Source organism: Miniopterus schreibersii (genome assembly GCF_964146895.1).
Source record: "Miniopterus schreibersii genome assembly, chromosome: 1".
NCBI lineage: Eukaryota > Metazoa > Chordata > Mammalia > Chiroptera > Miniopteridae > Miniopterus > Miniopterus schreibersii.
This window is the reverse complement of record NC_138101.1, coordinates 21863868-21917263: the sequence shown is the minus strand read 5'-3', so window position 1 is coordinate 21917263 and position 53396 is coordinate 21863868. Positions and strand designations below refer to the sequence as shown.

Here is a 53396-nt window from a genome sequence, read left to right as displayed (position 1 = left end):
ATCTCTCCAACCTCCATTTATTTTAATACAATCTTTGGGTAAAGACATTAAGTGACAGCAAGATCATAATGCAGAAACTACAAGAGATTTTGCAGGAACTGCAGACAAAACTGGATAGCTCCAAAGCATTAAGATAACTATAACCCACCTGCTGTCCAGAGTGCCAGACTCATTGTGATTAGACAGCTTGGAAAATATAAGATTTGATAAAACTAAGTTGAAGTACTTTACCAAATAAATCTTACAAATTTTATCCATGTCAATTTTGTCTGATCTCTCTAGAAAGATTTAGTAGTCTTGCATAATACTCAAGTTGCTTTCATTTTTAATTTTTTAAATGTCTATTGATTTCAGAGAGAGGAGGGGAGAGGGAGAGAGACAAACATCAGTGATGAGTCATTGAGCGGCTGCCTCCTGCACCCCCCCCCCCACTGGGGATCAGGCCTTCAACCCACGCAAGCGCCCTGATGGGGTATCTCCTGGATCATAGACTGATGCTCAACCGCTGAGCCATGCTGGCTGGGCTCAAGTTGCTTTTAAAAGAATCAATGTTGCTGGCCAGCGTGGCTCAGCTGTTGAGCTTCGACCTATGAACCCAGAGATCAAGGTTCCATTCCTGGTCAGGGCACATGCCCAGGTTGTGGGCCTGATCCCCAGTGGGGGGGGGGGAGTGCAGGAGGCAGCTGATTAGTGACTCTCATCATTGATGTTTCTCTCTCCCTCTCCCTGAAATCAATAAAGTAAAACAATCAATGTCATAATTTATATGGCATCTTGTTTGGAATTCAGAACATCCCAACATAGGCTAGAGTGTCCTGATTCTCTTCAGTCTCAACAAAAATAGGTATAAAATGAGGAAAGACAGATTTGAGGTGTCTTGTTTAATAATCAGTATAGGGGACTTCCCCAAAACCACGATTTTGTTTGGCAAGCAGTGGAATTTTACTGCTGGATAATAGATCATAGTAAGGTTTTGTTTGGGTGAAAGGTAAGCCTTTCTTTTGAAAAGGGGACTGTTCTCAGGCAGATCAATTTTGGGAAGGGTACCTGTGGAAGTTGAGCTGGAAATTGATTTCCTTAAATATATTTCTGCAAGGCAAAACAAACCTTTACTGTCAGAAGCCAGAACAGTGTCACCCTTTTGTGTGTGTGTGGTGGTGCTGGTGGGGGGTGTGGGGGGCAGGGATTGGTTATTACCAAAGTCCTATTGCTTTTATTCCCCAATCATTTTTTTAAAAATATATTTTTATTGATTTCAGAGAGAGGAAAGGAGAGGGAGAGAGAGAGATAGAAACATCAATGATGAGAGAGAGTCATTGATCAGCTGCAGCCCGCAACCCGGGCATGTGCCCTGACCGGGAATTGAACCCCGATCTCCTGGATCCTAGGTTGATGCTCAACTGCTGAGCCACGCCTGGCCGGGCTCCCCAATCATATTTTGAATCTGTTCATTTCTCTGCATTTACATGGCTACTACCTTAGACATACTACTTCTAATTATTGATAACTGTAATTACCTCTGAATTGCTCTCCCCACATTCACACTTTCTATTCCTCTAGCTACCCTCTTCATTTCCCCTAGTTAATGCCTGTTTCCTTTAGGAGCTCAATTATCACAACTTGAGGAAGCATTTCTGACCTACTATGTTAAATACTCCTATTGTACACTCTCATAAGACTATGTACTTCTCCTAAGTAAAGATGTAATTTTACATTTATCTGCAACTCAGGTACCTTGATGTTTCTCCACAGAGTAAAATTTAGGAAGGCAGGAAATGTATCATTCTTTACTCACAATTATATTCCTAGTGACTAGTACAATCCTATCACATAGTAAACACTTTAAGGAAATAATGAATGAATGAATGGTTTTAAATATATTTTGATTGACTTTAGAGAGGAAGGGAGAGGGAGACAGAAACACTGATCGGCTACTTCACTGGAGATGCAGCCTGAACCTGGGCATGTGCCCAGACCAGTGAATAAATGGTTTTTAAATTTTAAGAGGAACCGGTTTATAAATTGAAATCCTACATAAAAATTGATATATAAAGCAGATAACAGAACTCCTTTGCTCTGGAGAAGTGAGAGAGACATAGAAGACCCACAACCCTGTCTGTTTTAACCTCCCACTTACTCTTTCCTCACAGACTGACACACCACCAGAGAAACTTAGAATTCCGTGAAACATAATTTGAAAATACATCAAGAAGTTCTCAAACTTTTTGTTCTCAGGACTCCTTTACACACTTAAAATTTGAAGACCCCAAAAGTTTTTTCATGTTGATTTTTATGTATTGCTATTTAACCTATTAGAAATGAAAACTGATATGAAAAATACCTTAAGTCCTTAGAAGTGACTAATAAATCTATTACATGTTAACATATTTTAATGAAAAATTACTACGTTGTCAAATAAAAAATTAGTAAGATTGGTATTGCAAGACTTTTTTTTTTCCAATCCTCACCAGAGATTATTTTTCCATTGATTTTCAGAGAGAGTAGGAGGGAAGGAGAGAGGGAGGGGAAAAAAAACCCCCGACGTGAGACACATTGAGGGAGGAACCTGCAACTCAGGTATGTGTCCTTAACTGGGAAGCGAACCACGAGCCTTCAATACACAGCCTGAAGCTCTTATCCACTGCCTCACATCCAGCCAGGGTATGCTTGACATTTTTGTGAATCTAAAAATCTGCATTCAATCTGTTACACTGTGAACAAGCCTCTGGCAAATTCCACTGTATGTTTGTGACAGAATGAGAGTGAATAAAACAAATAACATTAGTTTTATCTTGAAAATGTTTTGACCTCCTGGATCTCTTGAAAGGGTCTCAAAGTGTCAGCACGTTTTGAGAATGGCTGTTCTAGATCCAAAGGTCCATTCTAGCTAATACTGATATTCTGATTTGATTCTGAGATCTTAGACTGTTGTGAAGATTGTGACTATTATCAAAATACTAATGAAGAATGTAAAGTGAATAATAGGTAGAAAAAAGAATTCGTAAAAAGGGAAAGAATAGAAAAGTGGTTTTTAAAATTAGCCAATTGTAATAGGTAACTTAAATCCGTATGCCAAGTCCAAAATGATACCTCTATTATAGTATTACTCTCATGCATTGCAATTATTTATGTGTTCATTTTTCTGTCCTACTAGCCTGTGAGTTTGGAAGAAGGAATTGGGTCTTGATTCATTCTGCATCTTTGGACTCTGGGATAATGTCTAACGCATTAAATATTTGATGGATGAATTTAACTGCATAGAATCTACAACGCCTACATATACTATCACACTTTCTATAATTCACAGCAAATTATTGTATTTAGTCAACATTCAACAGCTTTTTAAAAGTCATCATGACCCTATTAAGAAAAACCATCATCTATGTGGTATTTTAAAGTCTTTATAATCTCCTAATCGCTTTCCTCATGACGTATTTAAAAATGCTTTGACTTTAAGTACAGATTGTACCTGATGTAATTATTGAGGGAAACCAAAAGCCATGACTGCTTTTGAGATTTATGACCTTGGGGTGGGGAAAGAGAAACAGAACTACCCTCCACATTAAAAGTGGGCAGGCTCCTTATTAATTTTACCCTCCCTCCTAACACGGGACTTACACGTTGCACATTCTGCTAAATATCACGCACAGACACCCCAGATCCTGAATTTGGCAGGCGTTTCAAGTCTAGAAAACATCTCTGAAGGGCGTCGGTGTCCCGCTACTCCTCCCAGGGATCAGGGCGGGGGCACTAACTGGTCCAGTCATGACGGGACTCAGCATCCTCCAGACGTAGGCACCCCCTTCCCAGAAGCGGCGAGTCGGACGCGTTCTGACTAAACCTTAGGCCGCAATTCCGGAGGGCGCGGTGGCCCCAAGGGCCTGCAGGGCGTGGGAGGGGAGTGAGCCGCCCGCCCCGTCTGACCGCAGAGTCCAGCGGGCCAAAGACAAGGCCAGCCCTCCAGGCTGCTGGGGAGACCGGAAGGGGGGCCCGGGCCTTCCGGTCCCCTCAGGCCGCGGCCGGACCGCTACCTCCGCGGCCAGAGTATGGCTGACCTGGGCGGGTGCGGAAGCACCTCAGCGTGAACCGTTAGCCAGGACCTGACACAGGGAGGGAAGCGGGGCCCACCCGTAATTCCGGCGCCTCTGGAAGCTACGGCGGTGACGCACCGACGGCCCCACGGCCGCAGCCGAAGCCGACAGGCGGCTCGCGCAGCTCCGCCCCGTGTGGCTCGCGGCCGGGGCGGGGCCGGATTCACCGGGATCGGCCGGGGGCGTGGTCTATTGCTCCAGCCACGGCGAGCCCCGCCCCCGCTTCTCCGACCCTGGAGCCGGCAGGAAATGGGGGCGGGCTCCCCGCCTGGTGTGGCGCGAGGAGGAGCGGGGTTGCGGCAGAGGGGAGAGTCCAGGAGGGCCTGGCAACGGGGGAATGAAGCCTCCGCCTTCTCGGGCAGAAGCCTTTAAATACGGCCCCGGGCCCCGGACTCTGGGTGCAGTGAGAGGAGATCTGGTGGAGCGGCGGCAGTGCGGCCCAGGCGGAGGAGCTGTCCAAGCCGTGGGGATAGGAGCTGAAGCCGCGTTCGGTGCTCGTAAGTGGGTAAGTACCTTTCCCGGGATGGCCCCTCGGCCCTGTCGGGATGCTCCCCGGTTCCGGCATGTGGAGGGAGCGGGACTGGGGGGTGCGCGCGGCGCCAGGTTGCTCCCTGCGCTCGGTCCCGGGCTTTCCGTTTCACGATCCCCTTCTCCCCGCTTAGGTTCTGGGCGGGAATCGCCTTTTTGGATCTGCTACCCTAGGGATGGTATAGTTTGGGCTTTTTATTCCAGACTAGAGAGTCTTCCAGCCGCATCGCTTCCTGCTTTTTCTCACTTTCTGACTTGAAATACATGAGATTCCCCCGGCCGCTCAGAAAGGCGAACGTCCACCGAAGGAAGCGGTCCTCTGGTTAGGGACCCCATTTTGGCCTTAAGAGTCACGGTTTTGTTTGTGTGAAGTCTGCTCACCTGGGAGCTGCTGCTTTCCTCACTCCATTGGCCGCCCTTCTTAAGAAACTAACGAGAAAACGAAGCCAGAAAGCCCTTTTGAGGGCGAAAGCCGAAGACATTCTATCGTGGCATCTGTATGGGCTGTGCTGGAATGCATTGTTGCCGCTACACCCTATAATTGATTTATTTCATGTCAGGGAAGGCCTTTCTTGGGTGCTTTAGGAGATTATGTTTGTGTGAGACCTTGATAAATTATACCTCTTATATAGGAAGATAATTGAGTAGGGTTGAGAATTCTGGAATGTAGAAAAGAGGGATTCACTGGTAGGGAGCTTTTTATGGATATATGTACAGAGGAGTGGCTGTCCATTGACTGCCCTCAAAGACACAGTGAGTCTTTGAGATTCTTCAAATCCCTGAAGAAATAGAGAACAGTAGTCTGGTCTGTTTCTTCAGGGGGGCTCTGGAAGTGAAAGAGCTTACTGTCTGCTCTGAGATGTGCTTGTTAGTACTCAGCATCTAGTTCAAGGTAAAGTGGTAGACAACCCTGATTGAAAGAATCACGTTTGTTCTCCCATTGCTGTACTTCTTTCTCTAACATAAACTCTATATTCCTCTTGTTATTTCCACAGCTTTATATGATAACCTTTAGATATAAAGTTAACACTCTCTCACTGATTAAGATATTTTTCCTGAGTCAGGCATCTGTTAATACATAGTTTTTGAAAATGACTAAGATGATTTGTCTGGTTGATATAACTAGCTATAGTTAATCCATCGCTTTAGCTACTGAGTAATTATGCGGAGTATACTGAAGAGGGGAGAGAGTGGAAGGATTATATTTAGTTTAGATTGTAGTAGGACCTTCCCTTTGTTAGCCACATTCTCGAGGTAGAAATATTGATCCCAATTTATAAAATTTTACATGAAGAGTAGTTTTGGAATAGCCTGGTTTGTTATGACTTTCCCAAAATACAGAGCTATAAAAACTCATTTCAAAATGACCTATAAAGCAAACATTCCCATTTCCCTTGACAGCACAGTAGAGAAGGTCAGAAGCTGCATAAAAGTAGAAATAGAAAATGGAATTGGAAGACATCTGTGTTGGGGAAAATATATCACTAACACTGTGTCAAGCTCCATATTAAAGCTTATTGAAGATTTTATTGAAACTTCCAAGTGATAATTTATTTGGATTTGCACAGATTTTGCATCTAACTTCTTCCATAATTTTCCCATTGTCATCTACAAGCCTTACCTCTTATGAAATAGCCACGCAGGGATCCCAGAAACATGTAGTTCTATAATACAGGTCCACCTGCTATCAATAGTTTACCCCAACTGTAAGGCAAGCTGAATACAGCCTGGTAATCAAGGTGGTTAAGAAGTAACTGGGAAGACATGCTGAAGTTCTACCTAAAGAGGAGAGGATGGTAGGATTCTGGGCAATCTCTGCAAAAAAATATTGTGATCAGCCACCTGAGCTAAAGATATTCAAATAAGACTTCATTTAAAAAAGATAGGCCCTTTTGGAGAGTTACTAATTCAGTTAATATGTGTTGAGAGCCTGTTGTTCTAGGTGTCGAGATGAACAACAGCAGATAAGAACTGTTAGTCTGGGTGTACCTTATTAAACTATAAAGTTCTTGAGCCCAAGTTGCCTCATGTACACATTAAACCCATGTTGTTGTTATTATTTGCTTTAGTAGCATTTATTTTATGCTGAATTTACTCTTGGGCCGTAAGTTTTTGTTTCTTCAGTTTCTTCTGGGTCCCCTTTTTCTTCTGTGCAACCTCCTCTTCTGGTTTAGGAAAAATCTGCTCTTTTTCAGTAGGATCATCACCATGTGGCAGGGAGAGCTTGTGTATGGGTTAATCCACCCATGAGCTTTGTAAATTCTATGCTGCACTTGGGGAGCTTTGTTCACCTGGATGTGCTCAATGACCAGCGAATCTACATCTAAACCCTAAAGTTCAGCATTACTCTCTGCATTTTTAAGCATGTGCAGCAGAAACTCAATACTCTTTTCGGGCCACCAACCCTGTCTGACTGCAGCCCCACTGTTTGGCCTGGGCACATCTACCAACTCCACTGACAGAATGGCACACATTTCTCCTGTAAAGTGATATCCTTCAGATAGTTGGTGGCTTTTTGGATATGTGTACCCTTGATGGCCTGAGCAATTTAACAAGGGTTCTTAAAGTGAACGTGAAGATTTGAACCTCTTGATTTGCATGATTTTGTGGGATTTTCTGGGTCAAGTAAATGGGGACTTTTCAAAGGTCACCTCAGGTGGCTTTTGGGAAGAGCTCAATCTATGTTTATTATAAGAATGTTAGCAGAACCTGTTTTGCTTGAGATTGAGGGCATAGGCTTCCCTATTAATCTCTTGGTTACAGGATTAAGTGGTAACCCAAAAAAATCCTCTGGTACAAAAATACTTTGAGATGACACTTTTTAGGTATTCTAGATTTATTGGTTTTAATTAGAGAGAGGTTGGCTAGCTATCCAGTAAGGGTGTTACAGTGTAATAGTTCTTCAGGTTTATTACAGTTCAGGTCTTGATCTTCAGCCTTGCATATCTGAAGGTAGTTCCTTCCCTATCCCCCTACCCCATGAACCCAGAGTTAATAAGTCTTTAGATGTTAACTTATGATGATTAAGCTCATAAGAGACTGCTGAATACACTAAAATGGAACTTTGCTATTACAGTAGAGAAATTTTATTCCAGTACCTCAAATACTTGTGTCTCAAATCCAGGCCATCACTTTCTTATTATGGTTCCTGGAAATCTGAATTCATAAGGCATCATGGAATCAGAACAAAGAATCTTGGGGAATATGCCACCCAAGCATTGGGAAAGCGTATTTTTTCCCTACCTCTCTGAAACCAGAATACTTCTGACTTCCAGATTCTGTGCCACTCTTATGTAGATAGTAGTGAAATAACACTGTCATTCTTGTTCCTAACTCTCCCTTTCCAGGCAGATCATTCCCTCTGTTACCCCGACCGTCCTTTTTTCTCAGTGGAATTATTATATTTTAGGTACATTAATGCCATTGATTTTTAGGTTACTTTCAGCCATGCTACCTTAAGTTATTAAATTATAGTCTCATGGATTGTTATAGTCATGCTTTCCTGAAAGAGGCATTCAAGACCCACTTTCAGTTCATTTCCATTCTAGGAGACAATTATTGCTGCTCACTACTTCTTAACACCCTAGGTAGATCTCACTTCTAGGTAGATCTCACTTCTTTGGACTCATTTCTGTATGTAAGTCCTTATTGTCTTCTCATCTGGAATGCCCTCTGCCACTTACCTACACTTTCTGTACCCTACTCATTCTTTAGGCCAAGCTTACGTTCTACATTTGCCTTGATGCAGATGCCATGTTATTTTGATTTCCCCCCCTCTAGACTTTAACACTCATTTTGTCATTTAATTGATTATACTGCCTTGTATAATTTAGCGATATTACCTGGGTGTGACTAACTCCTCTTCATCTTTTAAGTCAGCTTAAAAGTCATTTTCTCAGAGAGTCGTTCTTTACCCTATCTAATGTAGTCCTTTCTCCACAGATAGCCTTTCCCTCCCTCCCTCTCTCCTACATGATTATTTCCTTTATATGGAATTTATCACAACTTCCATTATTTTGTTTGTGTGCTCTCCTACTAGAATATAGCCATATTAAAGGTAGGAACTGTCCGGCTGGTGTGGCTCAGCGGTTGAGCATTGACTTATGATCCAGGAAGTCACAGTTCGATTCTGGGTCGGGGCACATGCCCAGGTTGCGGGCTCAATCCCTAGTCGGGGGCGTGCAGGAGGCAGCTGATCAATGACAACTTTTCATCATTGATGTTTCTATCTCTCTCTCCCTCTCCCTTCCTCTCTCTGAAATCAATAAAGCTATATTAAAAAAGAATCTAAAGTCCTACTTAAAGAACTCAACTTTAAAAAAAAAAAAAACACAGGAAGAGAGGGGAGAAAATGGGTAGTTCTTCAGAATGCATTAAGTGGGGGAAAAATAAATGTTGATAGTGTATATGGTATTCTACCTTTCGAATTTAGGAAGAAAGAACTATTAAAATGCACTATGTATTTACTTGTATTAAAAACACTGGAAGGATATGGAACAGACTGAGGAATCTCAGAGGGAAGGCAGGGGTGGGTGGTTGGGTGGGAAGAGATTAACCAAAGAATTTATAGGCATATATGCATAACCCATGGACACAGACAGTTGTGTGGTGATGGCCTAGGGGGGAGGTGCGGGGGGGGGGGTAGAAGGAGTCAAGGGGGTAAAAATGGGGACATCTGTAATACTTTCAAAAATAAAGATAAATTTTAAAAAATTGTGGAAGAATATACAAGCAACTAATAAAAGAATTGCTTGTGGAAGCAAAGTAGATAGGGCTGGGGTAGGTGTGAGGCTTCTTAGAGTATATACCTTGTTATATGGGTTTAATTTTTGAACCATATGAAAGCATTACCTATTCAAAACAAATTTTAAAAATGTCTTTGTATGTATTTCACTAAGAATATTGCTTCCAGCTCATATTTACTATTTTACTAAAATTCTGTTTATATAGTTTTTAAAAAGTCATTAGAGATGAGACTCTGTGAATTGATATCTGCTATTTATGACCACTAAAGATCAATTTATAACAACCTAAGTTAATTGTTAATAATACAGATCAGGATACTTTTTGGGTTGGTCAGCTCATTCTTTTCCAGTAGGGAAATCCACCCAGAGAACCAATGAAGTTTAGAACATTGATTAATACAAATTCAGACCAATGGGAATTGGATCATCTTAATTATGTACTTTGTGTATTTTTTCTCATAATAGGGATATATTTGCCATGCATTGTAATTAGATCAGTCTTCCAGATCAGCGTTCTCTGATCCATGCAGGAATATACTAACAAATTCTTAAACTCTCTGATCACCACTTTTCTTTTCTTTGGCATCTATGAATTAGATGGTTTTGGCAAGGACTAAAATTCTAAGAATTTGATCAGTTTGACAGTTTTTGTTCTCATTATAATGAATAAACTGACATTCTTATGTATAAATTAGTCCTTTGTAATTTTGATTAGTGTGAATCAATTTACCTAATGGTGTTTGAAAACCTATCAAGCCCTACCCAGTGTTTCCCAGTGGTTAGAGCACCAGCCTGCACACTGAAGGGTCTGTCACTGGTTCAGTTCCTGGTCAAGGGCACTTACCTGGGTTGCAGGTTTGATCCTGGACTCGGGTTGGGGCGCATGCGGGAGGCAGCCAATCAATATGTCTCTCTCACATCAGTGTTTCTCTCTCTCTCTCTCCCCCTCTCCCTCTCTCCCCCTCTCCCTCTCTCCCTCCTTCTCTCCCTTCCACTCTCTCTTAAAAGCAATGGAAAAATATCCTCAGGTGAGGATTAACAACAACAACAAAAGTCTGTGTAACAGCTTTGGTAACTACATAAATTACTTTTCTTTAACCACCTCATGGTTTCTGATTAAATTTGAAATTTAGTTTAAGATCATTGTCAGGTACTTAAAAGTAAACTGCTGAAGCAAAATTGGGTAGAGTATAATCTCAGAGGCCAATTCTGGACTACGGAACTGATCTTACTGTCTACTGTGTTTGTCTAAACCTCTCTCAAGGCTTTGTATACCAGCAGCATTTATTTAAGCAAAAACTGCACTAGTATTTCACCCTTGAACTTTACCTCAACAATCAAAGTTGTCGTAGTGTATTAGAGTCCTAAGTAAGGTTTTATTTTGCTTCTTGACTTTCTAAATATTGGGCCATTATAATCTTTGTGGCTCTTCTCCGGTAATATCAGTTATTGTAATTTTTTCCATATGTTTCATAGTAGTGCAACTGAGAACAGGTTTGGTCATCTAATTGGAATGTTATTTTTTATCACTATTTTCATAATTTGTAATGAGTATGACTGTAGGAAATCTTTCCAGATATGCCACCTTGACAGTTTTTACAAAGTGTGATGAATGTGCAATGTGATTTTAAATTTTCTGTTTTCAATAGTAGAACAGTCTTACTGTTTCCCTTCTAGTACAGTCATGTTTGAAATTAAGAAGATCTGTTGCATTGGTGCGGGCTATGTTGGAGGACCCACGTGTAGTGTCATAGCTCAGATGTGCCCTGAAATCAGGGTAACGGTTGTTGATGTCAATGAATCAAGAATCAATGCGTGGAACTCTTCTACACTTCCTATTTATGAGGTAAACCACATTATACATCTCTTTGTTTTCTTATTGTTTTTGTGAAATAGCTTATTATTGATGTAAAAATCTGTGATTGCAACTGATAAGAAATAAAATGAAAAAATTTAGATACACAGTGTTGTGGACATTATAATTACAATTGTGTCGAGTATGACCAGGGAAAATGATTGGAAAGAAGTATATTAGAGTATTAATAATGGTTGTATTAGTGCAGTGAGATTATGGGTAATTTTTCTCTTCTTTACTTTCTAATTTGTCTGTTAGAATGGTTACCATATTACAATAGTAAAATTGAGAAGTAGTATTCAGTAAAAGTAAAACTCTGGATATTTATAACGAAAGCCTCTTCTTGGAGACTAAAGGGAAGCAAACAAGGATGAAGAAAGAGACAGTTCTGTTGGTGGGGACATGAAATAAAGGTGACTGACATTGGTAACCTTCATTGTCCGGAATTGAGAGGTAAAATATTCTGAAGAAGATAAACAGGATAGTGTGGGTCAAGGACTTGTGAATAGTAAAGGTTCGGAGCAGTACAGGTGCTCCTCGACTTATGAATGGGATTACGTCCAGATAAACCCATTATAAGTTGGAAGTGTTGTAAGTAAAAAATGCATTTAATACACCCAATCTACTCAATGACATAGCTTAGCACAGCCTATTTTAAATGTGCCTAGAACATTTACATTAGCCTACATTTGGGCCATTCTCTTGAGTTCCATCTCAAGAGTAATTGCCTTCTTCTTCTCACCAGAAACAGGAGACACAGATGTTTTGTAGACTTGGTGGGATGCAAAAACACAAAACTCAATATCCAAAAAAAACACTGGAAACACATTACACTGTAGAGTATCCCTCATGATCACTGCTGCTGACCAGAATCATGAGAAAGTATGGTACTGTGTATCACTATCCTGGGAAAAGATAAAAATCCGAAGTACAGTTTCTACTGAATGCCTATTGCTTTCTCATCATTGTTAAATCAAAAAATTATAAGTTGAGGCCCAGTAGCTCTGTTGGTTAGAGCATCGTACCTATAAGCCAAGGTTGCTGTTCTATCCCCAGTCAGGGCACATACAAAAATCAACCAATGAATGCAAAAATAAGTGGATCAACAAATCAATGTTTTTCTCTCCTTCTCCCTTCCTCTTTCTAAAAAAAAAGATTGATCAGGCCACATTGAAAACCCAGCTAAATATACTTAAGGTCCATGAGTTTATGTTTACTGTGCTTCTTTCTAATCTTATAGGCTTATATTTTATGGGTCAGAACTATATTAGTAAAAAAGTCATTTTTTAATTCAATGAGAAAGAATAGTAATGATTATAATGTAAAATGTAATGTTTTTACTCAGAAGATAATGTGGTAGGTACTATTAATATTTAACAATTAAACATTTTGTTTTATGTTACCATATTTATTGAATAGTCTGCTTTTTTGTTAACTTTGTTCATTAAAAAATTTAATAACTACTTTTTAAAAAACAAAATGGATAATTTGCTTCTTTTTCTGAATAAAATTAAAGATAATTTTACCCTGCGAAAGGATCTGAGCTTTTCCATAAAAAGTACCATGTAAGTTCTAAATGCTAATTATGATAATTACATAAAGAATCTAATAAGAGGTAGAACCTATATTATTAACTGCTTCTGCATCACTTCTGAAGATCTACAAATATCCCATTGATTTTAGCAGAATAATATAGCTGTTAATTTTATTTTTTTTTAAATATATCTTTATTGATTTCAGAGAGAGGAAAGGAGAGGGGGAGAGAGAAAGAGAGAAACATCAATGATGAGAAAATCATTGATTGAGCCTGCAACCGGGGCATGTGCCCTGACCGGGAATCGAACCCTGATCGCCTGGATCCTAGGTCGACGCTCAACCACTGAGCCACGCCTGGTTGGGCTATAGTTGTTAATTTTGAGGTCTTATTGAAGCTTAGTATAAATTCTGTGTTGCTTAGATTTTAGGTTAATTTAAACACAGTATGAGGAGATTATACATAGGACTGTGTTAAATTTCCTCTGCAAAATCCCATAACCTTTTAGTCTCATTTTCCAGAACCTAGTCAAAATAATCAAGGAAAGGTTACTATGATTGATGACACTATATTCATGGTTGTCGTGGTTCATGTATTTTACTGATCCTAGTATATATTTTAGTCAAACTAATGGAAATTGAATTTACATTTTATACTTCCTCTAATTGCTTATGTTCAAAGTCCTCAGAACCATGAAGAAAAGTGAATTGCTTCTGGATATAATTCTAAACCTGAAGCCCCTGAAGTGGCTTTTTACTTTGCTATATACATAGACCGTTTTATAAACATCCATAATATTGTGGGTATTGTTTGAACGTCTTCCCCAGGAAAAGTAAGCTTCAGTGGTTTAGGTCTGTTTTTTCTTCTTTTTGTTATGGAAAATTTCAAACGTAATAAAAGCAGAGAGAATAGGTAATGAATCCCCATATGCCCATCACCCAGTTTCAACAATTTATTAACATGGGCCAGTCCCCCTCCCAACTAGCACCATCTTGATTATTTATAATTTCATCTATAAGCATTTCATTATGTATCTCTAAAAATAATAATTGTTTTTTAAACATAAGCACATCACCATTATTACTGCTAAAATTTTAAACAATTTCTTAATATCAAGAATTCTTATACATGTTCTTCATACCATAGTTTATTTGAATCAGGATGCAAGTAAGATCCACACATCCCAACAGATTTGTGTCACTTAAGTGTCTTTCAAGACCACAATATTTTAATCTCTCTATCTCTCTCTGTTTTTCTCTTTAGTTTATTTGTTGAAGAAACCAAGTTGTTTATCCTGTAGAAATTTTCAGTCTGGATTTGCTGATTGGGCTGGTCTGATCATATTTAAATCTGATTTTTTTGGGGGTGGGACAGGAATACTTGTTAGGTGGTGTGGTACAGCTTAATATTTTTTTAAATATATATATTTTTTAATTTTAGAGAGAGGAAGGGAGAGGGAGAGAGAGATAGAAACATCAGTGCTGAAAGAGAGTCATTGATCTGCTGCCTCCTGCACGCCCTAGACTGGGGATCGAGCCTGCAGCCCAGGCATGTGCCCTGACCGGGAATCGAACTGTGTGCTGGTTCATAGGTCAATGCTCAACCACTGAGCCATGTGGGCTGGGCACTGTTCTTTTTTTTTTTTTATATATCTTTTTTGATTTCAAAGAGAGGAAGAGAGAGAGATAGAAACATCAATAGATCGGCTGCCTCCTGCACGCTCCCGACTGGGGATCGAGCCTGCAACCTGGGCATGTGCCCTGACTGGGAATTGAACCTCGATTTCCTGGATCCTAGGTCAGTGCTCAGTCGCTGAGCCAAGCCTGGCTGGGCCTGGGCACTATTCTTAACATTACTATATCTCCTGTTAAGTTGTATGGAAAAGGTAACAATTTTCATTAGAAGTGTTTCTAACAGTAGGACTTAGAAAAAATACATATTAATGTATGTGTAAGTAGTGCCTGTTTCACAACCAGTTGTATGGCCTAAATTCTTAGTAAGAATGTATATTCATAAATGTATATTTATAAAAATGTATATTATAATGATAATACGAAATCAAATGTTTGCTTGAAATCACATTAGACATTGAATTTTTCTGATAATTGTGTTGATAGTCAGAGTTAATTATTAACTCATAAAACAATCAGGCACATGGTAAACAATGACACAGCATTAAAATGAGCCTGTGCTTTAAATGTGGTAAACTTAATTTGCTTTATTTAGTAATGTTACGTAATGTACACTTGAATGGCCTTTGGTGTATGATCTTTGATTTTTCTACAAAGGTGTTATTGGAGAGCAAGTCTAGACCTTTAACTTAAAATATAAACTTCTGCCTCTTTAGCACATGTAATTCTGTACTCTTAGGTTATCTCAGATGACTTGTAAATAGTATGTACAGCTCCTTTTCCTTTTTTCTTTTTAGCCAGGACTAAAAGAAGTGGTAGAAGCCTGTCGAGGAAAAAATCTATTTTTTTCTACCAATATTGATGATGCCATTAAAGAAGCTGATCTTGTATTTATTTCTGTAAGTGTTTTCCTTTGCTGTGTGAGTTTTAATGTATTCTTGTCTATACAGAAGTTTCATTCTATTTTATTTTTTATATATATATTTTTCATTCTATTTTAATAGTAAATCCGTTGTATTAAGCCACAGCATTGCTTAGGATAGCATTGTCCAGTTAAATTTTGGTTGTCACTGACTTTGTCCATCACTTCCCCAAATTCTATAATCATTTGTTCAAGCGTGTCATCAGATCATTGAACAAACAAATTCAGAGAAAGTTCTAGTCTGAGATCTAGAATTAGGAAGTGCTGGTAATGTGTAAGCACACATGTTGATAGTATTTTATTTTATCATTTTTTCCCCCTCTGGTTGGTAGAGGTGAAGTAAAGAGAATCAGGTAAAGTTTGCTTGTAAACTTACAGGTATCTCCTATCCAGATGAATTATTTTCCAAAACTCATTTTAAATTAATTGTTTGGAATTTGGCATCCCTTGGTTAGGTTGTCGCTAGCCTGCAGACACCTTCAGCTCATAATATGGCCAAACTGTTGCACCAGGGTAAGGAAAAAGAGAGTAGATCCAGTGCTTGGGAGTAAACTCAGGTAATCGAGTATTTGAACCAAGGTAACTTATTTCTTGCTGTCCTGGTAACCATCTACTCACATATTCTGTGTGTGAGGCATAGTTACCACCAATTGGTGTCTGAGCTATATGACTCAAGACTGCTAGGGCCTTAAGGAATAAAGGTGAAGCCAGTGGTGTGAGTTTTGACTGGGTCCCATGAGATGAAGAGAAGAAATATCGTGAGGTTCATCTACCCTCTGTGCATATTGTTAATGACTGCGAGTTAAATAAGGGTTTTTCTGACTGCTGAGAGAAAAGCAGTACTGTGAAGATATGTGAATTCCAGAAGAAAGTAGTAATGAAGCCAGTCTCTTTTTTTCGCCTTTTTTGAAAAAAAAATAACTTTTATTGATTTCAGAGAGAGGAAGGGAGAGGGAGAGAGAGAGAAACATTAGTGATGAGAGAGTCATTGATCGGCTGCCTCCTGCAGGCCTCCCCCGCCCGGATCCAACCTGCAACTGGGCATGTGCCCTGACTGCGAATCAAACCGTGATCTCCTGGATCATAGGTTGATGCTCAACCACTGAGCCACGCTCACCAGGATTTTTGGTCTTTTTAATTATTTCAGAGAAATTGGTGAAGCTTCTATGACTCACCTACCCATTCTCTACTTAAGCTTGCAGAAGGTTAGGGTAGAGGCAGAGAAAATGAGAAAACATTTTGGAGTAGCTAGATACTTAGAGTTAATCAAGAAGTTGCCTTATTCCTCTGGTTATCTTAGTTTGGATAATCAGAACCTGGAATGGCAATAGGGGAATTTTCTGAAAAAATATTTTTAAAAATAATGTTTGCAGGCAATAGTCCACTGTAGGATGGTCTGACAGAGAGCTGACTTTACATATGCCTCTCAGCCAATCTAACCTGAGCTGCCCTGCATCTTTCCAAGCTATTACTTTATGTGCCTGTTAGGGTAATTTATTGCTATGTAACTCACATCTAGTTTCCATTATTCTCTGGATCAGTTTTTTTAAATTTGCTTGTTATATACATTTCATTATGGAAAATATTAAACTTACACAAAAGATGAAGACAGTAATATAATGAACCCCTGTTTACTCATCTACATTGTCGACAGTTATCATGGCTGAGCTTGTTTCATTTACTTCTTCCCCTTTCCTCCACCCCTGATTATTTTTCAGGAAATTCTAGATAGGAATAGTTTTATACAAATCAGTTTTTGGTTGTTATTTTCAGAGCTCCTTTACCAGGGGAAGCCTTCTGATCATCTCCCATCTCTGGCATGTTTCCCCTTGTCCTGTTAGGTAGCCATCATTGCCCTTCTGTATTCCATTGCACCCTGACTTCATGACTAAGTCTTTTCCTAAGTTGTTCCATGCATATAAACAGCTTTTTCTTCCTGCTTTTTCACTCAACTCAGTCCTCAAGTTTTTATTTATTTTGGCTTGATTTCTTTATTTAGTCCCCCATTAAAGTTATAAGCTTGTCAAGAGAACTGGTGCTACTTCCTGCTGGTTCAAAAATTATTCCTGTATAGAATTTTAGAGTTTTCAGAGTACTTTCATTTTTATCAGAGTGTTATAAAACTCCTGTGTTAGATTTTAGAGAGGGCGTTATCCTCATTTTCCAATGAGGTCATTGAGGCAAAGGCAGCCACACTTCCCAAGATTATATAATATAGCTAGGCAAAAACTAAATGCCTAGATTCTGGGCTCATGATTTATTTTTTTTCTGTTTAATAGTCTCTGTCGACATAGTATTGTGTATCCTGAATATGCTAGATAATTCTTAGCTTTAATGAACCAAGAAAGTATTTGTGAATGATACTGCAAACATTTTTAAAAGCTACTTATATAGGTCTATAAAGAGTAAAAAAGGTATTTAAAAACCATGATAATATATTACATACAGCGAAGAGAGGAAAGAAGAGAAAATTTATGTTTCATTTCAGATTGTGAAGTTCTTTAGGATAAGAACTGTTTCATTCATCTTTATAGCTCCAGAGCTTAGCTTGGAACTGCCCTGGTATCTGACACATGTATGGTAGTTCTCAACAAAAATTTATTGAATGAATTCTCCAGATACTTCAAGCTATTCCTTCTAGTGATTATATTTATAAAATGTATTGTTTTTGAGGAACTAATAGAAGATTAAAGTCAGGGCTACTGATGATAGTTAACTTCCCACTTGACTAGCTAATTGATGGTCCAGGGCCTATGTTGATATCACTGAGTTTCTCACAGATAATCTGTTCTTAATTCTGGATACTTTCACCAGGTGAACACTCCAACAAAAACCTTCGGAATGGGGAAAGGCCGTGCAGCAGATCTGAAGTATATTGAAGCCTGTGCTAGACGCATTGTACAAAACTCACATGGGTACAAAATTGTGACTGAGAAAAGCACAGTTCCTGTGAGGGCAGCAGAAAGTATTCGTCAAATATTTGATGCAAACACAAAACCCAACTTGAATTTACAGGTATTAAAAAAGGAAGCATTAGAATCTGGTTCTTCTTATATAAATATTGATGTCTTAAATTTGTTCATAATTAATTCTAGCTTAAAACTTTCTTTGCATTGGGATTCTAGGTTCTGTCCAACCCTGAGTTCTTGGCAGAAGGAACAGCCATCAAGGACCTAAAGAACCCAGACAGAGTACTGATTGGAGGGGATGAAACCCCAGAGGGCCAGAGAGCTGTGCAGGCACTGTGTGCTGTATATGAGCACTGGGTTCCCAAAGAAAGGATCCTCACCACTAATACTTGGTCTTCAGAACTTTCCAAACTGGTTGGTACATAGCATTCAACTCTCCATTAATTTAAAAACAAGGATTTATTTCTCTTAAACCTGTTAGGTTACACAGCTTTCTTTTTTTAAAAAAATATATTTTTATTGATTTCAGAGAGAGGAAGGGGGAGAGAGAGAGAGAGATAGAAACATCAATGATGAGAGAGTCTTCACTGATCGGCTGCCTCCTGCATGCCCCCGACTGGGGATCGAGCCCGCAACCTGGGCATGTGTCCTAACTGGGAATCAAACTGCGATCTCCTGGATCCTTGATCGATGCTCGATCGCTGAGCCATGCCTGGCCGGGCGCTACTTTCTTAATATTAATAAAAGGTATGCTTTTGAAGATAATATTCTCATACATTATGAAATAATTGTGAAATAGTTTTCACATGAGCGATCAAATATTAGTGTATGAAATATTCTGGAAAATTCTAAAATTTTGTAAAAATATAAGAAAATGGAGGGTAGAATAAAATAGTATTTTAAAAAAATGTATCTTATTGATTTCAGAGAAAGAAAGGGAGAGGGAGAGGAAGAGAAATGGAAACATCAATGATGAGAGAGTCATTGATTGGGTGCCTCCAGCATGCCCTCCACTGGGGATCGAGCCCACAATCTGGGCATGTGCCCTGACCGGGAATCAAACCTAGATCTGCATCATACGTCGATGATCAACCGCTTAGCCACTCCCGCCGGGCAGAATAGTATTTTTTAAAGTCGTTCTTTCCCCTCTTTTACCCTTTTTCACAGTCATCTTTCTTTTCTAATTACAACGTTTTCCCTTACCAACCTATCGCCTCCTCAAATTGAGCCCATCAGTAACTTTTATATCTTCCTCAGTAATTTGCATCAACTCAATGAAAAATAATCCAGATATATAAAATTGCTATTTTACCTTATCATAGTTTTCCTTTTCTTATTTTTTAAGGCAGCAAATGCTTTTCTTGCCCAGAGAATCAGTAGCATTAACTCCATAAGTGCCCTCTGCGAAGCAACAGGAGCTGATGTAGAAGAGGTGGCAACAGCCATTGGAATGGACCAGAGGATTGGAAATAAGTTTCTGAAAGCCAGTGTTGGTAAGCTGACAATTTTCAGTACGTAAAGTGGGTTCATTTAGCTGGGTCTTTAAATTTAAAGAAGTTTTTGTTTAACTTAATGCCCTTAAGATAATCATTCCACTATACATGTAACCCTCAGCCTATCAGGGGCTTTTAAAGTAAGGTAACAGTTACTTATATTGTTTAATAATTACTGACTGATTAGTAGGATAAACATAGTTCAGTGTTTTAGGAGGAATAAATTAGTATTTAGTAAGAACATTTAGGAAGAATAACTTTGGGAGACCACGTAAAAACTCAAGTAACACCCAAAGCAAGTAGTAAAAAATTTGCTATCATTTGCTTTTCTTACGAATGTACTTTTGGAAATGTGACTTTGACCTTCATTAATTACAGATTCCGTATTTGTGAGTTAGCTTACTCGTTAAAGTTTATAACCCCAAAATCAATACTCAGGGTGCTTTGTGGTCATTTGCAGACACGAACAGAGCAGCAAAACATTTGAGTCACCTGACACATACATCCCAGATGAAGCTGAGTAAGGCAATGCTTTGCCTTCCTATTTCAGCTTTCATACTGCAAATGTGCTGTTTTTGTGGTCTATTAAGTGCCAAGGTTTTCGCATTTTTGTGCTTTTGTGTTGGTGATTTTACTGTTTAAAATGCCTTCTAAGTATATTGCTCGAGGTGCTGTCTAGTGTTCTTAAGTGCCAGATGCTTTGAAGTGCCTTCAGGAGAAAATACATGTGATTAAACTTCATTCCTGCATGATAGTGCTGTTGGCTGTGAATTCAGTATTAATGAATCAACACTATGAAGCAAATAAGTTTTTTCTAAACAGAAACACATAAAATAAGATTGTTTGTTGATTGGTTGGTAAAAATGTGACCGGAAACTCACAGGAACCTAACCCTGTATTTCACCTAGGAGCAGTGCTACAGTATTTGCTAATTCGGCAGTTTTGTAGAACATAACTACCAGGTAAAATGAGAACTGTATATTTTGGGTATAAGTTAATAAGGTTGATGTAAAAGTAAATAGAGCCTTTAAAAAATTTTTGTTGTTGTTAATCCTCACCTAAGCATATTTTTTTCCATTGATTTTTAGAGAGAGTGGAAGGGATGGAGGGGAGAAAAGGAGAGAGAGAGAGAGAAAAAGATCTATGTGAGAGAGACACATGGACCAGCTGCCTCGGGCATGTGTCCCAACAGACCCTGGGATCCAACCTGCAACCTGCGGGTCGACGTTGACCACTGAGCCACACTGGCCAGGGCATAAGCAGAGCCTTTTACAGATTGGGCCACAGGGCAGCCTTTCCTGTATTTCTGGGGCCTTATGCCATTTTCTAATACTGGCTTCCCTGGCTTTTTCTATCTTTTTGATATTTTCTTCTAGCTGCCATTTAATAAAAATAGCTACTATTTACTAAAGGCAGATTATGCACCAAGTTCTGAACCAGTGCTTTATATAACTCATTATTAATCCTTATAACTTGTTGCAAAGGTGCTAGTATTTCCTTTATAGAGATGATTGAGGTTCAGGGAAATTTTTGCAACTTGCACAAAGTCATACAACTAATGAGTGGCTAGATGTTTCTGACTCCAGAGCCCATGCCAACCCTCTCTGTATACTGCGTTGCACTAGAACAGGGGTGGGCAAAATATGGCCCTCAGGCCAAATCCTGACCACTGCTTATTTTTGTGAATAAAGTTTTATTGGAACATAGCCGTGCCCATTTGATTACATATTTTCTGATTGTTTTTCAGCTACAAAGGCAGAGTTGAAGAGTTGTGCCAGAGACTGTATGGCCCACAAAGATGAAAATATTTACTATCTGGCTCATAAAAGTTTGCTAGCCTTGTGCTAAAGTTAGATATGTGGGGCAGTGATACCAGATGACTGAGAAAAAATAGAAAATATAGTGATGATAAAACTTCAGCTAGAAAATTTTTTGGAGTTTATTTATAGGATTGATTAGCTGCTTACAAATTTCACACAATTTATAAACCCACTAATTTTACAATATTCGAATTTTAGTATTAAAAATCCCAGCATAGGCCATCTGATTTAGTGTGACAAATTTGTCACGATTCAGTTGTGTAGTTCCTAAATGAAAATATTGTCATTTTCTTTTTTCTTTTTTTAGGTTTTGGTGGGAGCTGCTTTCAAAAGGATGTTCTGAATTTGGTTTATCTCTGTGAGGCTCTGAATCTGCCTGAAGTAGCTCATTATTGGCAGCAGGTATTAATCTTTATCGTCAACAACTTATGATTAACTTCTAATTAAAAGTGTCACCCTTTGTGAAATGTTTTTGATAGGATTTATTTATTCCAGGAACTCACTTATATTCAATTTTTTAATTTTATGGTTATTTATTGGGTTTCTGTGTTTTTGTCTTTTGCTAATCAGCTGTGATGGAAGTTTCTGATAAACCAGTATTTCTTCTAATTTTATAACTAAATTTGCTCCCAGAGTAAAGCAAGAACTTACTCTAAATTATAATGATCATGAAGTGCATAAAATTAAAGTAAAGGAAGAACCTGTATTATAATGATTTCAAGTGGTTTGCATATGCTGATATTTGCCTTGTCCCTTTGAGCTAAAATTAGAGACCTTCTCATTGGCAATAGAATTAACATTTATTAAGTGCTTACTCTGTGCCAGGCTCTCTTTTTTAAGTACTTTGCTTAAGTCCTCATTATAGTCCCCATCACTAATAGCGTCCTTCATTTATAATGAGGAACTTGAAACTTAGAGATGTTAAGTAATTTGTCCAAGATACCAGCCAGTATACATACCTTTCCCAAATATTTCCCCCCCAAGTTTGCAGTTTTTTATATTTCAGTAGTGGGTGGGAATGTAAGGAAATGCACGTTTTTTAATGGAAATGTACACTCAATCCCACACGATGGCTTTATTTTACTGTCCATCATGGGGAAAATGAAGATAAAGACTTGATTTTCCAACACTTGGGCTCATTTCTCAGGTTCTCAGGGTTCAGCCCCTAGAAGCTTAGAGCCTTTAAAAAAAACCAAAACACACACAGAAAAGCAGTCTCTTTCCTTATATTCATCTGGTCACCAATGTGAAGCCTTGTTTATAAACTCTTAGGAGAGAAACAGGTAGGTGATCAGAGACTTTTACCCATAATATTTAGTTAAAAACTGCCAAATGTTCATAGTGTTATGGTTCATCCGGAGGCAGCTGTAATTCTGTACATTGTTTGTCCTCTGTTCACTTTCTACTCACACTCAATTGTGGTGAGGAATGGGAGTGAGCACATGAGAGAGTACTTTGGGATTTGATTGCTTACAGCCCTGCTTCCCCAGGGTTTGGAGAAATTAGCTGAGGAGAACACTGCTTTCTATGTGCCATATTTAGGCTGGCCTCATAGCTGGACCTCAAATGGAGTTGAAACTTAGCTGTGTTCTCCATCTTTACATCCATCCCAGCCTGATGCATGGAAAGATAAGCCAAATAAGAATTGCAATTTTTATTATGGCTTTAAGGAAGGGAGAGTGGTTTTTGTTTCTTTTTTAATCTGTATATACTAAAGAGGTTACTTAATCTTTGTCTCCTGTTGACTTATAAGACTTGGATTTATACAACAGTACTCATCATAAAACTGAGCAATGTATGGCACAAGCTGTACCCTTTTAATTAATCATCACATAATTGTACATGTAATTTCAGGTCATAGATATAAATGACTACCAGAGAAGGAGGTTTGCTTCCCGGATTATAGACGGTCTGTTTAATACAGTGACTGATAAGAAGATAGCTATTTTGGGGTTTGCATTCAAAAAGGACACTGGCGATACACGGTATCTGTTCTTTAAAATATTTCAGCCCCTTTGAGAGTGTTAACTCCTTATCTTATCCTGGTGTTTGACTGGTGAGTGAGTGTGTAAAATACCTGTATGCATATAGTATAAAGAATAAAAATAAAGTGAACATCTGTATCTTCACCAGATATAGAATCTTACCTGCGCAGGGTGGGGCAAAAGTAGGTTTACAGTTTGTATGGAAAATAATACAATAATTAACAAATAATAATATGGGGGAGGTAGAGGAATTGAGCAAAAAAGAAAAAATTAATGGACACAGATAACGGTGTGAGTGTGGTGATTGCCAGAGGGAAGGCAGGTGATAGACAAAGACTTGACGTGGGATGGTAAACACACAATACGATGTACAGATGATGTGTTGTAGAACTATGCACCTGAAACCTGTATAATTTTGTTAACCAGTATCACTCCAATAAATTCAATAAAAAGGAAAACATATATATATATAGAATAAACTCTGTATTTCTCGTACTCACAACTATAAACCTTCTTTTGCCCCACCCTGTATACTAAACCCCTAAGGTAATAGAACATATGCCATTTAAAAAGCTTAGCAATACTGGTATTTTTTTCATCAGAGAATCTTCTAGCATATATATTAGCAAATATTTGATGGATGAAGGTGCACACCTCCATATATATGATCCGAAAGTACCAAGGGAACAAATAGTTGTGGATCTTTCTCATCCAGGAGTTTCAGAGGATGATCAAGGTAAGACTTTGAGTCTCATGAATCCCTTTGAGTATAGTCCCCAAAACTTGTTTGTTCTCCAGAAACCTTTGTTCAGCTTCTATCATTTCTATCATTGGTAGGCCCTGTTTCAATGTCATTTCTCTAATTAAACCCTTAGGCATTGTTTTGTCAACTTTGATTTGAAGTGATGAGCTGTGGGTTATTCTATTGATTTTTCCTACATGTTCTAAAAAGCCCCAGAGGTTCCAAGGAGATATTTCTGGAGCAAGTTTGGGGTGCTTCATGCCCTACCTCATTTCCCTCACACTTCAACCAGACCATTCCATTTCTTTCAGACCCTCAACTCCTCCTGCAATCCTAGTGTTAAAGTGCATAGTTTCAATAACTCCTTTCCTATTACCAATTTTTTGTTGCTGTTGTTACAGTGTCCCAACTTGTGACCATTTCTAAGGATCCATATGAAGCATGTGATGGTGCCCATGCCGTTGTTATTTGCACTGAGTGGGACATGTTTAAGGTGAGGTGACGGAAATGGTATTAAGGAAAATTTTAGAGTTCTAGTATCAGTTGGGGTTGAATATGTGCTCATGTGTGTGTGCTAATTGCTCCTTTGGTTCTGTCTCTATAGGAATTAGATTATGAACGTATTCACAAAAAAATGCTGAAGCCGGCCTTCATCTTTGATGGACGACGTGTCCTGGATGGGCTCCACAATGAACTACAAACCATTGGCTTCCAGGTAATCATGGTCCCAGACAGGTTTTATTTTGTTTGGCCATTTGCTTTTTAATGGCATTGTGTTTTAGAATTTTAATATTTTCTCATTTACAATAACTTGACTCTAGGGCAGTTCTCTGGGAAGTCTCTATGGGATTTTTGTAACTATTCCACTCCCTCCTTAAATTTATGATCTAAAGGTCATTGAATCTTTGTCTCCCTTACATAGTATCTAGGAAGTCATTATCATATAGGGACAAAATATGCCCTGCCTTGCCTTATATCATAAAGATGAAGAAAATATATTTAAAAAATTTTCCTGGAACCACTGGCGCTGCTCTGCTGAACTGTCTGCACCACACTGACCCCCTCAGAGGCCAGATCTTTTATTCCTATACTGATGTCTTGAAAACTGCAAAATGCAATATAGGATCCTATGCCTTCTGAATTCTGAAGCCGTCCTAGTGCTGTGAGGGTCTGAGGAGAAGTGTGGGAGCTTCAGTGGTCCTGGCCCTCTGCTTCTTCAGTTGTCAGTTAATTGTGGAGTGCTTAGAGAGCTGACAGAAACCTCTGCATAGGACAGTACATTTATGTGTTGAATCTAGGTCAGTTCTACCAGGGTTCCCAAAAGTGTTAATAAGAAGGAACCGCTTTCTGTTTCCTCACAGCAGTATGTATGGGGTGGGAGGCTCGGGGAGGTTGGGAGGGTAAAGAAATGTGCCAGGAGATTGCTGTCAGCATTGTCCCCTGGCAGAGTGGAAGGGGGCAGTGTTCGGAGCTGGCTGTGTGCGTCTGCTCAGCACCAGCTGTCTTGGAGGCACCAACAAGGCCTCATCTACTGTTTAAAATAGCTGTTCTGGTTCTCTTAACCTGTCACCGAATTGTTGAAGATCTTTCTTATTTAGAATTGAGTGCTCATTTGTCATTCATGAGAGATTCAGTTGCAGCAAGAATCAAATGGCATCCTTGTCTGTTAACACTTCATCAAGGACCTTGGCAATTCTTCTAACCCAGCCCTCCTTACTGAGTAACAATATGGCTTCCCAGTCCTGACTTAACTCAGCAATGTTATTTTTTAAAGATTATTTGTAAGGCATATTTCTCTCATGTAAGGGAAAAATGTGTAAAGAGGTATATATTTCAAATGAGTGTTCTTTTTTTAAAAAAATATATCTTTATTGATTTCAGAGAGAGGAAAGGAGAGAAAAGAGAGGTAGAAACATCAATGATGAGAGAGTCATTGATCAAGCCCACAACCCAGGCATGTGCCCTGACCGGGAATCGAACCCCGATCTCCTGGATCCTAGGTCGATGCTCAACTGCTGAGCCACGCCTGGCCGGGCGAATGTTAGTTCTCATAAGTTAACTTTTCCTAGTAAGGATTTAAAAAACACACAATTAGGAATGGAAACACTAAATAAAGAGAATTTATAAGTCACTAAATAAGACAATTCATTAATACAAAGTAGAAACCCTTTGTAGTATGAATTAGGATTAGATATTTTTAATTCAAAAGACATTTATGAAAATTATGTAGTATATTTATCTCTGCTGTGAGAGGAGATAAACTTATGACTGTTAAAGAAGCAGTATCTTGAGGCAGGGAGCAAGGTAAATAAATAAAGAAGCTGTGTCTTTAAAGTTAAGATGGATGATTTTTGGATATATGGAAAAGAGTTTAAAATCTAATATCAAAATACAGTTTGACTTTATTCATTGAAGGCTGACTTGTATGCTAAACACTGTGCTGAGCACTTTATCTAATTTAATCCTTACCACAACCCTTTGAGGCAGGTGGTAATAATACCGTTTCCAAATGAGGAAGAAAGACCTAGAGAGTTTAGGTAGCATAGCAGGATTCCAGCTGGGCCTTTCAAACTCTAACACCTGAGCTCCTAAAAACTATGCTATTAGAGTTTCTGCAGGTTTTTTAGAATGAGGGAAATGGACATGAAAATATAGTATGAGAGAGAATGTGAGTTCATTGGAATCTAGTGTCTTAATTACTTTCATATACACTACTAAAGCAATAGTGGCATTGATTCTCTACTCTGTTTGAGGGGGTCTGGTGTTGGGACTGGCAGGACTGAGAGTATTTAGATATGAATATGGAAAGTGGAGTGTACATGGACTCTCGAACGAAAAATAGGGAAGGAACCCAAGATCTTTCATAGCAACTCGGGCAACCTGGAAAACATTTTCTATTTTCCCCCTTATTACACTTCATTATAGAGTTTATTCATTTATGTATTATACTTAATAGTTTATTTTTCTAAAATCTCTCTTTTCTTTCTAGATTGAAACAATTGGCAAAAAGGTGTCTTCCAAGAGAATTCCATATGCTCCTTCTGGTGAAATTCCAAAGTTTAGTCTTCAGGATCCACCTAACAAGAAACCCAGAGTATAAACATTGTCATTTTTATCTGTAATTTTTTTGGTACTTCAGGATAGCGAATATCTATCTGATATTTAATGGTAAATGAACCAAGTGTTTTTAAGGAAACCAAACTATTTTTTTAATAATCAATTTATATTAGCTTTATGGGAATCAGCATATCTAGTAATTATGAATCTAGAATTTTTTTACATATTTTTATAATATTGTTACCTCAGTGGCTGGATGAGTGGCAAATAATTGTGCTGGTTTTAATGGTGTCAATTTTTGTAAATCAAAAACTTCAAAGACTTTTTACTTTACAAAATATCCATAGGCAGCATTTTAATATCACATTATAAAGGGAAAGGTACTCTTCAGTTTTTCTGATCATCGGTTTGATTACTTGTCATTAAATATGTATTTTAAATCAGAAGATTGCTATGCTAAATCCTAGGCAACCCTGTTAACCTTTCAGAGTGTCCTGGAGACTGAGAGGCTTCTGGCTTTATTGGGTTAGGTGTTTTTCACACTGTTTCTTGTCTCTATAAACTTAGGAGTAGGATGCAATGGACAGAACGGGGCTTTTTGTGCTGTTTCTTTTTTTATGCTTCTAATCTTTTCCCTATGCTTCTATGTTAGAAATAACCCTTTTGTTTAATGAGCTGTGTCATTGATTTGATTATTTTAGCCCATAAAGGTCATCACTGTTCATTTCCAATCAATCCAAATAAGATTAAATAGCCTTTTTTTAATTGTTTTTTAACATGAAGAGAACATCAGTAGTATGGTCTATTTCATTTCTCTTCACTTCTCGTTTTTCCTTACTGATGATCATTTTTTTAGTACAAGAGCCAAAAATATTTGTTACCTTGACTTTGCATTTTTATATTTATTTTTTGTTGCGATTTTCCTCCTTTTATTTTAAATAGGAAAACTGATATGATCTCATGTGTAAACTTAAAGATGTAGATTTTACAAATTATGGATAGCATAATTCTAAAATAAGAATTTTTGTATGTATTTCCATCTGCTTTTTTCTTATGTCTCTTGTTGACTTATGTTTGATTGCTTTCTCTTCTGTTTTATTGTTGAAATGTGTCAGATGTCCATTTGATGCTTCTGCTAAGAGTGTACAAACTGAGTTAAGCAGATACAGGTCTTATACCTTAGGAACTAATGTGGTTCAGTAAGAACACAGAGACAAATATAAAGATAAGGACAGAGACATCTGTACAGATATCAAATACATAAATAAAATATTCTGCATAAACAACTGTGTAGGTGTATTTTTGTCACAGTGCAAGAAACTAATGAGTCATGACAGCCTGATATTAGACAGGAAAAAAAATCACTCCTTTTTTGAGAAAAGGGCATCACATCATACTTCCAGATGATGCAAGAAAGGGAGGAAATGTAGCAAATGGACCAGATATCAGCAAACTATAGCTCATGAGCCAGATCTGCCAGCCGCCTGTGAGCTAAAAATGTTTTTTACATTTTTACATAATTACATTTTGAATGGTTATGTAAGTCCCCAATTTTGCCCCTTAGCCTGAGAAGCCTAAAATATTTGCTATCTGGCTCTTCAAGAAAAAGTTTGTAGACTCCTGAAAGAGACAAACACGAGTGTTTGAACATAAGATGAACCCTTACTCATAAGATTTGAAAGTGAGGATGAGCTTATTTATTAGAATTTGCTTTACATTTCTGCTTGAAAATACTCTTGTATTCTGCTCAATAATTTTATATTCTAGTAAAGGGATTATAACCCAAAAATGCCTTACTAAAGCAGATAGAATTAGGCACTCTTTTTGTTGTAGCACGTGCCTAGGATTGATTTTTTTTTAATGTGTAAAATACTGATTAAGACGTAAGAGATGGAAAATACTGATTAAAACATAAATGGAGGAAAATGGGCAAAAGACAGCTCATAGAGCCTTGTAAACTTGATGTTTGTGGTGGAAAGGAAAAACAAAACAAAACTGGAGAGGTAACATAGCAATTTGAGAACTCTGAAAAGTTGCAAGAATGTGGTTACCCTTTTCTTCCCCTACTAAGAAAATTAAAGACCATTAAAAAAATTTTGTTTGTTTTAAATATATCTTTATTGATTTCAGAGATAGGAAGGGAGAGGAAGAGAGAGAAACATCAATGATGAGAGAGTCATTGATCAGCTGCCTCCTGCAGGCCCCCGATTGGGGATCGAGCCTGCAACCCGGGCATGTGCCCTGACCGGGAATCAACCGCAATCTCCTGGATCCTAGGCCGGTGCTCAACTGCTGAGCCATGCCCAGCCCAGTGAAACCAAGTTTTTAAAGAAGCTAAAACAAAAATAACTGATTAAATATGAAAATAGCCATTAATGATAAAAACAAAATGCAGTATGGGCACAAAGGTTAAGTTCACCCCAGCTACCTGTTTGCCCTGAAGTAAAAGGCAGCAGGTCAAAAGACTGTCTGGATTTGGGGTTATACGTGTTGAATGAAGTCCATGCTCTATTTTCATTCTCTCCTGAAACCTTACTAAAATGGCAATAAGGGAGAAAGAAAGCTAGAAACAGACAAGGATAGAGAAGGGGAAAGAAGGCACCAGTGGATGAGAGTTGTCAACCAATTTTAGAAGGCGGAATGCAACAGGCGGCTAAGTAGCTACAAATGTAGGCAACTACTAGATGTAGGTAACTGTTCCCATAGAACTCCAGAATGGGAGGCACCAGATGCCACAAAAGGTGGAGCTGAGATGTGCGCCTAAAAATGGGGCTGAGATGGAAGATTATATAAGGAACAGTTAGACGCACCCAAGTCTCTACCCTACCCCACGCCCAGAAAGAACCTTCCCACCCCTTACTTTCATAGGATATTAACAGGTTTATTTTCAGGAGTAGAGCCAGAAAGTTTCAAACTTGGGGAGGGTGTTAGTGAGATTTCAGACTGGAAAAAGGGAACTAAATTAAAACCTACATACTGAGCAGAGAGACCTGCACTCGCCTTTCTTACTTGCTTTTATCCATCTGGCTCTGAGAAAGCTGGCAGCCAAGTTTATAACCCTCAAGGTAGGATAACTTGAATGGTTTTAGAGAAATAATCCTGACATTGGAGAGTCCATTGAAAAATCCAGCTCATTTTCCTGGCCGATGTGCCTCTGGTTGGATTATCATCCTATACACCGGAAGGTGGGAGGTTCGACCCCTGGTCTGGGCACATACCTAGGTTGTGGGTTCGATCCCTAGTCGGGGGGCATGCAGGAGGCAACTGATTGATGTTTCCCTCTCTCTATCCCTCCCTCCCTCCTTCCTCTCTCTAAATCAATTAAAACAAAAAATATCCTTGGGTGAATATTTTTAAAAAATTAAAAAGAAAAGAAAAATCCAGCTCACCCTCACCCCCAGCACTCTTTAGTGAAGTGTGTTTTTTTAAATTGGATTTATTGGGGTGACATTGGTTTGCAAAACCATACAGGTTTCAAGTGTACAACTCAATAAAACCTCATCTGCACACTGCATTATGAGCCCATCCGCTCTAAGAAAGTCTCTCTCTTCCTCCCCGTTTCCCCTTTCCCCACCTCTACCTAGCCCCTACCCTCCTTTACCTCTGGCTATCACCACTGTTGTATCTATGTGTTATGTTCTTTGGCTAATCCCTTCACCTTCTTTCACCCAGTCCTCCTTTCCCTACCCTTCAGACAGCTGTCAGTCTGTTCCTTGTATCCATGCCTCTTTCTATTTGTTGGTCAGTTTATTTCATTCATTAGATTCCACATATGTGAGATCATATGTTATTGTCTTTCTCTGACTGGCTGATAGCTCCCCCCACCCCAGCTTCCAGTTAGCTGTAGAGTGGCTTAACACTTAGTATGCATGGAGAGCCAAGGATCACCAGACATTTGAGGGGAGCCTTCAACACAAAAGGCAGAGACCAAAACAAAGGAAACAGACAATGCTCAATGCAGAGAACCCTAACTTCAAAAAACTATCTTTAGAGACAAAATTGATAGAAATTGCAGCTAGGAAACAAGAACAGAATGCTATTTTTTTTAATGGAATAATAAAAGAGCTCTTGAAAATTTAAATGTAGCCAGAATTTTAGCAAGAGAATCCTTGTCATATGAAATTTTCATGGAAGCCCAATGTAAAATGTATTAAAATGGTATATCATTAGCATAAATGTATGTTAAAGTGTGTACGTGTGGCTTCTGAGCTGCTGGGAATCCCCAGGGGGATGAAGGAGATGTACTCACATGCCTCTCAGCTGCTGCTATTTTGCTCTACTTACATTCTGAATTTTTCTTTGTGATGTTTTCCCCTTTTTTCTGCCTATGGCCACTGGTACTCCACATTTCTTCATGTAATAATACTTCTAAAGTTAAGATGCTTTCAACTTCAGGTAAGAGAAACTCCTGTTTAAACCAGTTTCATTAATAAAGACATTATCTCACCCAACAGGAGGTGGGTTTCTGGATTGGCTGGTTCAGTGGTTGGAAAAGGGGCAGGGACCCCTGTATTAGTTTTCTTAAAACAATGTGCATTTATCACTTTCATTTTCTTAAAAACACCATTTGTGCTACAGAAATAAAAAGAGCAGACATACTGAAATGAGTACATAACAAATTTTAATACACTGGAGACCACTGATGTATTAACTTGTGCTGCCCAATCACAAGAATTGCTGTAGAGACCTCCTGCCATGCCTGTGCATTTAAATGTACTTCTTATTAGTGCATCATTGTTTAGGAAGGTCAGAGCTCTGCCCTGGCCTTTTAAAAATTCAAGCCTGTACATTCTGGTACAGGTGTGCAAGGCAGTATACCTCTACAGCACGTTCATCACATTCAAATGTGTCCAGCAAGACCCAGGCATTCGGTCACACATTCTAGTCACGGTACAAAGGTCAGTCACAAAATAATGAATAACAAATCCAGAAGTGACTTCACTTTCAAACAAACATTTCCTGCTCTTTCAAGTTTTTGGATTTTGACAGGAGAATATCCTGAGATTGCAAGATGAGGTGTTCAAAATTTTGTCGGTTTACTATTATTTAGCTGTGTCAGGATTTTTCTCATTTCTGTGTAACTAAAATAAAACAAAGGAATAAGTAGACCACTAAGGCTGACAAAACTGCAAATGACTCCCAATTTCACATTTGTATCAAAATAGCTTCATCAGCCACTGTTTTTATATATCGTTGTCACCAATCTGAAACTTTAATATACATTGTGCTAATAAAATACTATTTTAATTATTTTATATTGAGATTCCATTACATTTAATTTGACAAAAGGGATAGTCATATATATGTAGCACACTATTCTTAGGTTATGTTTCCCTGTCTTGGACAACACCGTGGTCTTGGTTTCACACAGGTCCTAAACAAGTAATCAATGCAAAACTATTTTGCAGGTCTGAAGTAGTCACACCAATGTAAAAATCAACACTCAAACTCTTAAGCTTTTCTAAATCATTCCAATGATGCTATAACTGTTATGTAAAGAACATGTGCTAATTATAAGTAATCTGATCATAGTCTCAATTTATATTGATTGTTTCATCACTATGTCATTTATCAGAAATGAAATGTGCCAATGATGCACAGGTAACAGGCTTAAAATTTTCTAGTAGTTTTTAATGTATTTTATAATTATACTGTAACAGTAAACTCTTAGATGTTTTATGATTACATCACAGCAAGCTCGTTTATTGCGACAAAAACAATATGCTAAAAGACAAATAAATTACTATAGTTAAATATGCACAGCTTATTGACATTTTTCTTAAGACAAAAAATTGGGGTTCATCCAGTGAAGTACAGACACTCTGCCACCACCTTTGTAGCAAAATGGATTCCATCTTGAATGTCTTGTTAAGTGTTAGAGGGCTTTTGTTTTTCTTTTAGCCACTAAATTTTTGAGGAAAAATTCACCTATTTAGGAAAAACAAAAATATATTATCAATTTGAAGTCAATTTCAGAATAATTACACTTCAGTGTTTCCTTTTAAAGAAGACTTTTGTGTTTATTGGCATTTACGTCTCCTCAAATCCCAATGGCAATAATATTTCCTTCATCTTGGGCTCTTTCCCCAACAAAATGATGTCATTACTCTTAAAAAAAATTTTTTTTATTATCACTACAGTCTCTACTATTATTCTTTTTTCTTTATTTTTTTCATCACCATTTATTCCCCCATATTCTTTTCCACCTCCACCCATGTCCCCTCCCCCACAATTACAACCCTGTTGTCCGTGTCCATGAGTTTTTTTTCTTTTTTGCTCAATTCCTCCATCTTCCCCAACATTCCTCCCCTACCAGAGCTCTCTGCCTGCTATCTATGAGTCTATTTTGCTTGTCAGTTCAGTTTGTTCATTAAATTCCATATGAGTGAAATCATATACTATTATTCTTTTTAGTAACTCAGTTTTATAAAGGGTGAAGCTATTGTATCCATGGATCTTCTTCTGTACATTTATTCCACACTATGTGCACTATCTATTTCTCATTACTGACAAAGGTATTGCTGTTGGCACAATTCATTTCAGAGAGCAATTCTGCTACATTAGCAGTCTAGATCTGATGCTTATAAAACAGACCTTGTTGCAGTTGAGCAGATTCATCTGATGGAATCTCTTTAGCTTATTCCCCTCTAGGGAAGCAAGAGCTCTTCACATATAATGCGCTTTCTCTCCACCCCCTAAGGTGTGCCTGTGCTATAAGTTAGCTGCTTAGAGGGGACACATTCACTCTTCAGGTCATTAGGGTTCCATTTAGTCTATCACTGCTACTGCAAAGCTCAATGCTTATTGGCAGAGCTCAGAGCTGCAGGTCTGATTTTATGAGTCTGATTAACCTTTCTTTGTCATCTAAATATAGGGGTAGAATTGCAACTATCCTATCCATATACAATCACCAAGAACCCCAAGGCTCATAAACTAGCCAAGTAATGGAGAAAATAATCCATGCTGCTCCATACTTCTATCTAAATAAATCTGATAGGAGTGAAACCAATGTTATCATTATCAGACTAATCCAGCATCTGAATCTAATGCTCTAAAACCAGAATTTATCTTTTACTGGTAATTTAAAGCATTAAAATGTTCATAATTCACTTCCTTATAAATGCTAGAAACTTTCCTTAAAAAAAAAAAAACCCCAAAAAACCAAACAAACCAAAAACCCAACAAAATAAAAGCTCCTTTCAAAGGATAGTACCCTACTTTGAATACTACCACTCTAGAAGTTGTCATTTTTTTCCTATTCTTTATATATAGTTTTAGCTTGCCAGCACCACTTGAAGAAGAATATATCACTTGTAATTATTGGTTTTTCAAAGCCCCCACATCCTGTCAGTCTGTTGAATCAAATTCTTGGGTTTTGTAACTAGGATAAGCTATTGTTACTTCATTAAATTTCTTTACAGGTACACACTAAATATTAATTATACTTGAACATTAATTTTTATAAATAGAATTCATGCCTAATTTAAGCATATCTATGATTTAGGTCCTAATTTATAATAGTCATTTAAAAGATCAGTAATAGTAATAACATAGTTTAGACATATCCCCCAAATAACTAGCTGTTTATTCTTCAAAAATTAATAATTGCTAAGTCTAACTGACAGGGAAAACACTGTAAAGATTTTTTGGATTAAGTTCAATTTTCCGATAAGTTCTCATAGACCTCTTGATGGCCATTATCACATGATTTTTAATCTCTTGGAAAAGGTTTTTATTTTCATTAGCTCAAACTATGGATCAAAATAAGAGCTGAAATGATAAAGGTGAAAAATTGCAATGTAGCTAGTAAAAACACTAAAAATTTTTATAGGGAAAATGATCTTACGGATTTTTTTCTGTTGCTTCAGGGAGGAAAAACACAAAGCTATTAATGGTGCAAGCAGTAATGCTGTTAAATAAATACTTTTCAGGGTTTAAACTGATCTAAAATTCAGAGTTTGGAGATGCAGCTGGAGTTACTGTCAAATGACTATACGTTTTCCAGAAAACCATTTTATATGCTTGACTGATTTGTCATTTCTGAATAACCTAAGATTGAAATCCACACATAGAATAAATTGATTACTTCTGCTTTCATCAGAGTAGCTGAGCTATGACATATTGAAGTAGGGAAGGGAAGGAGTCTTCATTTAACAAACAAACTAGGTTTAAGAGTCATTTTTTCCTCAATATGACCCTTATGGAGCAAATCTTTTAAGGATGTTCTCCCCCACCCCCTCTTTTTTTCCTTTTTCACAAAAGACAGCCACAACTATTGTCATTTAAACGTGAAAACTTATGGTCTACATGAAACCATCCCCTGCGGCCTAACTCACCTGCTTTATATGAAGAACGCACCAGAGGGCCACTTGCAGTATAATGGAATCCAAGTTCACGTCCTACTTTTTCCCAGTACTTGAACTTCTCAGGAGTAATGTACTCTTCAACCTAGACTTAAAGAATTAATTCTGACTCTAGAATTTCCATAAACCATTTTGATTCTACAGAAAATTGACACCCATGCATTCAGGGTGGCTTTAACTTCATAATTTATCCAGGTGCCCCCAGGTTTCTTCTCCTCCCTCCTCTCTGACTTCCGGTCTACTGGCTACCTGCTGGCCCCTCTTTCAGAACATAATTACATGGAATTAGAAAGGAAGGGAAACAAATCAATTTTTATTAACTATTCCAAAAGACAGAGAAAGAAAATGAGATTATTTAGAGAGACTGTTTATCGACATCACTTCTTTATCAACTAACAAGTATAACCAAGAATTAGTTACTCCTGTAAGACTCTCGAGGACTAGACTGTGTCTTACTACTCATCGTGTATCGTCTGCTTAGCATCGTGTCTGGCACATGGTCACTACTCAAGAAAAGTTTCTTGACTGAATGAATAAATGCCCAATATAAAAATAGGGAGACTAACTTATTTCTTCCTTCATCTCTGGCTCTTGTATAACTCTAAAACAAATCACAAGATCACCAACTGGGAATGAATGTAATTTCCCAACTTTTAAATCTTTTTTATTGGTTCACTTTATAAGTCATATAATTTTGGGGGCAGCAAATAAGTGCCAGTGTAACTGCTTTGTGCCGATAATAAAATGGACACTGGAACTTGAAAATATACATGGAACATATTACTAAAAAGCCAGGAAATTTTTACTTTTACCTGTGGACAATAAAGATTTAATTCAAATTACCAACAAACATTTGGCAATTCATGGTAGCTGTACCTTGAGGTGGCGCTTTGTTGGCTGCATATACTGTCCTAACGTCAAACAGTCCACATCTGCCTCACGAAGTGCTAGAGGAAAAAAAAGCACACAATATTTTAGCAGGTGTTTTTATGATGCTAAAATTGTAGATTTAAGCATAATTTTATAGAACATCATTTTACTACAGAACAGTGAACTTTGCCCTGGCCTATAATCCTGATGTTGGAAAATAAGACGATACCCATCCATTCAAAGGTATTTATGTGCCAGGAAATATGGTAAGAATTGAAAACATAGGAACGATTAAGACAATCATGTGGGGTTGACATAAGGACGAACAACTCCAATTCTACAGAATGCTAAAATAGGGGTGGAAAGTGTCTAGAGCAGGAGTCTGTTAGGCAGAAAAGATGAAGGAAACAGTGTATTGAAGGCCCCAAAACACCCATATTATAGACCAGACATGCTATATTGGGCTATTGCTAAATGTACAAGATACGCTCTGGGGGATGTGATTTGATCTCTGACTTCAGAACCTTTCTAGTAAATGAGTATGCACTGTGGTGAAGAGAAGCTTTTAATTACTATTTGAACTTATTACTCTTTGAAACAATAAATAGCTGCAAGAAGGCCAAGGACTTTCAGGTAAAATAAAAGTTTTTATATTAAAAAATTTAAAAAGCCCAAGAATTACAAAGCAAATAGGCTTATGGGACTAAGGTTAGCAAAGTTCTAAATATATCCTGTTATGTGACAATGTTACCAGTAAGTTCTTCCTCAAAGGCCTGGATTCATCTTACTCATCCTTAAACTGTCAGTGCCAGCCAGAGCTCCTGGTACCAAGATGGCTCTAAAAAATTGTCCAACAACCAAACAAGAAAAATGGGCAAAATCATGTCCTAACTTTTTTTTTAAAAAGTATGTCTTTATTAATTTCAGAGAGAGGAAGGGAGAGGGAGAGAGAGAGTTGAAACATCATTGATGAGAGAGTCACTGATGGGCTGCCCCCGACTGGGGATCAAGCCTGCAACCCAGGCATGTGCTCTGACCAGGAATCGAAATGTGATCTCCTGGATCCTAGGTCGATGCTCAACCACTGAGCCATGCCCGGCCGGGGCCTATTCTAACTTGATAAAAGGGTAGGAAATAAAATGAGATATGAACTTCATATCCTGAGCTTCCTGCATATCATTCCACAAACTTCTAAGAAAACATACTTCCTTTCCTTTTTATGTTACTGTTTATAACCATACACTATATTTAATTCTTTTTGGCACTTTCACTGAGGAAGCATAACAGGGCCTTCAAAGTGGGGTTCCTGCTATTATTCAAATTAAACGGGAACAGGTTTTCATTCTTCGGTTTCCTTACCTTTCATTGTTGCATACACTTGCTCGTCATTCTCGCCTAAACCCAGCATTATAGATGTTTTAGAAATAACATCAGGCTGAACCTCCTTGGCATGCTTCAGGACACGTAGAGACTGATCGAAATTAGCCCTGGGATCACGAACTTTCCTTGAAAACAGCAGGGCTGTTGTCAGTGAGGGTAACCACAGGCTCAACTAAGCACATATTTACGTAAGCAACATGAAAGACCAGAAAAGCACATTCTGGACATTACATTACATCATATGGTTCAATGGTGGAGTTTGTACACAAATGTCTGTTACTTTAGAATAGAAAATAAGGCTTTGCTGGGCACCCCAGCTGTCAACTTTTAAGGTCTTTCAAGCCTGGGGCAGAGAAAATGAAAATAAAAGTAATTCAATTTATGAAGTACTCATGGAGAAGCCAGAATTCTGAAGCTGAGAATGAGTGATTACAAGGGGTAGTCAAGAAAAAAGGGAAAAAAGAGTGGAAGAAAGCCTCAGTATAGAACAAAGGAAAAACTGTTTAACTAAAACCCACATTTCAGGTCTGAAACTTTTATGATCATTTCTTTTCTAAAGACTGAGCTGCCCTCTGCTGGTGAGCATACAACATGGACGTCTCTTAGGTAAAAAAAAAATGCATGATTCTGGAATTTTCACTGGAAAGGATGTTTCTTAAGTGAAACCAGGGAAACTGGCACCCACTGGTGGTGGTATCATGAGATAGGACAGGTTTGGAACAGAATGTGTGCCAGACTTAAACACAGGCCAAACCACCATGGCTTAAATGGGGACAAGATCCAATGGGTAGAAAGTTGCTGATGTTAAACCAGCCTTCATTTGAATTCAAATGCACCTTTATTTTGTGTAACTGATTTGTTGTAGTGGTTATTTTTAATCACAGACCAGTTCACAGAGAACAGAGGAAACCAATTTATGAGTTTAAAAAATAACCTCAAGACTGACAATACAGAAAGTCACTACTTTCTGAAAGTATTTCTCCACTGAATTTGTTATGTGCCCTAATGTTTATTATTTTAGTGTAAATGATCGTTATTCTTTATACTTCTTTCAAGTTCTATAACAGTACAATTTCTAGAAGCTAACAAAACCACTGTCAAATACTTTACTAAAGTTAATAAAAATGAATGCATTAATCCTGCTTGAAGGCTAACATAATTTTTAATTTTTTGAAATATGAACATAGTCATCAATGTGGAATAATAATCTGTAATTGTTCCTAACTACTAAAATTTTTTAGGAAAAGGAAGCTAGTGTCTACTTTTTAAAAAGAGATTTAAAATACACCTGAATACCGTTTTTTCTTCGGCATCATTTATTGCATATCTTAATGCCAAATGCATTTTTAAAATTTATTTTTAGAATTACAGTCAAAGTAATTGCTCTTGTGTAATTTTTTTTGAATACTGTTCTTTGAAAAAATAACTCATCGGCACTTGTAATATACTATCAAAAAAGGGAAAAAAATGGAGTAAAGACAGTCTCTTCAATAAGTGGTGCTGGTAAAATTGGATAGATACATGCAAAAAAATGAAACTAGACCACCAACTTTCACCATACACAAAAATAAACTCAAAATGGATAAAAGACTTAAATGTAAGTCACGAAACCATAAAAATCCTGGAAGAAAACATAGGCAGTAAAGTCACATACATCCCACGTAGTGGAATTTTCACTGATACATCTCCTAGGGTAAGAGAAACAAAAGAAAATAAACATATGGGACTATATCAAACTAAAAAGCTTCTGCACAGCAAAAGAAAACAGCCTCAAAATACAAAGGAACCCCATGGTCTAGGAGAACATATTTGCCAAGGATGTGTCTGATAAGGGGCTAATTTCCAAAGTGTACAAAGAACTCATACTACTCAGCAAGAGGAAGACAAACAACCCAATTAAGAAATGGGCAAAGGACCTGAATAGACACTTCTCCAAAGAGGACATACGGATGGCCAAGAGACACATGAGAAAATGCTCAACATCGCTACTCATGAGAGAGATGCAAATTAAAACCACAATGAGGTATCACTTCACACCTGTCAGAATGGCTCCATCAACAAATTCACAAACGACTCCTGCTGGCGAGGATGTGGAGGATGGGGGACCCCAGTACACTGCTGGTGGGAATGCAGACTGGTGGAACCACTATGGAAAATAGCATGGAGGTTCCTCAAAAATTAAAAATAAAGCTGTCTTTTGACCCAGTGATCCCACTTCTAGGAATATAACCTAAGAATCCTGAAACACTAATCAGAAAGAATATATGCACCCCGATGGTCATAGCAGCACAGTTTACAATAGCTAAGATCTGGAAACAGCCCAAGTGCCCACCAGCAGATGAGTGGATAAAAAGCTGTGGGACATTTACACCATGGAATACCACGCAGCTATAAAGTAGAAGGATCTCGTACCCTTTGGGACAGTATGGATGGACCTGGAGAGTGTTATGCTAAGTGAAATAAGCCAGGCAGAGAAAGACAAACATCACATAATCTCGCTTATATGTGGAATCTAAAGAACTTATAAAATGATGAACAGAACAGATTCAATGACATGGAAGCATAGATCAGACTGACAAATGTCAGAGGGATGGAGGAGGGCGGGTGGGTGGAGGGGGAGAGAGTAACCAAAGAATTTATATGCCTATATGCACAACCCAAGGACACGGACAATGGTGGGGAGAGGGACTGGGGAGGGGGATGGGATGGGGTGGAATGGGTAATTGGGGAGAAAAAGGGACATCTGTAATATTTTAAACAAAAATTAACATAAAGGGAAAAGATGCTCATTTTGTGTGTATAAAAAATATACACACATAAAAATATATTTACACTTACATGTTAGAAATTGATATTACTGGGTAGAAATATTATGGGTGATGGTCACATTCTTTCATTGGCTATATTACCTGACTTTTCCGAATAGACATTTGTATGTTGTTTTAGTTTAAAAAAAAGTTCACTTTATACATGTAATCACCTCTGTAATTCTGGAACTGTTTCTACGTTATGTGCATATACATCTAATCCTGACAGAGTGACTTTTTCTATTGCTTTAAGATCTCCTCGGAAATCAGGGGTGAGACATTCCACAAGAATTTTTGGATTCCTAAGGGGAAAAAAAGATAAGTATCAAACTGAGGAGAACTGACGTAACTGCTGCTCAAAACATAAATCACCTTACTCATTCCGTATCAGTTTCAACACGTAATCTTTAGATCTTTGCAAAGAAAAGCATGAACATACAAATGTTTATATCTGAATTGTTAAACAAAAAAACAAACCCAGAATAGCAAATAATATGTACAAAGTGGTTAAAACACATCTGCATGCAAACATCAATCAGGATAAATTTTGAGATTATGTAGATTTTAAAACTTTACTAAGTAGGCATTTAAAAAATATTTTTTAAGAAATTAAAATATAAATATTAAAACATTAAATATAAAATATTTTTTATTCTTTAGAAATAGTGGGGCAATTCTATGTGAATGTAAACATTATTTGATTGGTTTTTATTTCTTTTTAAAAAATATATCTTTATTGATTTCAGAGAGAGGAAAGGAGAGGGAGAGAGAGAGATAGAAACATCAATGATGAGAGAGTCCCGCAACCCGGGCATGTGCCCTGACCAGGAATCGAACCCCGATTGCCTAGATCCTAGGTAGACCGACGCTCAACCGATGAGCCACGCCTGGTCGGGCACTTTTTTCTTTTAAAATTCATCAAATAGTGCCCTCCTCCCTTCCTCTAGGCAAATATTTCACAAGTGCTATGGGCTTTAAAAACTATTCTGAGAGCCCAGCTGGTGTGGCTCAGTGGTTGAGCATCGATTCCAGGTCAGGGCATGTGCCTGGGTTTCAGGCTCAGTCCCCTACTGGGGATGTGCAGGAGGTGGCCAATCAATGTTTTTAGCTCTCTATCCCTCTCCCTGCCTCTCTCTAAAATCAATAAAAACACACACACACACACAAACTATTCTGAGTTGCTGAGTCAATACCTTTGTTTAAATGAAATACAAGCTAAATACTAATCTTCCTATTTATATCGGCTATATCTATGTATTCAAGCATTAAAATGTGAACTAGCTCACAGAGCTGCTTTCTCTGATAGCAGTAGAAATAACTGGAACAGCTGACAAATTTTTCCACAAGCCTTACTGCAAAGTTTTTAGAGTGGTTTCCTGAGAGAACAGATGTAGAAAGAACCACATATATGCCCTCTCATGGATATAAAAGATGTTGAAAGAATACATCCGATAACTCAGTTTGTTAACTGCAAGTTGAAATCCATTAGTAGTTTGTGAAATCAATTTAGTGGGTTGCAAACAAAAAATTTTTTTAATGACTTATAAAAAAATTAAATAGAAAATATTGTGGGAATCATTGAGAAAACATTTACTAAGTGTGTAAGGTGTAGACTAGCACTGAGCTATAGGAAATAAGCATAACTCCTTTTTTTTAAAGCTTATTAAATAGATGAGATTAAAATAATGAAAATGTGGATTACGGGTAGAATTCCAAGGGCATGTGAATCTAGATAAAATCTGTGTCAAGATGGTAGCTTACCTCATCCTTATTCCTTCTAGATGACAATTTATTCAAAATCAGTGCTAGGAGGACTGCACTTTTATGCTTATTTTAAAATGACTCGAAGTTTAGACTAGCACTCAAATATGCAGCAGGGGCTGGTCCATAGATAAGTTTGTGACCCTGAATCCCTAAAATTTCTGCAAATACGTATCTGTATATTCATATATGCTTTTTCTGGAAAAAAGGCCACATAATTTCCAATACATTATCAGAGGGGTTTATAACACCCTTAAAAAGTTAATAACCACTGCTTTGAAGTAAAGACCTTAAAGAAATTAGATTTATATAAGTTGAAAAAAGTCTTTAAATTATATAAGCAAATGCCAAAACAAGTACCTTTCCTTTAAGTACGATACAGTCTTTGCAAAGTGTTCAGCTCCTCCATCGGGCAAATCTAGAAACGAGAGAGCCCACTGATCAAGGTGATGTCACAACTTAGGAAGAGCCAATTTTTGGAAGAGATAATGATGACACACTAACCATCTCGATCCACGGATGTCAGGACAACATAATCCAGACCCCACTCGGCAATTGCCTTTGCAGTATTGTAGGGCTCATTGGCATCCAGTGGAGGTGGCTTTCTTGCAGTCTTAACAGAACAAAATCTGCAACCTCTTGTACATGTGTCACCCATCAACTAGAATAGATGTTACAATTTAAATCAAGTAGACAAATGATCCTCAAGAATATAATATTGATAGAATAAAGTTACAAAGAATGAATACAACTTGATTCTGTTTATAAGAAATTTGAACCACTCAAAGCTAAGCAATATAGTTAAGGGACACAAATGTAATGTGATAAAACTAGAAAAAATATGAAATGATAAACTCAGAATTAAGAATGGTATTAAGGGAAAAACAAAGGGGATGGGATCAGCAAGGGAAACACAGGTGGGCTCAAAGATAATGCTAATGCTCCACTCTGAAACTGGAGGTATCAGGGTGTCTGTTGTATTGGTATTCTAACACATAAGTTATAAAGATTCATTTGTATCTATTTAATATTAAAAAAAAACTTTAAAAGAAATAAAATATTTAATTAACATCAATATGCAGGTCTCTGTGGAGATTAAACAGAAGGCGCAGTTCCTTCTTGTTAAATGGATAAAACAAAAAACACAAAAAGTTAATAATCTGCTTTTTGTAGGTATCACTCTTTCTCCAGGACACTGCTTCTGCTGCCACAGGTCACTACCATGTTCTGCCCCCTGCAAGCACAGCCATTGCAGGTGTTCTAGGGCCACTAGAGTTTCAAAGCCCCACAGTAGGGGTTGTAGTTGGGGGGAGAAAGTTCCTAAAGCTGCTCTTTCCCTTTATGTTTAACTCTCTGAGGGGACTCACAGCAATGATGCTTAGGCCCAATTTCTCACAGAGTTTTACTGAAACAATGAACTCTTCCCAGGAATCAGTCAACAGTGGGGAAGGGGACAAGGTAAGGGGTGACACCAGAGACTTCCATCATGGAGTATTCAGAATTATTCCTTCCTTTATGAATTGAGCTCCCTGGTTGGCTCTGCATTATGAGAAGGAGCTCTATTTCATAAGAATCCTAGTTCCTCACGTAAACAGCCTCCTGCTGGTACAACTCAACAGTTTATCAGACATTCCCCGACAAGTATGAACTTTTAGTTGCATATAATTTAGGTTTAACCCCAATACCTCAATATCTATACCCCTCTGGATAAATATGGTAGACTGCACTGTTAATCCCAATTCTTACACCACAAAATTAAGGTTATATATCTCACCATTTGCCATGTAACTTGCAGACCCCTCCACCAGATGAGGAGCTTATGTCTCTATCTCAACTGATTATGGCTAGGCCGTGTGACTTACTTTGGCCAATAGAATAGCAGGCATGACCAAGCAGAAACCTCAAATGTGCATAGATGGTTGGCTTGCCCTCTCCTACTCCTTCCATTCCCCCTTGTAAGAATATGACTTGAAGAGCTGCTAGTCCAAAGTGAATAAAGCTCTGTAAAGCAGACCTGAACCCAACCTACTTCCTGGAGTTCAGCTTAGCTAAGATCAGCTGAACCCCACCAAAAGACCCATCAGAAAAATAAACTCTTGTTGTTTGGGGGGATAAAAGAAGTTAAGCAACCATAAGTAACATTTCCAAAACTTAATAGAAGATATAGCTCAAGACAGCACATGATTAACTGTTAGACAGACTGAAGAATCAATAAATTTATTCACAAAAGGGAGAGATCATAATAGGCTGGTTTATTTTGTCGCCCCCCTTACATTTCACATAAATTCATATGAAATGAAAAATCTAATCAGAGGCACATAATGAACATTTTTAGGAGAAAGACATAAAAAATTTCCTTTCACCCAGCTGGTATGGCTCGGTGGTTGAGCATCAACCTATGATGCAAGAGATTGCAGTTTGATTCCCGGTCAGGGCACATGCCCGGGTTGCGAGCTCGATCCCTGGCGGGGGGTGTGCAGGAGGCAGCCAATCAATGACTCTCTTATCATTGATGTTTCTTTCCCTCTCTCTGAAATAAAGATATATTTAAAAAAATTTTTCCTTTCAATTTCTAGACTAAAGCTTTAGAGTTTGAGACTGGCCTTACCATGATCGTGGCTGTGGCAGTGGCATATTCTCCACCTCCCCAACACTCTCCAATATTGGGACATCGAGCTTCCTCACACACCTGTGAGTAAAAGGGAACTGAATACAATCAGGTTGAAAATATTTACCAATTGAACAAATAAACAAGTGATCGGGCATTTTACACTGTATATCTTTACAATATATTTATGAAGAAATTCACTATTCAAAATGCTGTTAAACTGCCAAACTGTATATTTATTAGGATCCCATTTTTAAGTTAAAAACTATATAAATGTATATATTTTATATGTGCAAAGAAAAGGTCTGGAAGGATATATGTTGAATAGTTAAAGGGGTGTAGTTAACATTTGGGATTACGTATATGATGTTTCGCATTTAATATTATACTTTTTCCAACAAGCATGTTCTTCACTTGCAATATAAAACAAACAAACCCTCATTTCCTAAGTTGCAGGAGAACCTTTTCCCCCCACTATTAAATGAGTAGCTAAAAAATTCAATTACTTTTTGTTTCTTCTGCAGAGAAAATGATTTTTAAATATTTCCATTATGATAGTAATGCATCCTAAACACTTTCCTTGCTCTTATTGATATATATTTTATTAATTTTTAGGTTACACATACATAGAAAATTTATGGCTTTTGGTTAAGAGAAATATTTAACACATTGACAACTTACTGTATGGAGATTTAAATTCCGCAAAGTATTTTTCAGTTTATTGTAATTTTTCCCTATGGGAATCTCTGTCTTTAGCCATGGAGGTAGTCTTAACCTGAGGAAAACCAAAACTATCCATTAACAAACATTCCTAAATATTAGTACAGCTTTAAAATTACTTTGATCTATTACAATTCCTAGTTAAGAGGTTTTTTCTCCCCATAATCATGGATTAAGTCTTATAATTTTTGCCATAGGAGTTAACACGGAGATTCAAATTTATATTTGCTCAAACCCTTTAGAAAGTACCGATATTTGTGTCTAACAGGGCACTATGCTCATGTCTACCTTTTGCAAAGGCACAGAGTAACACTATCCTAATAAAAACCCACTTGTGATCTAGAAGTTGTTGAGTAAAGTATCCAGCAAAACAATTTGTCCTCTGCATAAAATTTTTCATCATTCTTTTAAATTAAGGCAAGGAACTCATATGTACACAGACTCCAAGAAGCAACAAATTAGATCATAAACACTCAGAATGAAAAAATTTATCAAGGTCTAATAGACTAGTAGCAAGGTAACAACCTTCACTTTTTGAAGAAATCTGATGCTGAATAGAAAATAGGAGATGGAGCTGTAGGATGGTTCAGTCCTAGGAAGGTTGAAGGAAAATTGTCAAAGGGTACAGAGAAGAGGATTCCAACAACTTCACCCACTTACCTATTCTCTGTCTGTTATCACTTCTTTCTAATGACTTTAAGCTAAATTTAACAAGTCTGATTAAAAATATACTCTGGAGCTTGGTTATATCTGAAAATAATGCATGATGAAGGAATGGGACATTAAAATTGCCTCAAATTTTCAATTACCTTTCTCCTTTCTGGCGTTTTAAGTTTCCTTTATAGTCATCCCAGGTGCTTTTGTCTGCAAGATCACCAGATACAAAATCTTGAAGGTCTGGTCCATTCTGTAAAAATTCCTTCTTTTCATCTGGCAAGGAACTTACTGCTCTGCCTGGACTGCATAAATATTTTCCAAATATCTAAAGAAAGAATTCATTATGACATTTATTTAGAGGGGTTTGAAATAATTTACATTTAACATATTTAATACCACCTTTCCCCATCCTCCCCTGCAAATACCAAAATCCAAGGATGCTCAAGTCCCCTGTATAAAATGAACTGGATCAACGCATACAATCCTACCTTCCCATTGGGACTCCCAAAGGCAGATGGAAACCTGTACAGGTACTTGCTGAAAAAAATCCCCGTATTAAGTGGACCTTTGCAGTTCAGACCCATGTTGTTCAAGGGTCAACTGTACATCTGTTGACCATAAGAACTCAGTGGCTTCTAGATCTGAACACAAACGTGACAAGATAGCCCAAACATTATAAAATTAATGAGACGGTACATCTAACGCAAAAAACCTTCAACAATTCAAAAGGAGCGCCTGTTAATGGTGCTGCACTATTGCTACAGCATTTGTCCTTGTCTCCGTGAAAGCCTAGAGCACAAGTCTGTGTTCTCAGCGTCCAGAGTGGTGTCTAGTACATAGTAAGAGTCCAACCCAAATAGTAAGGGGTGCTCAACGCAGTGTTCCTATAATGCTCCAAAAAACATAGGGTGCAAATCACTGAAAAACAGAAACAGAAGCTCTCAGCGCCAGAGACCCTACAAACAAACCAATAGCAGAGACTCTACCACAGGGGGGTGTCGAGAGCATTAAATGATACCACCTGAAAAAAGTTTATAGCGGTGCCCGGATAGAAAGAAGTGGTCAGAAATTGCTGACTTTATTATTGGGCGCACTGAAGAGATGGGAGTCCCCCACGCCCGCACCCTGCAAATCCCGCCACTCACCGGGGGCCTCACGGTGCGGACGACGACACCGCAGCGTAACGACATCTCCCTCTTTTGTCTTCTAGTAGGGTCAAGGGATCTGGTTCCCAGGAAAAGACAGACGGAGAATCGTCTCAGGATCTATGACAGATCACCTGAGCCACCGCCGAGGGGGCGGGACTTAAGGCTGCCTCGCGATTGGTTGCTATAGCCTACTGGCGTCGCGCGCTCATGACGCCATACGCAGGGCATTACGGCTACAAGAACGTGATGACGAAAGACGCTCCCTCTTTGCCGCATCTACTGCGAGGTAAGGTTATGTCTGTTACTCGGTGGGACCCGGGAATCTGAAGCCATCGACTCCGGGAAAGCCGTTGGCGCCGGTCTGGCGCTGGGAGGCTTTATCCTGGTTGTCCCCCCGCGCGGCGAGCCCTGTATGGACTTGGAGACGCTGGCGTTCGCGCTCTGCCCCGGGCTTTTCGGCCTACCCCGCCTCTTAGCCTTGCCGGGATGGCGCCTCCCTGATAGGGCTCCCAGGGTTGTGAGGGGCCGGAGTTAGCCCGCTGGGCCTCCTGACAGCGCTTAGGCAGCGGCTGCTGCTCGCAGGGCAGGTCGCACTGGGGCCCGCTCTCCCTTTTGGCCCACCTGTCACCTCCCCGGGGTTTTTGCCTGCCGGTCTCGGATAGGAGTTGAACTCTGGGCAGGGTAGTTTGGTCGAAAATAGGCCCTGCTCAGGTCTTTTTACCCAAGTGCTTGTGTTTCAGGATGAAGACCATTCTCAGCAATCAGACTGTCGACATCCCGGAAAATGGTAGGAGACTTGATGCTTGCCTTTTTCTTTTCCTAACGTCTTTACTACGCGCTCTGTACCTTGCTCGGAGGCCTCACGGATGCTTTCTCTCTTAGTGGACATCACTCTGAAGGGACGCACAGTGATTGTGAAGGGCCCCAGAGGCACCCTGCGGAGGGATTTCAACCACATCAATGTAGAACTCAGTCTCCTTGGAAAGAAAAAGAAGAGGGTGAGTTTTGGGAGGTTTTTATGACGCCTCAATTGCTTGTTTGGAAGGTCGTGATTTAATAGTATCACATTTGGCTGCTTTAAATAGGACAGAATTGAGGTTTAATGTTTTAGCTTAAAATTTGGTGTCCAAAATTGTAGCTAGTTTCCGCGTTAGTGTTTTAGCTTAGTTGGAGAACCAGATTGGGAAGAGTGGGTTATAAAACTCCATACTGGTAGTCATGGTTAGTGGTAGGTCTTAATACTGTTGCAAGTTAGGTTTATTTTCCTCGTGATTGTTTAGTAAGAATATTCGGAACCAGGCAGTAGACTTTTTTAAGCCTAGCATTTTAGCTTTCTAGAAGTGAAGTTTGATGCCACTGCTCCAAAATGGGTGTTTCTGGGTTGTCATTCCTTTGTAAAATTGTGTGCATGTGATGAATAGTAATAACAGTGTTTGTTAATTGAGGGCTTTGTATGTGGTTATATCTTTCCAGTTGAAAATCATGTGCTTTAATTAGGCCTAATGTTAGAATCTAGAGTAATTCTATAGATAAATGGACTGCTTTCTTCCAAGCGTACTTACTACTGGAAAGAGTCTGCTAAAGTTTTTGTTCTGTTACAGCTCCGTGTTGACAAATGGTGGGGAAATAGAAAGGAACTGGCCACAGTTCGCACTATCTGCAGTCATGTACAGAACATGATCAAAGGTGTTACACTGGTAAGCAGATTGATCAGAAAACTTTGTTTTGGAAGGGGAGGTTTCTTGGCTGTACTTAATGTAACATAAATGCCTACTGTAGAAAATAGATTACACATGTAATTTATTGAGATTCCTGAGCTCTAGAACATGGGAAAAGATGATCTTAGCAAATGTGTTTAATAGTCATCCTTGGTGTTTGGGATTAAGTGATCAATGCAAGTAAAGACCGGATGGTCTTAGTAGGCTGATGTTTTTCACGCAAAATTAGATTCACACCTTGAGAGTGTGTGTGTTTTTAATAGAAAATGTAGCACATAAGGTAGGCTTTTATTTTTGTTTGTTTTTGTTGGTATACCTGGCACCACCAAGGCCTCTTGTAATGATAGGAAAAGATGGATCTGATTTCTGAGCTCCCTGTTCATTTCCATAAAAGGATATTTGATGTTACTATTTTCTTTCCAAACCCCTCTCCCTCAGCCTTTAAAATAAATTGTGTGCTTCTGCTTTGGCTGAAATGCTGCTTTTCATTAAAACTTTACCCTCCTAGAGTACACCTGATAATGGCAACCTGTACTTAACTCCATTATAAGCCCATCTTGTCATGTTTCCCCTGCTTACCCTTGTTCCCAAGCTAAGTTCCTTGAGGGCAGGGTGCCCGTCTTTTTTTTTCTTTTTCTTTTTTTTTTTTGTCTTTATTGATTTCAGAGAAGAAAGGAGAGGGGGAGAGAGAGAGATAGAAACATCAATGATGAGAGAGTCATTGATCAGCTGCCTCCTATATGCCCCTGACCAGGGATTGAGCCCACAACCCGAGCATGTGCCCTGACCGGGAATCGAACCCTGATTGCCTGGATCGTAGGTCAACATTCAACCGCTGAGCCACGCCCAGCTAGGCAAGGGTGCCTGTCTTAATATCCTTAGTTCTTGCCAGCTGAATTAAGTTACTCCCTTAGTAACTTAATTCAATAAATGTTTGTCTAATGTCCAAGGTAAAGGACTTTGGGGTTCTTATTAAAAGAAGCTAGCATTGATTACTATGGGCATAGGAGGTAGTAAAATAATGCTTCCTTAATATAGTCAGTACTATTGTAGTAACTTTGTATGGTGCCAGATAGGAATGTAAACTAAATGAAAAAAGTTAGTAAAAAATAATGCTCCCTTAAGGAGCTTTACAGTCCAGTGAGGAGACACTGAAACAACTGTTTGTGTATAAAATTTTTGTAGGGGTTGGTGCAGGTGACAGTTATAAAACCTTGACAGTGAGTGCTATGTGAGGACTGTTTTGTTTTTAAATTATAAGTATAATGTAAGTATTCCACAAAATTCAAAAACTGGATTTCTTGTCTGTCACATTTCTCAGCATTGCTAATTATTTACTTAATGCAGGGCTTCCGTTACAAGATGAGGTCGGTGTATGCCCATTTTCCCATCAACGTTGTTATTCAGGAGAATGGTTCTCTTGTTGAAATCAGAAATTTCTTGGGTGAAAAATACATCCGCAGAGTTCGGATGAGAACAGGTACGTGCATACCTTCACATATGGTTCAGAAATTTTTCCTTTATACTTGTGAAGGCTGGTTTTAGCTATAAATAAAACCAGATTTATTTCAGAATAGTCTGCTTTGATTATGTTTATAGTAACTCTTGGTGCTAATTAAGGCTTCATCATATTTATTGTACCAATTGTGATTCCTGAAGGCTTTTATTTTACATTGAAGTAAAATTTTATTTCACATTGGCAGGGCATGGTAGTTGTGTTATCTGTAAAATTGGGAACATCCTCATGACTGATGAGTTGAAGTTGAAATGCACTTAGAACAGTTCTTGCCTGATACATGGTAAACACCAAAGCATTAGGAAAAAAATTTTTGGTTAGTCCTCATCTGAGGGTATTTTTTTCCCCATTGATTTTTAGGGGCGGGGGTACACATCCATTGGTTGCCTCCCGCATGTGTCCTGACCGACTGGGGCCAGGGATAGACCTGCAACCCTTAAGCGTTTCTGAGCAACACTGGCCAGAAAATTTTAAAGCTTATAAGCTCTTGATGCTTTTTGATTTCATTGAGGTCAGTAGGGTGGGAAGAACGGATTTTTAGTACTAATTTAATGGCTCTATGGGAATATTATGTTAGATATGATCAATATTTAATTTGAACCCTTGTGTAAAAAATAAACTTTGAGGGCTCCCAAATACAGGGTGGGGCAAAACTAGGTTTACAGTTTGTTTGTCTTTTGTGTTGTTGTTGTTTTTTTTAATATATCTTTATTCTAGAGAGAGAGATAGAGACATCAGTGATGAAAGAGTCATCATTGATAGACTGCCTCTTTCACACCCCCAACTGGGGATCAAGCCCCCAATTCGGGCATGTGCTCTGACCAGGAATCAAACCTCGATCTCCTGGATCCTAGGTCGATGCTCAACCGCTGAGGCACACCTGGCGTGGCTACAGTTTGTATGAATAATACAAGAATAAACTTTGGCCCTAGCTGGTTTGGTTCAGTGGTTAGTGTGTTGGCCCGTAGACTGACGGGTCTTGGGTTCAGTTCCGGCCAAGGGCACGGACGTTGGTTTCAGGCTCCATCCCCATCCACGGTTGGGGTGTGGGAGGCAACCAATTGAAGTATCTCTCTCACATCAATGTCTGCCACCCCCCCCCTCCAAGAAAGCAATGGAAAAAATATCCTTGGGTGAGGATTTGAAAAAACAAAACAAAACTTGAGTGCTCACGACTGTAAGCCTACTTTTGTTCCACCCCATATATACAGTAGAAATAAGACTTGATACAAGCTTGTAGTACTGAGATGTACTAGCTGAATACCATCTTCTAGTACTCCTTAATTGAATCACAGAGTCTAACTGCTCTGGGAGATTCATTCAAGCAGGAACACAAACAAGATTTTGTCGTAGAGAAATCGGCTCCTGTAAAACCAAAACCTCTCAAGAGAAGTTTTATTTGGTCTGTGGAGTTTTAAAGGGAATAAATTGCTTCTTGATTTAAATATTTTTAAATTAAATATTTCCTCTGCAGATCTGATTTTATGTTGACACTATGCAAATACCCTCTCCCCTTTTAGGTGTTGCTTGTTCAGTATCTCAAGCCCAGAAAGATGAGTTGATTCTTGAAGGAAACGACATTGAACTTGTATCGAATTCAGGTTTGTGTGTTTATTATGCCTATAAAATTTTGTGTGAATATTGTAATTGAATACGTGGTATTCTGTTCATCTGGTGAGCTTTTTTTAATTTTGGAAATTAAAAATTTTCCTCAAAATACTCAGGTTTTAAGATGGGTTTGGCTAGTAAAGTAATTTCCCTGTTTCTTATAGCTGCTTTGATTCAGCAAGCCACAACAGTTAAAAACAAGGATATCAGAAAATTTTTGGATGGTATCTATGTTTCTGAAAAAGGAACAGTTCAGCAGGCTGACGAATAAGCTCTAAGGTAGGTTCTTGTAGTGCTGCTTTAGATGGGGATTGTCTAACGGGGGGGTATCATAATGGCAGAAAATCAAGAGTTGCATCCTGAGACAGTAATTTGGCAGAATGAGAGATGGAATTGCCTACATTTTAAATGTGAATCTAAGTATGTTTTAGATTTAGAGTAGAACTTATCTGGGCAAGGGTTTTGATGGTGATTTACAGACATTTTTATTTCTTTTTACAGTTGTCCAGCTATAGAAACACGAAGATGCCAAATGATTTGTCACACTTTTTGCGATGTTTTAAAGATGCAATAAAAGCCTTGTATTGATCTGGGACTTTTTTTTCTTAAATTGATACTTCTTTCCAACTATTTGGCAAGGAAACAGTTAAGTTTTTAGAAAGACTTCATGGGGAGAAGTGACTTCTTTTTTGAAGGAAAATCAAGGGTATTTCAGGCAAGAAGAATATAGTACCAGTGACAGGCAACACTATATGGCTGTTCATCATTGGATGCAGAATTTGGGGGGATGACCTGAAGGCATCTAATTTTACAGAGGCATGACGTGGTTGCTGTGGTCCAAAGTCCTCTCCATGTTATTTACCCTACGTCATCCACTTAATCCCATATCCTAGTCCTTGATATTTTAAAAAACTGATAACACTTCTAT

At 38.4% G+C, this 53396-nt stretch overlaps 3 protein-coding genes and 1 pseudogene across 9 annotated transcripts; 2 read left to right on the top strand and 2 right to left on the bottom strand.

Annotated features, from left to right (window-relative positions):
* Positions 1-3927: 3927 nt before the first annotated feature.
* Positions 3928-29396, top strand: UGDH (UDP-glucose 6-dehydrogenase). 5 transcript variants are annotated; one of them, XM_081159833.1, is made up of 12 exons: positions 3928-4596; positions 11042-11210; positions 15182-15283; positions 18121-18321; positions 18432-18633; positions 19565-19708; positions 21836-21930; positions 23383-23513; positions 24116-24249; positions 24657-24748; positions 24860-24970; positions 27245-29396. In XM_081159833.1, exons 2-12 carry the CDS (start codon positions 11049-11051, stop codon positions 27353-27355), a joined length of 1485 nt encoding a protein of 494 aa, XP_081015959.1. In that variant the 5' UTR covers positions 3928-4596; positions 11042-11048; the 3' UTR covers positions 27356-29396. The 5 variants fall into 5 exon arrangements, with proteins under 5 accessions (XP_081015959.1, XP_081015960.1, XP_081015956.1 ...); XM_081159834.1 differs by having other exon boundaries at positions 4319-4596; positions 11022-11210; positions 18432-18629; positions 19561-19708; positions 27245-28592; XM_081159830.1 differs by having other exon boundaries at positions 4343-4596; positions 11022-11210; positions 27245-28592.
* On the bottom strand, positions 6314-7600 carry LOC308561223 (large ribosomal subunit protein uL22 pseudogene; annotated as a pseudogene). Its single transcript has 2 exons — positions 7596-7600; positions 6314-7255 (listed from the first exon to the last, which is right to left on the bottom strand). The product of its transcript is annotated as a large ribosomal subunit protein uL22 pseudogene (transcript).
* A 2520-nt stretch (positions 29397-31916) lies between the features above and the next one.
* On the bottom strand, positions 31917-47707 carry LIAS (lipoic acid synthetase). Its single transcript, XM_081118838.1, has 11 exons — positions 47624-47707; positions 46631-46803; positions 45783-45876; positions 45102-45182; positions 42998-43154; positions 42854-42911; positions 40906-41034; positions 37905-38050; positions 36552-36622; positions 35649-35760; positions 31917-33240 (listed from the first exon to the last, which is right to left on the bottom strand). Exons 1-11 carry the CDS (start codon positions 47666-47668, stop codon positions 33188-33190), a joined length of 1119 nt encoding a protein of 372 aa, XP_080974964.1. The 5' UTR covers positions 47669-47707; the 3' UTR covers positions 31917-33187.
* Positions 47708-47766: 59 nt separating this feature from the next.
* Positions 47767-53056, top strand: RPL9 (ribosomal protein L9). Of its 2 annotated transcripts, none has more exons than XM_081118851.1 (8): positions 47767-47912; positions 48367-48413; positions 48509-48624; positions 49228-49323; positions 50692-50824; positions 52381-52461; positions 52633-52747; positions 52970-53056. In XM_081118851.1, exons 2-7 carry the CDS (start codon positions 48368-48370, stop codon positions 52737-52739), a joined length of 579 nt encoding a protein of 192 aa, XP_080974977.1. In that variant the 5' UTR covers positions 47767-47912; position 48367; the 3' UTR covers positions 52740-52747; positions 52970-53056. The 2 variants fall into 2 exon arrangements, with proteins under 2 accessions (XP_080974977.1, XP_080974978.1); XM_081118852.1 differs by having other exon boundaries at positions 47910-48036.
* The last annotated feature ends 340 nt before the right edge of the window (positions 53057-53396 follow it).

Excerpts from the sequence above, each read along its gene's own strand:
- UGDH (XM_081159834.1), top strand. The coding sequence starts at position 4,429 with ATGAAGCCTCCGCCTTCTCGGGCAGAAGCCTTTAAATACGGCCCCGGG. Across the intron at positions 18,322-18,431 it reads AACCCAACTTGAATTTACAG|GTTCTGTCCAACCCTGAGTT; the intron begins GTATTAAAAAAG and ends TTGGGATTCTAG. Across the intron at positions 24,250-24,656 it reads AGTTTCAGAGGATGATCAAG|TGTCCCAACTTGTGACCATT; the intron begins GTAAGACTTTGA and ends CTGTTGTTACAG.
- LIAS (XM_081118838.1), bottom strand. The coding sequence starts at position 47,668 with ATGTCGTTACGCTGCGGTGTCGTCGTCCGCACCGTGAGGCCCCCG. Across the intron at positions 45,183-45,782 it reads GGAATTTAAATCTCCATACA|GTGTGTGAGGAAGCTCGATG; the intron begins GTAAGTTGTCAA and ends TTTTACTCACAG. Across the intron at positions 42,912-42,997 it reads GACATCCGTGGATCGAGATG|ATTTGCCCGATGGAGGAGCT; the intron begins GTTAGTGTGTCA and ends TCTCGTTTCTAG.
- RPL9 (XM_081118851.1), top strand. The coding sequence starts at position 48,368 with ATGAAGACCATTCTCAGCAATCAGACTGTCGACATCCCGGAAAATG. Across the intron at positions 48,414-48,508 it reads TGTCGACATCCCGGAAAATG|TGGACATCACTCTGAAGGGA; the intron begins GTAGGAGACTTG and ends TTTCTCTCTTAG. Across the intron at positions 52,462-52,632 it reads TGAACTTGTATCGAATTCAG|CTGCTTTGATTCAGCAAGCC; the intron begins GTTTGTGTGTTT and ends TGTTTCTTATAG.